The sequence below is a fragment of the Saccopteryx bilineata genome, chromosome 4, assembly GCF_036850765.1.
Source record: "Saccopteryx bilineata isolate mSacBil1 chromosome 4, mSacBil1_pri_phased_curated, whole genome shotgun sequence".
Classification (NCBI taxonomy): domain Eukaryota; kingdom Metazoa; phylum Chordata; class Mammalia; order Chiroptera; family Emballonuridae; genus Saccopteryx; species Saccopteryx bilineata.
The window spans coordinates 199,456,187-199,526,115 of NC_089493.1; the positions used below are offsets into that span (position 1 = coordinate 199,456,187).

Consider the following 69,929-nt stretch of genomic DNA (forward strand, 5'->3'; position numbering starts at 1 on the left):
AGTGTTTTAAGACCGACCAGGTCCAAAGTTTCTTCTTTTTGCTGCAAACTCGAACAAAAATATGACATCCCATGGACCGGACTGAGCTTTCCACCTGTCAGTGTGGAGCCCAGGAGCGGACCAGCTTTGGAGGTTGAGGCACGTATGATGAGAACTAGCCCTTGTGGTGAGTCTGGCACGAGTCTGGCACGGAGCGTGCCAGCCGGTCTCGCAGGACGCAGTTGCTCTAACGCCTGACACCGGACAGAAGATGGGGAGATGGCACGTGCGTGGTGATGGCCAGGGGCGGAGCCGCGGAGGGTTCGCCACCCTGCTCCACCCCCTTGTGCCCCACCCACCCAGTCAGCAGTCAGCAGCTCCGCGTCCTACACAGAGTACACTGCGAAGTTGAACCAAGTTCCAGCCTTCCCACCCAGTTTTCTTTTCTTTTAAACGACGGCACAGCTACGCGGCTTCTGTTTATCACGCATCTGGTCGTGCAGGTTTCAGCTGAGTGAGCTCACATCTTATTTGGACCCAGGGCCCAACGTCGCCTAGAGCTGGTAGAATTCAATTGCACGGGAACATACCAGGCTGTGCCTTTGGTTTCGAGGAACCCATTCCCTCAGCGAAGCCACAGAAGCCCATCTACATGCCACACAGCTGGTATTTTTAACAGGATGAAAACACGTCATTTTGCAAATATTTATGGGTTGTTAATGTGGCTGAATACAAAATCAAGTGCATGCACCTTTTCTTTCCTGGTTCCTTTTGATGTAATCATGCAAGCTGATCCCCTGGAGGGGGCCATGTGGACCCCACCCCACTCAAAAGCAGCCAGAGGCATGAGGCTGTAAAGAATCCACACCCTCCTCCCATTCTGGGACTCAGTGTGCCTGACACTGGGTAGAATGGTGGTCACAGCTGGTAGGCAGAGGGACCCAGGGATCTGATTACATTTGACCTCTAGGCCAGCGGCTGCTACTCCACCCTCAGCCTGTAGTCGGAGAGCAAGCCAAGGACCCTCTCTGCCCCCACAAACTCTGTGAGCCTTGGCGTCCTCATCTGTGAAGTGGAGCTATCTGTGTGTCTGTCCTTGTTGACTGAGCTGTTGGAGTGGCAGGAAGAGGTAGGGGGAGGTACTGTGAAGAAGTACCCATGTTTCAATACCTCATGAGGGGCCCTCACAAGGACTGTGGCTCTGGGGAGACAAGAGTGGCCACTCCATGCTGCCCTTAGCACCTGCATCTGGGTCTTGGGTCCCTGAACTCAGTGTCATGAGTGCAGGATGTGACAGGTCAGAGAAAAAGGCTTAGGGACAAGAGCAGGAGTTGTATGGTGTGTGTGCTCAGATAAGTTAACTGGTATGGAGACCACATTAACCAAGGGAAAGTGCCCAGAACGTGGGAAATGACTGTCTTGCAGGAGCTCTGTGACAAAGTGACAGGCATGTGAGAGATGCATTTCAAAGGTTAAAGAAATGGGGTGTTTGGCCCAGACTTGGGGGCTGAGAGAACAGACTGGGGTCTTATGCATTTCTCCTTTCCTGCACCTCCTGCCAGCCACACTGATCTTCGGTATCTTCTGCAAGTCCCCTCCCTGACTCTTCCCACCATAGGGGCTCCACCTGCTGCCCCCCCACACCTAGAACACCTTTCCTATGGCACAGCCCCCCCCCCCCCCGCCCTTCCTGGAGGCCCTGCCTGACCACAGCCTGAGCTGGTTGCTGTGCTCATGCTGAATTATCCCATCTCAACACCCTGTGCAGGGCTGGTTCCCAACTGCATGGACTGTGGAAGTCTGTGGACTTAGAAGCTGCTTCCTGTGTGCCTGGAACACAGCCGGTGCCTCTGGTTCCTAGCTGCCCCCAGCACCACGCACAGCTCACCAAGGTTTGCTAACAGACTGAACAAACAGCCCCAAGTGTGCTCACTTAAAGGAAGGAATTTGAAGAGTAATGAGCCTTTTCTTCTGCTCGGGAGACAAGGGGACAAGGACAGCTGGCATTGCCCACGTCAGAGGGAAGTGTCTGACGTGGGCAATGCCGGCGGAGAGGGGCCTCCCCCGAGAAGGTCCACAGTCTAGGGCAGAGGAGAGCCCCACCTGAGGCTGGTTTGCACTCACACACCTGCCCACGTGCAGACAGCCCTGTCCCTGCAACGATGGTGGGTCCCCGCTGCCCCTCCCCCAAGAGGAATCAGGGCTGTTCCCTGGCTCCTGCAGCCTCCAGTTCTGGAGGAGGCCCTCGCGTGGGGCAGCTGCTACAGGGAGAGACACCCCACCGTCCCAGGTGGTTTGGGAGAGGGTCCCAGGCCCAGATGCCGCCAACTCCAGAACTTTGCTGTGCACGACAGTAATTTGCACGCGTCTCTGCTGACTCGCGCTCCGCGGCACCTCCCAACTTTGTTAATAGAAACCTGGTGATCCATAACCATGAGTGGCAGACATCTGCTCGGGGTAATGTGGCGGTAATGTACGTATCGGTGATCAATCAGCGGATATGCAAGAGAGGCATAAAGTATTTAATTATAATTGCGCCGGCAAGTCTGCATGGCGGCGACATTTTAATAGGTCAGAGCCAGCCCTCACCCCGCTGTGTTGTTTGGTATTAAATGCCACTCACTCTCAGGGCTGGGAGCCCTCCTGAAGTCGCAGGATATCACAGACTGGCAAATTGAAAATGTCCCTTCGCTTTTAAAAACATGATTGATATCCTTTGCAAAACAAATGTTACACCTTGTAGTGCACAGATCTCGCCGCTGGAGCCGCCCCTCCGCTCATGGGCCGCCCAGTGGGCGTTGCCCAGTAACACCCTGACTTCTTCCAAGGCTGGGCCTCCAGAGATTGTCTCTTTAGGGCAAAGGGTTTTCTGTTCTCAGCCTTCACCCTAATGAAATGCAGGAATAGAGCAAGAACCCGAAAGATAAAATGCAAGTTTTATTGGCTAGGTTGCTAGCAGAAAAATAGATCCTCAGACACTCTAGATGATAGCACAACTGCATTGTGTCACTGCCCAAATGATACCTGCTATAGTTTACAACGATGTTTTTAGCACAACCAACAAAGGGATATAAACATGAAGAATGCAGACAGATACATAATGCACACCTGTGATGCACACATGCACTCATGTGCACATGCCTGCATCCCGGGCCCGGCCTGCATTGCAGCTGGTTCCCAGCTGTAGAATGGGGACAAGAGTGACAGTTCTGGTCTCCCAGGGCTGGCACACAGACAGCTGGCAGAGAGGATCCAGCACCATGCTCAGTGGGCAGTGAGCTCCCAGGAGAGTCGAGCAGCTGTCATTCACGAAGGAGAGGTGTCCTCTCTGATGAGCCTTAGTCCTGCTTTGGGGAGGGCCGTTTGAAGCAGGGCCCCTCTTGTCCTAGAGGCTGGCTGATGCCGTGGGGGCACAGACTGCAGTCAGTAGGGCCTGGCCTGGCTGATGAGGCATGGCCCATCACCAATGCTTATGTCCTGATGGGGCCAGGCAGTCGCACCATTAGTAAGGACCAGCCTTCCCCACTTCTGAAACAGTTGAAGGAGTGTGCGGAGTCTCTATTTACAGGTAAAGAAGGGGTCCTGCACTTGGTGGAAGGCAGGTCTTCTGACTCGAAAGGAAAGCTCGCCTCAGACAATCTTCTGCAGGGACAGTCTGCACGGATGCTCCTGCCTTCAGGTACTCCCAGCCACGTCCCAGAGTGTGATAAAGTGACCTGAACAATTCCCGGTCACGACAGTGGCCTCCTCGGGGGTGTTTCTGTGGTTTACAGAATTGCCAGTCGCTGTCACCTAGTAAATCAGATTAGGTGTAATCCACACTAATGCTCAAATTAAGTCCTGGATAACATTTAATTGCAAATACGGGCTGGTGACAAATGGGAAAATGAGTCAAATAATTTCACTGTGCATAATTGTGTTTTTAAAAATGTCTGTCTCTACACTGTAATTAAATAGTTTACATTTACAAACAGAATGTGCCCACCTCTAGTGCTTGCGGTTTGTCACCACCTGCTGTGGAATGTCACCAGATGGACGGAACCTGCCTGAACAGCAGCTTACTCCCCTTGAAAGAATCAAGAAAGTGAGCTTTGCTTCCATGTTGTCCCAAATTTAGACCCCTGTTTCTTCCTTCCTCCTACCCTTCTTTCCTATATAAAAAAGTGCATGGAACTTCCTAAGCAATTATCAAATATTCTGCCCACAACACAAGGTCTATGTGTCACTTTCAAACACCTAATCTATAACAGTGACACAGTCATAACCTTGGGGCAACATTCATGAGGTCAATTAGTATCTGACTTCAGCGTTTGCAATTTGTTTTTGTTTTTTTTCTCTTTAAGGAAGATGTTCACCAGTGTCACTAACTGTCACTGTATACTGGGCAACTGGCAGCTCCCCGTGTGTGTCCATTTATGACTCTGACGTGACTCACCCTGAACCTTTGTTCTTGCTCTCTGGGGCAGGACTTCCCCGTGTCTGTAGAGCAACCCCTTCAGTAAAACAGGAAACCGGTGGGGTTTCCTGCAAGGAAACCTTGTTTCGAAGGGATAGGCCCCAGCGCCACAGGGAGAACCTGTCACAGGTGTGCTCCTCTCCGCTGGTTTCAGACTGAGCGTGAGTCTGCAAGTTTGTGAGATGCTGGCAAGACCTCATTTCTTGGCTTGACGTGAGACTGAAATCACCCAGGAGACCCCAGACTGATTGAGTGCCAGCTTAGGAGCCGACAGCCACGCCTCTCACTCACATTGTCCAAAAGGGGAGGTTCATTTGCTGGGCCTCCTGCCTGCAGCGGAGTGACCTGGATCCAGGTAAGGGGTCCGGGGAGGAGAGGATGTAGTCGATGCTGAACTTGATGTCCTTGTGTGGCTCCTTCCCCAGTGGGGAGGGACTGGCGGGTGGTGGGGGTGGCTCTCGGGGAAGGGCTGCGGACCCCAGGGCGCTTGCTGGCTCCCGCGGACCTGAGGGGCCCTCGTCGCCATCCGCGCACGTCCCTCTCGCCCGGTCACGTTTGGCGCCCCTCCGCCGCCGTCGGCGGCGATAGTTGCCATCCTCGAAGAGGTCCAGCAGCGACTCGCAGCCGCCCGCGAACGTCCAGTAGTTGCCCTTCCCCTTCCCATGGCCCTCGGCCCGCGGCACCTGCGCAACAGACAGGGGCTCAGCGCGGGGCTGGTTCCCAGCGCGCCCCGCCGCCTCGCCTGGGCTCCCTGAGGACGCAGAGTAAACAAACCCCCGTCCCTGGGAAGGGCGGCGCTGCAGGTGCTGAGAATGAACCTTCCAGCAGCCGCCGCGGCCACTGCCCCCTCCACCCCGTCAAAGACGCCTTGGCCCAGATGTCACCCAGCCCTGGGCGCTCAGGGGCCGGTCCCGCCGGAGGGGGCTCACCTTGACGAAGCAGGTGTTCAGGGACAGGTTGTGGCGGATGGAGTTCTGCCAGGCGCGCTGGTTGGCCCGGTAGTAGGGAAACTTGCGCATGATGAACTCGTAGATGCCAGACAGGGTCACTCTGCCCGCGGGGCTCTGCTGAATGGCCATGGCGATCAGCGCGATGTAGCTGCGGACACACGAGCGTCAGGCTCGCGGGCGGAAGTGCCATCGGGGCGCGTAGAGTGTCCCCCTGGCCAGCCTTTCCAGGGCGCACGGTCCTCTCCAGAGGCCAGCCCTTCCAGGGCGCACGGGTCCTCTCCAGAGGCCAGCCCTTCCAGGGCGCACGGGTCCTCTCCAGAGGCCAGCCCTTCCAGGGCGCACGGGTCCTCTCCAGAGGCCAGCCCTTCCAGGGCGCACGGGTCCTCTCCAGAGGCCAGCCCTTCCAGGGCGCACGGTCCTCTCCAGAGGCCAGCCCGCTCTCCCTTCCCCCAGGCGCCGGGGTGTTGGGAAGGGAGAGCGCCAAGGGGGTGTTTGGGTGGGCGGCCCTTGGAGCTCCCCGCTGGCCACGGCACCCGGACTCCAGAGGCTCTCGCTTGCACTTGGGGGTCCCCTCAAGTAAGTTGAAAGAACCTTCTCCCGCTACCTCTAAACGTGTGGGGAAAAGTGTCCCTTCCCTGAGCGCCACCCAAGAAAATAAAGCCCTCCTTCTGTCCCAGGCAGGTTCGGTTATCCACTATTCCCGCACCCGCCACCGACCCCGCGGTCACCTGTACGCGGGCCGCGTGAGCCGCTTTTCCTCATCCGAGCTGCCGGCAGGGTAGTCGTCGGCGTCGTAATTGAAGCAATTATAGGGATACTGCGAGCTGTCAAACATCGTGGCGCGCCCGGCGTTGCCGCCTCTACCGTGCCGCCCGCCGGCTGACCAGGTCTGTGCAGACGTCCTCGCGGGCGCGACCAGCGGCGTCGGCACTGCGGGTGCTCTCGGCCGGAGCTGGGGACTTGGGCTTCTGGGGTCCCCGCCCGTCCCCACCTCGTCCAATCCCGACGCGGGGGAGGCCCCAACTGTCGGTGAAGCGACTGAGGGGAGCAGAGGGGGCTCTCGGTGACCCTCTGACCCGTGGGGAGGAGGGAGCCGCGCGCTGGGTGGTCCGACGGGCCGGGGGGGGGGGGGGGGGGCGGCTGGACATTGTAGGTTCTTCCCTACACCCAGACCCTGGGAATGGACCCCTGGGCTGCCCTGGCCCAGACAGGGCCCAGACTGTCGCCCCTCCCCCACAGACTGATCCACCTTTTTATCCCAGAACAGCAGGGGGTGCTGGGGTGCAGGGGAACGGGTGGGGGTGGGGTGGGGGTGGGGGTGGGCCCATCCCTGTGCCTTTGCCTGGATCAGAGCCGGTCCAGAGACACACGGTCAGCACTTCTCCTGTGTCCCCATAGCTGTCTCACTGCCCAGAAGTGTGCCACCTGCAGGGGCACCCAGGCTGGGCTCTGAGCCCCCTGTGCTCTGTACCTGAGTCTCTGTGTGGCTGGGTAGCCAAGCACTAACTTCTGCACTGGTCCCTGGTTCCAAAGCTCCTATTCCAGGTATGAGCAGAGGGGAAGACAAGGGATTTTAGGAAATTTTAGGAAAAAGAAGTGAGGTGGAATCTTAGCGGGGAGTTTGTTTCACCATGGATGTGCCACCAAAAGGTATTTCCATGAATAACTCGCAGAATTCTGACCATGAGCTGTGTGTGAGTCTGCCGGAGGCCCGGGAGCCTGGATCGTCTTCCCTGGAAATCCAACTCTCCCGCAAAGGAGCCCCTTTAGCTTTGAAACAACCTGTGCTCCATCCAGTCACTTGGCCCCAGGAGTGTTCCATGCCGCCTGCTGCCCTTGGTGATGACAGCGGCAGACCTGCCTGGGGGGAGGGTGCCCAGCTGTCCTGGAAGCATCGAAGTGGCTTGCAGTCACCCCCTCTGCTTCGGCATCATGGCTGTCCGGATCTGTTTGCAATCCGTGGCACACACAGCCTGATACACAGTCAGTGGCTCCCTGTTGTCCTCGCTATCAGACATCAAAATTTTAAATTCTGGAATGTAGGAATGGTATAGCCCCTCTCAAACTCATTGTAGTTTCTTAAAAACCTGAACGTGTCACTACCATATGACCCAGCAACGGCACTCCCAGGCGTTTATCCAGAGGAAGCCACACAAATGCCTGTGCACAATCTTGCAGCAGCTTTATCTGTCATATCCCCAAATGGGAATCCGCCCAGATGTCCTGCAACAGGGGAATGGCTGAATAAGCCATGGTGTACCCACACCCTGGGCACCCCTCAGCAACGCCAAAGAACCAACTGCCAATGGCAACAGCCTGGGTGAATCTCTGACGGAGTGAACAAAGCCAGTTTCAAAAGGTTACAGCTACATGATGCCAAGTATATGACATTCTTGAATGACAAACTGACAAGATGGAGAACAGGTTCATGGTCTCCAGGGGTTGGCAGGAGGGGCGTGTTCCTGGCTGTGAAAGGTAATATGCGAGGTCCTCGAAACAGCTTGTGTCTTGAGTGCACCGATGTCCACCTCCTGGTCCTGGTCCATCACATGAGGGTTGGCAAGATGTTGCCATGGGGAAGTAGGTGAAGAGTACATGGGGTCTCGGTGTTTTATTTCTTACAACTGCATGGAATCTACAAATACCCCAAAATTAAAATTTTAATTTAAAAATCCTGTAACAGTTTTGGAGACCTACCCCTTCATATTATGGATTACGGAAGGTGAATCCCGAAGAGGCCAAAGCTGTGAGGATGAATTTACCAGATAGCAGTGTGGGTGCTGAGTCACATGTTAGTTCCAAAGGGGCAGCATCCTGTTACCTGCTGGCCGTCTGGGGTTTTCTTTGCTGAATCATGATGCCTACACTCGCTCATCTGCCAACACCTACTCTTCTCTCCTCTCTCTTCTTCCTTCCACTGAGCTGCAGGGGAACTTTCCTCCCGCCTAACCTGAGGCGTGTCCTCCCAGGAGCCCCACAGTCAGACAGAAGCAGAAGGATAGAAGTAGAGCTGGTGGGCCAGACCCTCCCCTGCCAGCCAGCATCAGTGCCCATGGGCTGTGGCTTAAAATGAGGACGTTGACCCCTGGTGAGATATGAACTGACAGCTGCTGCTTCACTCCAGCCTCCTGGGGCCACCCCAAACCTGAACTATGTGGGGAGGGGTATTTTGAGGTGGCTGCACCCAGAGCTGTGTTCTCTGTCCTCCCTCCCCAGGCAAAGCAACTCCCCGTGGTGCAGGCCGGGTCTGCACTTTACACACCCCATGTGTGCAGAGCTGTGTTCCTGTGTCGGGGCTGCATGTCAGCTTCTCAGAGCAGCAGGTGACAGCCATCCCAGGCATCCTGCAGCTGGTGGTGATCAGAGTCTGAGGTGGAAGCCAGCTCTAACTCAGGAGCTTCTGTTACCAAAGCCCCAGGGCTGATGGGAAACACTACGATCAAAGTAGCCTGACACAGAGGTGGTGCTCTCCTCCCAGATGAAGTTGGTTCTCCTTTTTTGGGGGGGGGGATTTGTCCCAAACCCCATGATGTGCTTGTGACACCCTGGTGAAATCCTGCTACTTGTGTCAAGTCAGCAGACATGTTCAACAAGGTGGCTGGTTCTGCTGGAGTCTGTTTGTGGGCATGGGCAGCTTGTCTTTCAGCTCCTATAGGGGGGCCTGTCTGCTGTCCAGTTCTGGCTGACCCCTGGGGACTTCCTTTACCCCCTGGGACCTGGAGCATGGGGCCTGGGTGGCTGCTGGGTCACCTGCCAGCTGCTTTCAAACCCACCGATATAGAAGCAGCATGTATTTGAGCTCAGCAAAGACAGAAGCCACCACGGAGGAGAACAGAGTCACAGAGCAGCCAGCTGAAATGAACTTGCCTTCGGTTGGCCACTTGTGAAAACGAAGCCAAACATCTGGGTCCCCACATGCATGCAAACGCTCAGTACTTGTGAGGAACGTGTTCGGAACAATTACCGGGTGCCAGCACTGCTCTGAGTTCTTACAGACACTCCAGTTGCTCAGTGTCACACAGCTTGGACCTGGCCAGGTCAGGGTAGCAGGCAGCACTTCTGTCTCTCGTGAAAAAGGTCTGGAAGAAGTTGCCCTAAAGTAGTAACAGGTGTGACCTCTGGGGAGAGAACAGCTGTGGAGTTTTAATGTTCACAAGGGCAGCGTACTTCCTGTGTGATGAAAATGATACAGGAATTCACATTGATTTCTGTAGTATTTTCTGTTGTTGGGGAACCAGAAGCCACAGGCTTCGTGGCTTAACCTACCACCCTCTTATTAGCTATAGCTCTGCAGTCAGAAGTCTGACACAGGGAAGTAGCATCACCACCACCCTCACAGCAACAAAACCAGAATTCTGCACAGTCACGATGTTTTTTCAGTCCTTCAGAGAACTGGGGTTTGCAAGAGAGGCCAGCGGGGACCAGACTGTGCAAAGCTGCTCACTGGCCACGTTCAGTGAGGACCTGGGGCCGTAATGGTGAACCTATGACATGCTTGTCAGCACTGACACATGTAGCCATTTTCGATGACACGCGGCCGCATGTGGCCACATACCAGAGAAGTATGAGGCCGCATGCCGAGAAGGATGTTTCATCCTCTGCTCCTGCACAGCCAGGTGCAGTAGCCGAGGATAAAACATTTGCTGTAGTGTAGACGCTCTGTGTCGGAGGTCTGTAGGCCAAAACAACAGAACTCGGCACAGAGCGTCTAGTGCTGGGACTTCCGGTTAGGCTGTTAGGGGATCTTTGACCTCACTTCCGGCCAGCGGAGGAGGGAGCAGCGAAATGCTGTGGGGGACACATCTCTGGGAGCCCTGTGATCACCATTACCAGCAACCACATACCCACAGCAACCATCATCCAATCTACTGTTCTGGGGTGTCGTGGATTTCTAATTGACAATCATTACTGAGATAACTGAGGGGGAGGCTGGGAGAGGCGAGGGCCTGTGCTATGGGTGCCATTTCCTGCCATTAGAAATAGCGGCAGCCATCTTAATTTCCATAAGATGCAACTTGCAGAATTTCAAGACAGCATCTGGGCTCAGGTGTTTGTTGACTTGAGGTCAAAGCTTGAGAATCTGAGAATTTGGAAAGGTGCTGCTTGGAGAATCAAGAGGAGTGCCACTACGAACAGGAAATTTGGAGTGCCTGGAACCGATTACCAGACACTTTTAGCACCCTGAAAAATATAGCAATGACTTTACTCACAATTTTCCCCTCTACGTACTTTTGTGCGACCTTATTCTCAGCGTTAAATAATATCAAAACCAACAAAAGAAACAGATTGACAGATGAAGTTAGTAGCGCTTGGTTGGGCTTGAAGTGTACAAAATACCAACCTTCAATTGAATATTTAGGCAATGAAATTCAGCAACAAAAAAGTCACTAATAGGCAGGTTAAAGAATTCCCTCTCCACCTCACTTATCTTAGTTTACGGCACCCCACACAAGTTAAATAATATCAAGACCAACAGAAGAAACTGACAGATTAACAAAGAAGTCACTAAGCAGGTAAGTTAAATAATTAGTTTTTGGTTTATTAAATAAGTTATATATTACAGTTATACATTTTTGTTATTTAAATTATAAATATTGCGAAATTATGGTTTTTTTCTCAAAGTGACACACCACCCAAGTTATGCTCAGTTTTTTGGCGAATTTTGACACACCAAGCTCAAAAGATTGCCCATCACTGACCTGGGGGTGGGGACTGTGCTGCAGGCCCGGGGTGTGCACACGGCTCCAGCCTGGTAGGGGCCACACCGGCCACATTGTCTCAGAAATGCACGGCCCACAATGCGGCAAGACAGCTTCTGAGAGGACCTGCCAAGGTGACTCCAGCTGAGGACCAGGCACAACCTCTCCAGAGACGGAACGTTTGAGCAGTGGTCAGAATACCAATGTCCTGGGGCAGAGAGTGCTAAGGTGGAGACTGTGCAAAGGCCCTATGCATCACAGAAAGTGGGCTTCTGAAAACTTCCGGAAGACTAGGGTGCTCCAGTGACCTCCATTGCCTTCCAGACTAATTCTGAACTTCCTCTGTGTTGAAGAATGTTGGTCGGTAGTTGTTGTTGTACAGAACTTGTATTCACACTCATTGAAGAATCACCCATTTATTCAGGAGGTGTTTTCAGAGCGTCCGGTGCTGGCGGGACAGTGGAGAGGGAAACCTTGTTGGGGCTTTATTTAGGTCTGACACAGGAGGCCCGAGGGCTACCTGAGCTGGACACTGAGAAGTCAGGCTGGCCTGGCTGGGAGCTATCTTCCCAGCAGCTGAGGGTCTTGGCACCCCTTAGGCTCTGACATCCTGGCTTCTGATCCTCAGGAGCAAGGGGTTGCCAGGGGCTGGCTTTGGTGATCTCTGCCCTGCTTTTCTCAGGCTGTCCTCTAGATGGCACAGTGGGACTGGACATGGCAGTGCCCCTTCATGCCGGCCTCCCCAGGGCATAGGACACCTCTGCTGGAGTGTCGCTGGGAAAGACGATGTCCTTAAGTCCGAGGATCCATGGGTCCTTGGGTGAGACTAATTGGAGTCCCCACAGCAGTCTGCCTGGCTGCCCCTGACCTCGGCTGAGGCCCGGGTGTCCACCCTACACTGCCCGACCCCACAGTGGACAGGGGAGCCAGTTCTGGGCTGCTGGCCCTAAGGGCCCTCTCCTAGCCACTTTAATGGCCGCTCCCCACTTATCCCATGAAAGCACAAGGCCAGGGCCTACTCCCCCTACCCCTTGAAGACAGATGGACACTGTGCCCAGTTCCCAGAAGGCCTGGGCCCCAGGCCAGTTGTTCTCTCAGCCCATAAACCATTTCCTTCCAAATGCCAGCTCCAAGAAAAATGAGCAAGTCCCTTTGTGCATATGGGACAGTCCCCCACACACACACATGGGAGGAGATTGTAATTACGCTCTCCTGACCGAGATCTGAGGCCCGCCCTCCCCCACCACAAACCAGGCCCACTGCTGACCTTGCTGCCCACAGCAAGGAGTTCTCAGGGCTCTGCTCACCTGCTTCTGTTCAGGCCCCTTTGGGTGGGGATAGTGACCTGTGGTAACTGGGCAGGGTGTGGGAGGACAGGCTGAGGGTGAGTCTACTTCGGGTGGCAATGGGGAATCAGGCGAGGCGTTAACCCCACAAGGGTGACCTAGGAGTCCGACAAAGGCATCTGCCCCCCCATCTGTTGGGCTTGCACTTTGGGGGACTTGTCTCAGGAATGTGTATATTTAACTTGCTCCCAGGTGACTGTGTGGTGAATACACTTGAGGAGCCACCGGGGAGGGCCCAGCAGTCCCACTGTCCATAAGGTGGCCATTTTCTCATGGCCACAGTGGGTGACCTTGATTCTCATCCATTTCAGATTTCTGGAGGGGGGTCAGGGAATGGAGATGTGGTCCCACAGCCCCCAAATGTCCTGTCCCCACGGCCCACAGGAAGGGCCACACAGGAGGCCCCAAGGACACGGCAAGCTAGCTGTCTATTCACTCACTTTGACTCTGGAAGCAACCCCTGCCCATGGAACCACCCCATCTGCTGGCCTCTTTTTATTTATTTATTCATTTTAGAGAGGAGAGGAAGAGAGAGAGAGAGAGAGAGAGGAGAGACAGAGAGAGAGGGAGGAGGGAGGAGCTGGAAGCATCAACTCCCATATGTGCCTTGACTAGGCAAGCCCAGGGTTTTGAACCAGTGACCTCAACATTTCCAGGTTGATTCTTTATCCACTGCGCCACCATAGGTCAGGCTGCTGGCCTCTTGATTCTCCAGGGAGACCCATGGCCGACCCAGGGAGAGGCTTGGTTTTGATTTTTAGTTGTTTGGTTTTTTTTAAATAATGTTTGAATTCTTACCCGCATGTTCTCGTGGGACCTCTGGCCAAACGCTGCCCTAGTTGTGGACAAAGCAGGCTGCCCAGCTCCATGGGGAAGTGGAAGTTCACAAGGAGGATTTTGATTAAAAGGCCTTTTCTTGGTCCAGTTCGCCTCCCTCAGCCCCACTGTCACCCCCAACCCCACCCCATCTCTGTCCACATGCTTCTGCGGGAGCCCCAGGGGCAAGCTGGTGCCGGGCTGGTTTCTTGGGACCGCAGTGTGGATGGAGCAGGCTCTTGAATGTGAAGACGGAGAGAAGGGTCGAGTGTGACAGGTCATGCCATCAGTTATGGGTCTCAGATGCCACTTACTTCGTGTTGACCCAGGAAAACCCTTTCACCAGTTACAGTTTTGTTTTAAACAGCTGTAAAATGGACACAATAGGATAGCGATTCTACTGGCAGAGCAATTTCAGGAGCAGAGAGGACACAGCGGGAGGGGCCTTGAATGCTGTGGCCCTATGCTGGGCTCAGGTGGTTGTGCATCACAGCCACGTGGTCGCCCTGTCCAGCGGCCTCTCACCTCACTCCAAAACCACCTCTCCTCCCAGCCAGCAGCTCTGACTGCATTTTGAATTGGACACAAATAAACAGTTTAAAAAGTCTTAAATGATATTCCAGATCAAACCATGAAAGACAGCAGAGTCCTGCTCCTGCCCCGCTCAGCCCGTGCCCGTAGCAAGAGGGGAAGGCTGCAGGGAGGACAGGGAGCCAAGTCCGGCGGCTGCAAAGCTGGAGGTGACACCGTGTAAGCCGCTGGGCCGGCGGGAAGGAAGCGGGGACGACGGAGCTGGACGTTGAGTGTTGGGCAAGCGGCAGTGCCGAGGCAGGGTGACAGAGGGGACAGGCTTTTGGGGACCACTTTATCACATCACCCACCCACCTTTTCTGGACACTGTTGGCAGCCTGGCACGCCAGCTCAGTTGTGCAGGCAAGGTTGCCACCCAAACTCAGCCTGGGCGGGTCTCGGGGATCTGGGGCCCTGGATCTGCCATTCCAGGAATCTGAACTGACCTTTGGACACAGTGACCTTAACCTCCCGAGCCTTGGTTTCCCCATCTGTAAAACAAGGAGAATAGTACTGATCTTGCAGCCAGCTCTACAGACCAGAAACACTTGACGGGGCCCAGGTCACATTTGTAGGGGTGGGGGTGTGGAGAAATGCCCAATAAAAGGCAATAAAAGGCAAGAGGGGCTGTGAATTCCACTCTGCTTTGAGGACACTGGTGCTTTAACATGGAAGCTGACACGACCCCTTGTGGGCTTGGGGGCCATGTGTCAGTGCTGCACGTAGCAGACGCCCTTGGCGATGGCTGAGATGAGCCCGAGCCTCCCAGGCAGGACTCACTGGCTGGATTTCATACCCCTGCCAGCAGGTGAGGGGAGCATCTGGTTGGGGCTGGGTCTCTCGAGCCACCCTGACTACAGCCACTGCTGTCCTGGCTCCTGCTGGGCAGACTGTGCCCACCTGATGCCACCCTCTGGGGGCAGTCATGCTTGAGTGTTGTGGACCGTTAATGGCAAAAAGCCATTATAGATTCGAGGCTTGGCAGGGGGCTAAGTTCTCCCCCCTCCATCTCCATATTTGGCTTTGATGCTGAGTATTTGCACCCACTCCACTTGTTTCCTTGGGTTGCAGGAAGCAATATACATGCCCTTCCTCTCTTTGTTTGTTTCAGATGTTTGTAAATTTCACTAATATATCCTGTGTAAATTTCACTAAGGTATCCTGTTTTTGCCTTGGGAGAGTTCCTGTCTTAGCCTTTGATGTGCAACTTTGTATCAGGGTCCTTGATTTGCATAAGTCTATATAATAAAGCAAACTGGGGCTGTGAGGCATCCCGGTCCCATCGGTTTTGTTTTGACAAGTGTGTTTCCTCAATTCCACACCGTTATTTGGAGCCGTGCTGGTCTGCGGCACTTGAGGGATCTCCACCCACCTCTGAGAGCAGCCCAATTGGAATTTAGACAGGTAGTAGCCCCAAGTTTGCCCCTCATCCTTGGAGAAAGCTCAGGTGTTACTCCAAGCCCCTCCTTCCAGCCCCAGCTGCCTGGCCACCCTGGATGTCTGGAAAGCTGGAGTCTCAGCCATGCCCAACACCGGGACCTGCTTTTCTGGAGACCAAGCAGGCAGGCCGCTGAGCACGACAGTCTGAGGGACCTGGGCCCCGTGGGGCCCCCAATGCACATTTGCTGTATCTTTATTGCACTTTTATCACATTGCAAACTATTCCACAAAAATGCACCAGAGGTATGCAGAGGACCCCATGTGACGCATTTACACGGAGTCTACAAAGCACGGTCGGAAGATAAGCTTTGTCCTCGGCCGCCACCCAGGAAAGTCCCATGTGCTGGTGGGCAGTGCTGAGAAATGGAATAACTGGTCATTTTCGGTCACTCTGAAAACACCTGTGAATGTTCGTCTGTCCACACAAGACCATGCTGGCCATCAGGAGCCCACAGTCTGAGCCTGTAGTCTCGGGAACCTCCACATGTGGCCCAGGAAGGGTGGAGAAAAGAAAGCTTTTGTTTTAAGTTAGGTCCGGAGCACAGAGGACCCGCTGCAGGGAACTTGGCCGCGGGGGACAGGCCTCTCTGTGAATCTGGGGTCTGTGCAGATGTCCGTTTATATACATATAATCCGTGTACAAATACAAACCGGTAGGTGACACTTCCTGTCCGTACAAAAGGGGGGGGGGGTCACCCTGCCGCCGGGCCGCTCTGTCCATCAGCATGGAGTGTTCCCTCCCCAACCTTCTCTGGTCTTGAAAATGAATAAAACGTGTCCTGTTGGACCCACCGCTGAAGGACCTCACATTCCTGAGGTTCTCTAGTCCTGGAGTAGCTCGGTGGCTCCCAAGTTCTGGGCGTGGGCACCTGTCCGTCCTCCGTGCCGGCGGCGGCCACAGTCACTACCTGTTGGTGGAGCCTCTGTGCCCAGGGTCCAGGTCGTCGTCCACCACGCGGTGCAGCCCGTCCTTCCCCACGCAGCCCCCGACGGCCTGCAGCACGAGGTGCAGTCGCCGGTCCAGGGCCTCCAGGTGCGGCTGGAACAGGACAGGGTCCACCTGGTCCTGGCGCAGGGACTCTGCCATCAGCAGGCTCAGCTTGTACTCCTCCTTGGCCAGGAGCTGCAGCCGCAGGTAGGTGGACTTCCTGATCCTGCAGGGGAGAGGGTGCCAGGCTGACGGGGCACTCTGGGGACGAGCTGAGGTCAAGCGCCTCCCTGGCTCAGCAGGGGAACCCTGCTCATGCTGCCTCTCAGAGGACAGGTGGCCCCTGTGGCGCCCAGCAGGCACCCATTATCCCAGGCCGATGCTGAGCAGGGAGGGACGGTCCACTTATCCAGCACACAGTCCTGAGCTTGGCTCAGTACTTACGTGGACACTGAGACTTCCCCTCAGCCGAGGGCGGGTGGCCTGCCCACAGCCTGTTCCCCTAACTAAAGGGAGGGATGAGCTGAGGAACCCTGAAGAAGGTGGTGGAGAGACACAGGGTCTAGGCCTTTGCATCTTCATCTGTAAGATGGGCCGTTAGGGTGACATGGGCAGAGTCTTGGGGCTCAAGCTGGCCAGGCATCAAGTACGGGCTGGGACATGGGTGTGTATGTCACTGTCAATGGGAGGGACTGTGGGTCACATTTGGGGCTCAGGCACCTTTCTCCACAAGTTATGGCTGGGGTGGGAACGGAAGCCCTCCTTAATCTGTGATGGAGCGGCGCCCGGCCCCTGCAGTGACAGGGCAGAGAGGGGTACCTGCAGCACTGTTGTAAAGGCACCAGAATGGAAAGCTCGTCGTGGGAATGTTTTCCAAACCTGCCAAAAGAAGAGCAGAATTGTCGAGGGGCAGCCAGAGGAGGACCCCCATGTGCAGAAGCTGCAGCCCAGGTTCCTGTGGGGACAGGAGCACCAGGGTGAGCATGTGACACAGGGCCGAGGATGAGGCAGGCACCTGGCATTCTGCCCACTGGACCAAGCAGAAGCTCATCCCCACAGGGTCCTGGGCCAGTTGAGGAGACGGCATGAGGGCCAGACAGCTAGGTCAGGGCAGAGCCCCTTACAGCTGGGAATGTGGGACACCCACACTGGAGCTGTCCACATGCTCAAAGCTGGCTTCTCTGAGGCACCAGCTTTAACTGTTTGGAATGGAGGGTTCCCTACATGCACACTCCCTTCCTGGTGCGCCAGGGACCACTGTTCTGTGTGGCCCAGGGCAGAGAGGGCTGTCTGTCCCCACCTGCTCGTCCTCAACACCTCCGTGCAAAGCCGACGCCCTGCCTGCTCCTCACAGCCCTGCTGTTCCTCCAGCAGTTCCCTGGGCCTCAACCCCCCACGGCAGCGTGGGTACAACGGGACCTGGCCACAGGGTCATGGTGAGAATTAGGCGAAATAACATCATGAACCCTTCCTGCCTATGGGAGGCCAGCATCACAGAGAGTGGACCATCGGGGACAGCCCTGTCTCACCCTCCCGTGCCTCCCATCTGGGCTGGGCTCCCGCTTCTACACACCCACAGGGCAGGGCTCACCCTCTTCCATTGTCCAAGTGGATAATGAATGTCTCATTCCCAAACTTCTCAAAAGTCTCGTAGTGATGGCGGTCCATGTTTCCTGAAGAGAAAAGCAGACACAGCCGCCCTGAAAGTCCGCATGCAGCCCCGTGGTGGCCTCCCTCCTTCCCCCGTCTGACCCGTGGTCCCCAATCACAGAGTAAAAGCATGAACTCAACCCCTTTTCCAGGTTGTGGCTGCAGCAGGGTTCCCGCCCCCTGGTGCCCAGAGCTTTGGGTGCTGTGGCACCAGGACCAGGCAGACCGTCGGACGTACCCATGAGGAAGTCGAAGATGGTCATGTCGATGATGTCCAGGATGCGGTGGCTGCTGTCGTAGGGGGGTGTCTGCTTCACCTCATTGCAGTAGTCAGGGTCCACTTCCCACCTGAAGGAAGCCACTTTGAGGTCAGCCCCTCTGCTGCATGGACAGGGAGACCCAAACCCACTTCTGGGGCTGCCCAGCTATGGACAGCAGGGCTCACACAAAGGACTGGGCTTAGAGAAAAGGTGTTATGATACAAAATGGAGTGTCTGCAGATTGATCCGCCCAAGGCAGGTGGAGGCTACATTAATAGGAGTATGGGTCTGGGAGGTGATGAAACTATGCTGCTCTGCCTTAGATTGGTCACACTTGCAGGCTACTACCAACCCCGGGTACCGGGTTTTGGGAGGGTCACTGTTAAGAAACAGAGCCTGGACACCACACTCATAGGCCTTCCCAGGGACTGAAAGAACAGGCAATATTTCTCTTGCACAAAGGACAAGAAAGGCAGGTAGGGACAAAAGCCATGTTGAACACTGAGGGGGTTGTGTTCCCAGAGACCTGAAGGAGCCACACATCTGACCCTGAGTAAGGACACCCCTCCTGTCCATCTGATCACATGGCGGCCATCACACACACGGGCAGGCCTCTCCTCACGTCCACATGGCTTTGGACAAGGCCCAGCACCCCATGAGTTCATTTCCTGCTGCAGATGGACAGCAGCAGGCCCCCCGGGGACGCCAGGAAGGTTGGAACAGGGAGGTTGGGTTCTGGCCCAGGGCTGCCCGCAGCCGCGCTCGGCTCACTCACTCTGCCTTCTTGCGTTTGTGGTAGGAGCGTCGCCAGGGGTTGCGCCACGTCTTCCTCTTGGCCAGGGACAGGTCTGGCAGGAAGGCCGCCAGCGAGCCCTCAATCTGGTCGGGCTTCCCACAGAGAGCGTGCTCCGTGGAGCAGTAGTAGGAGCACTCCCCATAGAAGCAGACGTTGTTGGCTGATGGCAGAGGACACAGCTGCTTAGTGGGTCACTCGGGGCCACAGCCTCCCATGCCGGCCCCTCCCTGGAGTGTCTGTCCTGAGCCAGGCTCATGTCCTCCTCTGAAATATTGATGGACCCTAGGGACTGGGGGAGGGACAATTGGGTGACTGCTAACAGGGACAGGGCTTCTTTTTGGGTAAGGAAATTGTTCCAGAATTAGAGTGGTGATGTCATACAACTTTGTGAATATTTTAAAAACCACTCAATTGTGCACTTCAAAATAGTGAACTTTATGAAATGTGAATCATGTCTCAATAAAAAAGAGTCATTTAGAAAGTGCACGTGGCTCCCTGCCCAGACCAGCTAGTTGCCACAGTTCCCTGCGATGGGGCTATGGGGCTACTCCACGTGTATTGCTGACCGTCCTGTGCTCATGAGTAACCACTATTTGCTTGCTGCAGAAACGTGGGAGCCAGCAGCACCCTGAACCCTGACACTGTCCAGCCCAGTGGCCACGCCCATGGCATGTTCTCCACGGTAGCAGGGGCCCCTGACCCCGCTGCTGCCGACCCAGAGCCTGTGTTTCAGGCAGTTCTGAGGTGTGAGCCCCCGAAATGAGGTCCTGACATTCTCTGGAGAGTCACATGATGCGGAAAGGTGCTGCCGCTGGCTGCACTGGGTGGTGGGCACGCAGGAACCAGGGAGTGATTATCCTAATTCGTGAATCTTTAAAATATGTCAGTAGAAACGCTGCAATAGTAACTGCACAAAGAAGTGGCTAGACGTAGCCACACACAGCCTGGGCAGCCCGCGCATAGGTGGCCCTGGGGGGTGGCCTGGCCTGGCCCCTGAGATGGTCAGGTCAGCACCACGGACAGCAGAGTCAGCTGTGACAGTTCAGAGAACAGAGGTCGCCCTGGCTGGACCCCCTGGAGAAGACTCTGGGGAGTTTTCCACGTTGAATTCATTCCGCCCTTGAAAACAGGTGGCAGGAATGACCTCTGTGCCCGCCTGGGAGACAGACGGACGAGGGAAACACCACTGTTTGAGGTCTGGAGCGGCCCCTCACTGTGGGGCAAGAGGCACGTGCTCAGAGGACCCTGTTCTATACAATGTCTCATTTGATGGAAAAGGTGACAGAGCTCTTGGTCACTCTATGCTGCGAGCCAAATAAGGCAGGTGCAGCTTACCCGGAGAGATAAAGAAGGTTCTCCACAACTTCTTGTCTCGTGTGACGTCACGGATTTCCTTGGTCATGTTGATCATCCTGCCAGCCACAGGAGGGACCCGGCGGAAGTCCAGGATCCTAATGGGAAAGGGACACGAGAGGGAGGCTTTATCTCACGTCCTTCTGTCCAGCTTTAAGTGCAGCCAAGTGACTACAGCTGGCTCTGCCTCCTGGGGCCTGTGACTGCCTGGTCTGTAGCACCAGGCTCAGCCTGGGACTCAGCATCCTAACCAGCCTAAGCAACATCAGTGCTTTGGGCCATGGGCCATACACTGGGCATGAGTCTCTGGACCCCTGCGCTGATCTCAGAGCCAGGTCCATGAACCGTCCCTGGATGGTGCAGAGCTCTGAGTGAGACCAGAAGCTGCTGACCAGCCATCCCACATGGTCACATGCTGGCTGGCTGTCCACCTCCCAGTTTCAAGGGACCATGCAGAGCCCCAAAAGAAATTTACTCTGTTAGGCAGAGCTGCCCCCTAGACAGGTGAGCACAGTGGAGGAATAGCTTGTGAGACTCTCGTCCCTGGTCCCATCAACCCTCCCAGAAAGTCACACCTGCAATTCCCTGTGTGAAGTTTACAACACTCAGTGCATCTCCCCTTATTCCCACTGGTCCACCATCTGCCCCGGGCCTCCAGCCATTTCTGGGCACATCCTGCAGACGCTGTTCCCAGTGTGGACACAGCAGGCCAGGGGCAAGCTCTCACGGCAGAGGAACAGTGACCACCACAGGCATTCCTGTGGGCAAATCAAATGCTCACAGTGCCCTATTTTTTCATCTGTACCCAGGGCAGCGATGGGGCAATGATGGGCCCCACCACAGGGAGCACAGAGAGTGGGAGGACCATCTCAATGCTCAGGCCCCAGCCCCCCAGCCCCTGAGGGGAGCGCAGGTGGGTTGGGCTCACCTGTCCAGGTGGAAAGCAGCGATCTCTGCATTATGCCTCTCGTAGTCAGAGAAATAAAAAAAGTCAGGGGGCGTCTCCTGCTCTCTCGTTTGCCTGGAGAAAACGGGACAAAACAGAAAAGGCTTATCACCGAGAAAAGCTTCCAGGAGAAGGGCCATGTGGCTCATACCCATCTCACCTGGGCTCTGGGGCCAGGCCTCCCCAACTTACTCCTTCAAACCCCACTCCTTGGCCCCTCCTCAACCCAGAACTGGCAGAGTCAGAAACCTGCTGGTGACCTCTAGCCGTGCCATCCTCACCTCACTAACCTCTCAGCAGCCCCAACCCTAGGCCCTACCCATCTCTGTGCCTTGCACTGCCCCCAGACTGGTCTTAGCCCCCAGGGGCCTTCCTGACACCGAGACAGAAGCTTCTCCCCAGAGGAGACTGGAACCAGGACACTGGATCACTGTTTGCCGAGCACCTGCTTTAAAACAGGTGTTTAATAAACAGATGAGCAGAGGAGTTGATGGAGGAAGCACAGGGGAGGGCTATAAATCTATCTAAAGCATCATGCTCTTTCCACTGCCAATTCTCCAATTCCCATCGTCACCACCACCGTCACCACCATCATCATCCCTATCACCACCACCATCATCATCCCTATCACCACCACCGTCACCGTCACTGTCACCACCACCATCACCGTCACTGTCACCACCACCATCACAGCCGTGGCCACTGTCCCTCACACATCTTGACCTGTGATGGCCTGATGCGCACTGGCAATACCCATGACGCTAAAAAGTGAGCGTTTCTATCTTGCAATGATTTGGCTGTGGGTCCCTTTCTCTCACCTCTGAGTAGGTCACACACCTGGAAGCAGTTGGCTCTGAGCCCCATTGCTCTGGGAAGAGTCCACCCACTTCCTGTGAGCTCTATGACCAGTTTCTAGAAAAATTCCTGATTCCCTCCCTCCTCCTACCTCAGGGCTTTCCTCCATCCCTGGGGCTGTTCACAGAGAGGCAGCTCGGTCCCAGCCCTGAGGCCACACAGGACGAGCTGTTTTGGCTTCCAGATGCCCCTCCCCCAGAATGGCCTGGAGATGCAGAGAGGGGACAATGAAGTCCTTTTCTGTGTGCCCCGAGGCTGTCTCCCCTCCTGAGAGGACCTAGGCTGCTCTGGGTTCCCGCGCCCTTTGGGCACACCTCCACCTGTCTGGCTGGACTGGGAGTGGTTTTAAGGCTTCTACAGACTGGGAGCTCCTTGGGGCAGGGACCCAGTGTGACATGATGAGGCACTTGGGAATTATTACCCCAAGGCCAGGAGACCACGGGGTGGATGGTGGATGGTGGATGGCGGATACCGGCATGGGTCTCCCCAGTCTTTTGTTCTGACAGATGCCCACAGATGGGAGCAGAGGTGCAGGGGTGCCCAGGCTGGTGGTGGGCAGACCTGGTCCCAGCAAGGAGGCACTAAACCTCACCGTCAGTTTCCACAGCTGTAAACAGGGATCACCTCTGTATACGTCCATCCTCACAAGATACTCAAACAAGTCTGTGGGTGTAGCTGGCTGACCCCACCCCTCCTGTCCTCTGAGCATGTCCACATGTCTGCCAAGGGAAGAATGACGAGAAGAGACCGGGGACTCATTTGCACGGCCCCATGAAGGGCGAGGCTGACAAGGGTCACGCAAACCTGCAGGCCGGGTTCTGCCCTGACGGAGAGCAACAGGGCCACCAGGTCCGTCAACCACCAGACAGTGCGGTGAGAGGACGGCCCCCACAGGCCATCTGCTCATCTCCTGGTGGCTGTCCCTGCCAGCCAGTGCACGCCAAGTAGAACTCAGGGGCTCAGAACGGCACCTATCAGCTCTTCCCAGAGCCAGGCTGCCGCGCAGGGGACATGCGGGGACCTGTGTGAGGTCTACCACCACCCTGCCACTTTCCGGCCACACTGCTGAAAGGAGTGCTGCTGCTGACTCAGCTGTTTGGGGAAAACACTTTGGAAAAGTACTGAACCCACTGCCTCAGGAAGGAGATTGGACTTGGCTGAACCCTGTTGCCTGGCAACCTCTGCTTCCTCCAGGTCTCCTGGCCGAAGGTGTGCCCAGGTGTGGGAGGGCAGGTGAAGGGTGTGGCCCACCTGGCTCTGGGCTGCTCCCTGGGGTGGGGGGATGGACACATAGAAAAGAGATGCTGTAGGACACGGTGGATTGGCCAACCTCCAAGAGCAAGGCGGGGGAGACCCGGGGGCTGCGGACAGCACCTGCAGGGACAGCACCTGTGGGGACAGCACCTGCGGGGACAGCACCTGCGGGGACAGCACCAGGAGCACAGAGCCAGCAGTCAGGGCCCTCTCCAGATGATAAGGAGGCAGCAGGTGCCACCCTTCCCGTCTCCCCACCAAGGGAGGGTTCATTGCCAGGACCCCCCCCCCAATGCCTCTGAGGTCAGAGCAAGCAGTACCTGGCCTGGAGCCTGAGCAGCAGGAAGCTGGGAAGGGGTGAAGGCTGATTTCCTGTAAAGCAGGCACAGCCACGGCACAGTGGCCATTTCAGGGAAAGGTGGCCTTGGCCATGGGGATGAAGGGATGGTGAGGGAAGAAAAGGCCGCACCTGGTGAAATTCTGAAGAGCCAGGATCCTGAGGTAGGTTCTCATCCACTCTTGCTCTCTCAGGAAGGCCCCAAAACGTCCCACCTCTGCCTGGCTCACATGCTCACACTGGGCCCCCCAGGCCACTAAACAGCAGGCACTGGAGGGTAACCCCAGGGGGATGCCGTGCACGCAGACACCCTCAAGTCCAAGACCTGCTAAAGCCTGCCACAACTCAGGACCAGTTCTTGGGGTGTCTTGCATGTCCACACTCTGTGTCTCCCTCCTCTCCAGCGTGACCACACCCACATGCCCTTCCTTTGAGGGACTTTTAGCTCCAAAGGAAGCACAATGAGAGCTGATTTTGTTTATTCATACTAAAGTGAAAATGACTACTATGTTGACCTCTCCCAGGAAATCTGTGAGCTGGAACCCCAGAACCTGTGAATATGCTACCTTAAACGTCAAAAGGAACTTTGCAGGAATGATCAAGGATCTTGACATGGGGAGATGACCATGGGTTATCTGGTGGATCCAATGTCATCACAAGGGTCCTTAGAAGAGGGAGACAGAGAGAGATCAAGACTGCAGAAGAGGCTACACTGATGACCTCGGAGAGGGAGGCTCTGGGAGTCTTCCCTTGCTTTCTTTTCCAGCGCCTGCCTGTATTCCTTGGCCCGGAAACAGGCTCCTAGAGTTTCCAAGAGAAATACAGTCTGTCCTGCGGAGCCTGAGCCAGTCTTGGTGGAGATGCCGAGTGGCCCAGGAGGCCCAGCTCCAGAGAAGATGTTGCCTCTGGCATCGAGTTGCCGTGCCTGCTGCTCGACCTTTGGATGTGTTCACACCCACAGTTCACATCACTCAGGACACTGCTGTCCTCTACTCTCCACCACCAGCAGCCCCAGGGGAGGGTCTTCTGGTCTGAGGTGCAGACCCAGCTGGTTGCCCCCATGCTGAGCCATGACACCGGCCCCTGGTGGGCACCTCCTGAGTGGCACAGGGCCTCTGGACCCAGAACAGGAGGCCTGACCCTGGCACCAAGACGCCTGTGGTCAGCAAGGACTCAGGCTTCCGAATCCACTGCTGGACCCTCCTTTCCAGAACTGATGGCAGGAGGCACCACACTGAGACCGTGCTGAGGTCACGGGTCTCCTACCAACGTCATTCCTTTTTTTGGCAAAATCTGTCTGACTGCCATGGGCCACATAATGAGCACACCTGGCGGATGGGTTTTCCTCCCGGCATTCTGTTACCGGGGAACAGACCTGCACCTTCCTTGACTGGCTAGAGCCGGTGGCAATGCTGATTTGCCACCACTCGGGTGACTACAGCAAGCCTTCAAACTTACTTAGGCCCCCTGGCCTCTTCGGGAGAGGCTGAGACCCTCTTTACCGTGGGACACAGAAGGAGAAAAGTCACTCCTTTCTTTAGCCGAGTGGAAAAATTAACCCAGAAGAGCCTCTCAAAGCTCTTAGAGTCAATTTAATGAAACCCCATTTAAAAACGATTCAAATGAGATTTGTAGCTGTAGAGAAAGTTTGAAGTCATTCCTGTGTAAAAATAGCCGCCACAATTTAGACTTGGCTTCGCAGGCAAAGACGGGAAAAGACATGCTTCAGGGTTTCAGGCTGGCATGTTTCAGAGGCTCAGCCAGTCCTCATGGCAGCGATGGGAGCTGGGACTCTCGTGGACTTGAGTGGCTCCCAGGCCCTCAGCGTACAGGTGTGCATGCTGTCCTTCTGCACGGAAGCCCCCACGGCCATCGTGTCATTTAGACATAACAAGAGATGAGATGCTACTGTGCCCCTGAACTGAGCACCATGGGGGACGCTCGGGACCAGGGCCGCTGTCATGCACGCTAATCCTGGGTGCCGGGGATTTGCATGCCAACTGTTCCGTCTCTTTAAGGAGCTCCTTCGTCTGCAGAGTGCCCTTCCGGGGCATGAAGACCGCCCAGCCTGATCACAACGTTCTTGAAACAAAGGCCCCGAATTTCACTTTCTTCCTCAGCACAAGGAAAATGAAGACCACAATCTCCTTCCCTGCCTTTTAATCTTCCCTCCCTCTCCCGCAATTAGAATGGTGGCCCACATGTGAGCCAGCACCCCGGAGCCTGCAACAACCAGGGAGAAGGCAGAAGGACACTCTCGATACTGCTGCGCAAGAGAATGTTTTCATTAAGAATGATTTGCTCGCTTTGATTTTAAACAAAGGGGATGATCTTTTCCAGAATCCCCCAGGGAAACATTCGCCACAGCCAGGGGGCGTCCAGCCTGACAGGGTGGGTGGTGGGAGGCCCTGCCCTGTGAGGTGGCTCTGGCTCAGACTCAGCTTCCCCACCTGAGCCACGGGCGGGGTGCAGGCCCAGAACACTGCTCTCGAAGGTCTTGCTAAGCTTTCCCTGTCCGTTCACTCCCCTGCCTGTTCCTCAGGGCCTCTCCCCTGGGGCATGCTGGTTCTCCGTAGGCGCTGCCGGGCCAGCCTTGTCAGGGGGTTCGAAGAGCTCAGAGGCCAGGGGCAGAGAAAGCTGACCATGGGGATACCTAGGTTTTTGGGGAGGTTTGCAGTGGCCCCAGAAGTGAAGGAGGCGTCAGGAGGGAGAAGTCTTCTCCAAAGATCCACCAGGAAGGCTCCAGCCCAACTGTCCCCTGGCAACAGCCCCACCGGTCAGGTAGCCCTTGCCCCAAGGTGCCTGCGCTCCTGCTCTTGCCTCGTCCAGCTCAGTCCATCCCGGCTGGTCTTCACGATGCTGGACTCGCAGGGTAGGCCGCTGCCTTCTGATGGCCGTGCCAGGCCAGGAGCAGGGGTGTGCGGGCCGCTGGGCAGGCTGAGCTGTGGGGCTAGAGGGTCTCGGAGCCTCTTCTGAACCCCAACACCGTCCTGCTGCTGAGACCCCTGGGGAGGGGAGGCTCTCAAAGGTGGTTTATTTGTTTCTCAATTAATAAAGTCCATTATTGTTTTTACTGTAAAAATAGTCTATGAAAGTGTATACAAGCAGTGTCCTACCACCGGGAGCCTGTGGAGGTGGCATCAGCTCACCCGGGGCCAGGCCTGCCTGTCCCAGGGACTGGGCAGCGGCTCCACACTGGCCACTCAGGCCCTCATTCCACTCTGGGACCAGGAGCCACGACTGTGTGAAGCCACAGCAGAGGCCTTGCCTGTCCCTGGGGCGTCTGTACTGCGTCACTCGGCTGGAGTCCTCTGCGTGGATTTACCCTCTGCAACCTCTGAAAATTCTTGTTTATCTGTTTACATGGCCGTCCACTCCCACAGAAGGAAAGCTCCACGCCAGGGGGCCTCTGTGTCCCGGTCACTGCTGAATACTTCACGTCATGACTCGGGCCTGACGACTGTGCCAGGAGGGGGTGAACTTGACTGCCGGGATCTGACGGGGCCAGGCCCCATCCCGGCCCACGGCCCAGCAGCCCTGAGCCCATGATGACGGGGTTCCGGCAGCATCTTGTGGAGCAAATTAAGATCTGAGTAAGGCTCCTTGCTGGTCACCTCTTGGGGGGGGGGGGTGCTGAGCTCCTGAAAGTCAGGAGGAGGTCAGGGGTGGGACTGGAGGCTGTCCCAAGCTGAGTGTAGACACAAAAGGGTCCTTGTCCACCTCTGGCCAGCCGGGGCCTCTGCTGGCTCCACACCCACTGACTGGCTATTGGGCAATCTGTTTGCCTTTGGGCCTGAGCAAGGGCATCAGCACAGAGAAACAAATTATTTATCGGAAGAACTCAAATCCTTTTATATCCCCAAGGTTTCCTGTGTGGATTTTGTGCCTGGAAGTCCTCCCGCCCCCGGGGACAGTTCCTGCTCACTCGCAGGGCTTCCTTCGAGGGGGCTGAGCAGCTGAAGGATCTTCCTTCCCACCCTGCCCTCAGGACAGCTCCGCACAGGGTCCTGCACTGACCTGTGCTGGCTCTGTCCCCCTGACCCCTGGAGCTCTGAGAGCCCAGCACAGGGAACACGGGACTAGACCTGATGTCCAGCTTTGCCCACTGCCCTGTTCTCCGGCCAGTGCCTTTTCGTCTCTGTGTGTGCTGCTGCCTGGAGCTCATTCAGAGCAAGAGGGGCTCAAAGTCCTGCACTTAGAAGCCCCATCGCAGGAAGGCTTCGACAGACTGTTCATGCAACTTGCTGAGCGGATCCCTGGGCCTCGAAACAGCTATGCATAGACGGTTCTCTGGGCAATGTATACACACACACACATCTCTCTATTCTTTGCAGAAGACAAGAAAGCAGATGGCCTGTGGGGAGGTTCTGGGCACAAGCCTGGCCTGGCAGAGAACAGACCGAATACTTGTGGCTGGAGGCCCTGCCCTGTGCACCATACACACAGCGAACAGGAAACAATCAGAATACTTAAGGCCTCTGTGCTGGGTGTAGTGCCCCAGGGCCACTGGGAAGAGCAGGAGGGACTGTTTTCTCAGCACACATTTTGTAGCCTTGCTCAGCCTGACGTCCAAGACTGTCTTGAGCCCTGGTCTGCGGCCCCCTCCTTGTTTACATTTAAACCCATCCTTTTATTTTATTTTATTTTATTTTTAGCTTTTTAGTTTTTTTAGTGAGAGAAAGGGAGACAGACTCCCGCATGCACCCGACCGGGATCCACCCGGCATGCCCACCAAGGGGTGATGCTCTGCCCATCTGGGGCATCGCTCTGTTGCAACCAGAGCCATTCTAACGCCTGAGGCAGAGGCCACAGAGCCATCCTCAGTGCCCGGGGCCAACTCGCTCCAATCGAGCCATGGCTGCAGGAGGAGGAGGAGGGGAGAGAGAGATAGAGAGATGAAGAAAAGGGAGAGGGGGAAGGGTGGAGAAGCAGATGGGCATTTCTTTTGTGTGCCCTGACCGGAAATTGAACCCGGACTTCCACAGACTGAGCCAACACTCTACCACTGAGCAACCAGCCAGAGCCACATTTAAATCCTTTTGACCCTCAACTTTCTCCTCCTTGAAGGAGAATTGGTAATAAAACCTACTCCGTGTGATTGGAAAGGTCAAGGGACTTCATGTGTGAAAGAACTGTCAGTTGCCCCAGCACCCGTTACGTCCACAGCTGACGGTCAAGTCCTAGTAACAACACGAAGATGAGGAACAGCTTCCGGGGGTGGGGGAGGGCAAGCGTTAGGACAGCAGAAGCTGAGCAGCCTCAGAGACATAAAGAAAAGAAAGGGAAGAGGAGCCGTTGTTGGGAGAAGTCACATGACCTACTGCGTGCCGTCAGCATGAGTCAGCATGTGGGGGAAGGCATGGACTGGAAGCCCCCACCGGGAAGGGCACCAGGCCTGCAGGCCCTGCAGGGACACCACCCCGAACTTCGGCCACACACCGTGCCTGCACTGCTACTTAGGGAGCATACAAAGCTTAAAGACCACACCGAAATCACAGGCAACAACAAACTAGATCAAAGTAGACGTCCTTTGAATTAAAAAGGACACCACACATGTGAAAAAGGTGTTGTACCCAAAATGTACACAGAACTCTAACAACCTATTAATAAAAACAGTCCAGCTAGAAACATAGCAAAAGACCCGAAGAGACATTTCCACAAAGAAGGCGTACAAATGTCCAACAAGGATGTGGAGAGAAGCTCCACGTCATCAGTCACTAGAGAAATGCAAGTCAGTCCACAAAGAGACCCCACTCCTACCAGCCAGGCTGGCTGTAATCAAAAGGACGGATAATAACAAGTGTCGGCAAGGATGAGAGGTTGCTGGTGGGATTACGGAGTGTGGAAACTTCTGTGGGAAGCAGTCTGTTAAATCTCGAGCAGTTAACTCTAGTTATTATATGATCCTGCATTTGCATTCTTGGGTATTTATCCAAAAGAAGTGAAAACATATGTCCACTGAAAAAGTGCTTCAATATTTCTTTTGGTGGCAGTTTCTATCTTATCTACAACAGGACCAGGTGCAGCCAACCACAGGGTTTATAAGTGAAGCGTAACTGCTGCAGCCGTGCCTGCTCACTCCCGTGTGATCTGCGGCCTTTGGGCGAGGGGAGCTGAGCTGAGCAGCCAAGGCCGCAGGGCCTGCAAAACCTGAAATTCCCACCAGCCGCCCTCCTACAGGACAACTCCGCTGACCCTGAGGCGTGCGGGAGAGGCGAGTCTCCTCCTTCGGAGGCATTCTTTGGTGTCCACATTCAGGTACCTTGTTTGAAACACTTCCTTTCAGTGGGGCAGTAATGATTTGTAGTGGAATTCCTGCCGTGGAACAGGGATGAGGATGGGCAGCAGCAGATAGTGGGGCCTTCCCTGTGCTGCCACTTTGCCAGGATGGGGAGAGAGCCAGGAGCAGTCACCAGATTTCACCCCAAAGCACTATGGGAGGACGGTCTGCATTGCCCACCAAACACTCGTGCCTGCAGTCAACGCCAGCTCCAGCCGGCCCTCTCTCCGCACCGCACCCCCCAGGCAGCGCCCGGCACTTACTTCATGGGTTTGAACAACGCTTGCCCGTAATTCTGGAACGTCATGATGAGCTTGAGCTGGGTGCCCCCCGACTTCATGGCTGCAGGGAGGGAAGGAGACACAGGGTCACTACTGCCCCACACCCCCTTCTGCAGGCCCTCAGATCCCACAGCCTGGCCCCATTCTGCCTGGGTTGTTTGGGGTTTCTCACGAGGATGCTGATTCTCCCTCGTCCCCATCCAGATGTTGGGGCAGTCTCTCCACAGTCCCACCCACAAACGGACTGGCTTCTGCAGTGGCTGGGTACTTGTACCTGCCAGCAATGCCTCCCTCCCACAGACACACCCACTCATACCTACACACACCTGCTCACATACACCACTGCTGGCCTAGTGGGAGTTCATGGCCTCCAGAGGACCCTTAGTTTGAGGACACACTGAAGACCCCTTGGCTGGCAGCACCTCACTCATCAGAGGGGCCCCTGAGGCTCCACATGGACATCTTGGGCGGTGGAAACCTCCAGATACATCATCTGGCTTTCTGGCTGCCCCTCAGTGGCAGAGGCTAGAGACGTCCCCAAAGGACCAGCTCTTTCCTTGACTGTGGCTCGTCCTTTATGCTGACAGGGCAGAAGGAAGAAAAATACAGGGCTGGGCTTGGCTATGGCAGTCCCAAGACAGGAGCTGGCTGACTGGGTCCTGTCATTGGCACAGGGAGGGTCCTATGGAGGAGAGACAGGAACCTAGGGTTTCAGCTGGAGCAGCTGGATGGACAGAGGAGGAATAGGCCTAGAGGTGAAGGTCAAGGTCAAACGAGCCTGGGATTACCTGGGACAGACCCCAGTGCATGTGGCCTGAGGCAGATCAGGGGTGTGGGTGTTAAGGTTGAGATTGTCCACACAGAAGAGAGGAGGCCACTTGGGGGCAGAGTGTGGTGAGCAAGGGTCCAGGGCCAAGAACACAGACTATTTCAGGGTCAGGAAGGGTCGACTGGGCGTGGGAGTGAGCTGAGGTAGGAAGGGTGGACACGGCCTGTGGACAGTCACTGGCTGAGGTGGCAGGCGTGTCCCCGTGCAGGAGATCTCCACTGCGGGGCAGCCCTGAGCCTGGGGTCCTTGCTCAGCTGGTGTGGCCGGGCACCTGAGGAGTTCATGCTCCTTACTCAGTTTCCCCTTTTGTTAAATGGAGTTCAGGACACCACTCGGCCATCTCCATGGGGTTGGGGGGGGGTCAAGACAGACTAGGGAAGTGCGTTATTTGCCTTGTCGGGGCCACAGGGCGATGTTCACATGTGGTGTGGAGGTGACAAGCAGACCGGCTCCTAGGACGCTGGCACCACAAGGGGCTGACACTGTGATGCACCTGGAGAAGTGCACGGGCACGATCAGGACAGCAGTGTCACAGAGAGCAAAGCATGGCCTTTCTCCGGGCTCTATTCTTGCCCCTAGCCTGGTGTCTCCCTGTGCAGCGTCCACTCCAGCACAGCCTGGCTGTGTCTGAAGGGGCCCCAGTGGTGGCGTCCAGGGGACCAGAGACCAGTGTGTGACGTGGGCCTGTCGGTGGCGCTCCTAGCCTGCCCCACTCAGGGAAACAAAGCCAACAACAAGCACTTCACTCTAAAACACCAGAAATAACCTAAAAACGCCCAACCAGGGACGGACCAGAGGCACGGTGATCCTGTGTGCCGGAATTCCCACATGGCCCGCTGAAGGGTGCCAAGGACTATTAACGACGGGTAAGCTACCTGTAACACATGACTCTGAATGGCTTTCTTTTGACAGGTGTGAGTGAGCGGGGAATGTGGACGCACAGGTGGGGTTCTCTCCTGAGAGACTTGACTCCTTTTCCCCCTTATCTGTGCTTTCTAAACTCCTACAATGAACAGTTATGTCACCTTTAATAAGATGAAGGCAACAGTGGTTATTATAGAAACAAGTGGCCCGCCTGACCTGTGGTGGCGCAGTGGATAAAGCGTCGACCTGGAAATGCTGAGGTCGCCTGTTTGGAACCCTGGTCAAGGCACATATGGGAGTTGATGCTTCCAGCTCCTCCCCCACTTCTCTCTCTCTGTCTCTCCCTCTCCTTTCTAAAAATGAATAAATAAAAAATTAAAAAATAAAATAAAATAAAGTACTTTATCTGGCATAAGTAAAAAAAAAAAGAAACAAGTGGCCCGATGAAGGCCACATCATGTCCCCATGTCCATGGACTACCCGGGGTCAGTGGATTTCATCAGTCCTTTCCTCCGCCAAGCAGAGCCCACCCGTCCGCTCCTTCCGGGCCTGTGACCATGGTTTCTCTTACTAACAAAATATTATGCACATCTTCTCAAGCTGGAAGCAAGTCCCATCTGCACTGTGCTCCACGGTCTTGCCAGCTCCTCCCACAGAGCACAGAAACAAGTAGAAATTAAAGGGCATTAGACTCTACCAGTTCCTGTGCGGGGCACCATCTTTCTTCTCTCTGGGGACCCATATGCCTTCCCACGATGCCCAGCATTCACGCTGCCAACCTACAGCGCGTGAGGAAAGACGTTTGGAATTCTGCTCTGAAGTCAGGTGTTGTCTCCTTACAAAACCCACTTGTAACTGCTGGTGTCCTGCAGAGGCGGGGTGAGGACAGGCAGGCTCACCCAGGAGCCTGTGCTCTAGGCGATGGCTCTCTCCAGCCCTGCAGAACAGGCCCAGGAGGTAGTCAGGCAAGGGCTGCAATAGCAGAGCCAAGAGACTGATGGGACCCTGAAGAGGAAGGAGGGTGTGGGTTTGGGGTTTCTTCTCACAGACAGAGGATGGCAACTCAAGGCCATCTTGTTCCAGTGCCGAGGAGGTGTCGTGGGAGCAGAGGCAAACCTAGAGGAGGAGCCAAGGGCTGTAGGAAAAGACCCTGGACCAGAACCGCTAGGCACGCCCTTCCCTGGTCAGGTCTCCACGTGCCCAGTGGACAGAGGTCCCTGAAAAACAACCTACCTCAGCCCTGGGGAAGGACCCAACAGAGGAGTGAGCCCACCATGAGCAGGAAGCCAGCATATACCTGAGGCCACATCCCCAGAAGTACTCTCAGCCTGAACATGTCCCTCTGCCATGTGCCACCTTCTGTCCATCTCTACTCACCATCGCCTCCCCAGCACACAGGCTCTCCAGGGCGTCCAGGCTGGTATCTCCCATGCCCACCCATAGCCACACCCCTCACGCTGCCTCTGTGCAGACTCTGTGCTCCAGCCCACCTCCCTCCAGTGGGTCCACCGTTCAGACCCTGGGTGTCAGCTCAGCCATTCCTGGCATAGCTGCAGTCACAGCCCCCACTGTGTGTTAACATGTCATCAATTAACATCAATCAATGGTCATTATCAACATGCATCACTTGTACGAGTTAATAGAGATCGCTAGATCTCCGGACACTTTGTGCAATACGAATCATGGGCCGTCGGCACTACATCCTGTGACCACTAACTCACCTGCACTCCATCGACACTACCCAGCCTTCCAGCCACTACATGTCACCCATAGACGTGTGAGCTGTCACCTCTGCTGGCCTGGACCACGCTTTTATGTAAAAACAGGGTGCTTCTATTTTGAAAACTATATTTACTTGCCTGACCTGTGGTGGCGCAGTGGATAAAGCGTCGACCTAGAAATGCTGAGGTCGCCGGTTTGAAACCCTGGGCTTGCCTGGTCAAGGCACATATGGGAGTTGATGCTTCCAGCTCCTCCCCCCTGTCTCTCTCTCCTCTCTCTCTGTTTCTCTCTCCCCCCCTCTCTCCTCTCTAAAATGAATAAATAAAATAAAATTTAAAAACAAACAAACAAACAAACAAAAACCTATATTTACTTAAGAAGGCTCTGAGAACACAGCCACTGGTGGAAACCCTGCTTCGCTCCCTAGGACCTGAAGGAACTGGCGGCAGGCACACCTGTCGGGTTCCTGGGCCACGGCTGCTGTCTGTTCAAAGTGGAGAGAGCAGGTGAAGGGGAGGCACTGGGTCAGCCCCAACATGGGCTTTGGTTCTCGACCTTGGACCAGACGATTGGGAAGAGGGTTAAGGAAGGCTCCCTATTTGCTACCTTCTCCACGCATGGCCTGTGGTCAGCCTCAGGGGTGGGCCTTGTCCTCCCTCCCCTGGGGATGATCTCGAGCCCTCCCAGCACTGGGCCTGGGGTGTCTGGCTCATTGGGTATTTTCAGTTCTCTTTCCCCAGGACCCGGACACTGGGACCCACAGCTGCCACCCGGGGGCTAGCAGGGGACGGTGGGGGACTTTCTGGCACTGGAAGAGAGGCAGGGCAGACTTGCAGCCCCCAGGCACCCGAGGCAGCAGCCCAAGGCTGGCCCAGACACAGCCTTTGTTCCACAAGCCCATTAGTCCTGGGACCCCGAGCTCAGTGAGCACCCAGGACTTGCGTCCCACGGGGCTGCTCTCCTTTGTTCAGGGACCAACTGTGGGTTTGTCCAGACGTGTCTGCCCTTCAGGCCAGGGGCTGCTCAAACCCTCTCATGCCAGTGTGGCTTCCCCTTTCTAAGTCACTTCTGGTACAGAGGAGATAATTGTATTACTTAGTCTTTGCCTCCATAACCGCGCACGGGAGTGACTTCATCATTGCCGCCTGCCTGATTCCAAGCAGAACAGAGGAGATAACGTCTCCAGCCTCTCCAATGGCCCCCATGCTACCTTGGCCACACACACAGCTTTGCTGGCCACACACGTGTTATGAAGTGGGTTGCCGGCTCTGAGCCGGGGGCCTCACGGAACTGTCCTGGAAGCTTCGAGACCCTCAGATATCCTGTTCCCTCACAGCAACATCCACGGGTCAGCTGAATAGTCAGGTGAACAACTCGAAGATTGAAGTGACCACCGGGCTCAGATGGCTGAGGACAGAATCCTGAGCCAAGAGCAGACACATGCTAACTGTGGGTGAGCCTCCCCATCTTGGAGGCCTCAGGTTCCCTATTTGTAAGATGGCAGCTGGAAGGTTGGCTGGATTTCCTGCTCTTTAAATTTAGAACCGTTTTTGCCCTGGCTGGTTAGCCGGTTAGCTCAGTCAGTTAGAACGTTGTCCTGAAACGCCAAGGTTGCAGGTTTGATGCCTGGTCGGGTCACATAGAGGAAGCAACCAATGAGCACACACCTAAGTGGAACAATAAAGTGAATGTCTCTCCCTGTCTCTCTCTCCCCCACCCACACAGTCTCTCTAAAATCAACCAATACATAAAATTTAAAGAAGAAAACATAAATTTAGAACCTGTTTCACGCAATGGTCATTGGGCCCTCCGTGTCTTTCCTTCCTTGCATTTTGTGCTCTGAAGGACAGCGAGGCGGCTCTGGGATCCCATACAGGGGCTGCCCCCCAGGGCCCCCCAGGGCCGCAGCGAGCTCCAGGTCACAGCAGTGCTGGGTGCAGGGCTGCCAGCTGCAGGCGACCCTCATCTAGGCCCCCAGTCTCCAGACTGGCCCAGCAGCTGTGCTCAGGTGAGGGTCCAGCCAAGGGGTGTCTCAATCGGCTGGGTTTTCAACAAATGTCCAGCTGGATGTGGGGGGACACCTTCTGAACGTGCATTCTCCAGGGACACCTGCAGCTTGGCCCTCACCAGTTCCCTTCCTGCTCCTTGCAGAACCTGGGCCTGCCTATCCTGGGCCTGGGCATCTGGTCTCATGAACATCTGAGTGCTGCTCCACTCTGCACAGAGGTGAGAGGATTTCCTGTTTCCTCGGACAGAGGGGCCTTTTCCAAAATATGAGCTCACCCGGGAGCGCCTCCAGACCCCAGGCCACGGGCATTGTCCCTTCTGGCTAAGGCCCTCCACTGGGTGCTGGGCTCCGCCAGCTCCGTCACTGGCTCCCCCAAGCGAGGGGCTCTGACCGCTCCACAGAGACGTCCCCAGAAGGGGCACTGTCCAGCATTGTTCTCATCTTTCTCTGTCTACTCAGGGGGGCTCACAACAACCTTGTAAAGTACGTTTCTTGGCTCTCATCCTTCTTCACAATCTCTGGGGCCAGAAGTGCTGGAAAATTTCAAATGACCACAGTGCAGGTGGTGGCTCCGTGAGTCATGTTGCATAGTGCCTGCCTGGTTCTGGGCAGAACCCTGTGATTAAACACACTCTAATTTCACTCTGGGTTAAAAAAAAAAGGGGGGTATATAAATAGTCTCATCAGCTTAGGGTTTGCCCCTACATGAGTTCAGCTTGAGTCAGGGTTTTGCTATCAAATGGATTGTTTAGATTTCAGATTTGCAACCTGGAGATTATAGGGTCCAGGTTATAACCACCAAATGTTCCCCATAAGCACTAGAGAGGTTGGTTAATCCATTTGCCCAAAGTCACTTTGGCTCGTGCCTGGTGGAACCACAGGCCCACTGTCCTGGCTGGGGGTGGGGGGCACCAACCCCTTCTGTGAAACCTGCCAGCATGTATCGCCACCTGCAGAATGACTGACTCACTGGCCTTCGCTCTGAAGGGTCCACGGCCTCAGGAACAGACAGGGTTAGCACCAGCTCGGCCAGTGTGGTTGACGGGGTGAGTGCGGTCAGCTCAGACAGCCTGCAGAGCACCGACGGGCAGGGATTCACCCCAGTCGTACCCAGCCAGACTCCTGAGGGCACCCCAAGGCCAGGTCTCTGTGGGAACGGGAAGAGGGGAGCACCCAGAGTGGGCACAGTTGCCTGTGAGCCCTGGAGGCCTGTCCCCTTCCCTGCAGTGGCCCCTGGGGCTCTGGAGCTCGGCCTCTGCACAAAGCAGTGTCCAGTGAGAGCGGGGCAGCTTGTGCTCCCCGCGGGTGAGCCTGCCCAGCTGCTGCCCCCTCACAGCCTTCATTCTGCCCTTGACCTGACCTGCAGGTGCCCTCAAGAGGGTGGCTGCAGAACCAGGCTGCACAGCACCCATTAATACCTGACAAGCTTGTTCACTCTCACCACCTTACTAGGATAAGATGAAACATTCCCATGTGGATATAAGCCCACTTGAGGAATGGGGAAACTGAGGCAGAGAGGAGTGCACACCAACGGCAGCAGGACCAGCTCTTTCAATTTTTTAGGGAAGTGGACACTGCACTTCCCTAAAACCCTCTGAAGTGTTGTTCTGACTTCCATAAAGCCTCACCCTCCCTGCCCTTCCATGATGAAAGCCTATACCCACATAAGATCCGGGTCAGCGCCTTCCCTCATAGAAGGCCCTCCTCACCCCTCCGTCCAGATAGGGGACGGAGGCTGCTCTCAGGGTGAAAGGGACACCCAGCTGTGGTTCTCCCTGATAATCCCCAACATTCACAGGGACCGCCTTCCAGCACAGCCCGAAGCCCTGGACCTGTAGTCAGGAGGGGGGGCTGGGGCAGGACTGGGCTCCGGGAGGCTCTCAGATTCCTCCTGGATGGTGAGCAAAGTGGGGAAGAGCGCAACTTGCTCTGGGCAGTTGTCCTTCAGGAGGCTACACACTGCATGCTGGGAGACAGCGCACCCTCCGTCTTCCCACAGCAAGGCAACCCCCAGCACGCAGCTCAGGGCTGGGCAGAGAGAGAGCCAAAACCAGCCTCTAAGGACTCCAGGGAACTCACCGGCCAGCCTCCCAGGTGATAACCCTAACTGCCCTCCTTGTCAGCAGCCGGACATAACCGCAACTAGCTGGGACTCTTTCAGTACCAGAACTGCTTACTGGACACAAAGAAGCCAGAGCCCCAAACTTCCTGCCTCACGCACAGCACGGAGACCTGCGCTCACACGCCCCAGCCAGGCTGGGTGCGCCCTGCAAAGCTCCTGGGAAATCTGTTCCCACTCAGGGCTCAACCCATCCCCCACGCTGTTCCAAGCCACCCTGACTGACAGGGACCTTCACAAAGATTCGCCTACGGGTCCAAGAACAATGGCACCAAACCTCCCCCGCTCAGAAACTGCTGCTGACACATTTTCCTAAAATTAGTAACTGGGTGTCCTTTTTTGTCCAATTCAGCAGATCCCAACGTCCTCAGCGATGTTGCCTCCCAACTACTAAGTGCATGGGCCTCCACCCTGGACAGTGGAGACCTTGTCACTCATGCCCCGTCCACACAGAATTGCAAGAGAACTCGGCTGAGAATGGATGCCGGTCCAACTACAGGAAACCTCTGGACGCTCTACTGTGCCCCTTGCCACACTGAGGGAGGGGCCACAGCCCCAGGGGTGTCTCTTATTTACTCATGGAAGGCACCTGTGGTCTGGAAAGTGCAGTGCCTCTCCACAGCTGGATAAGGGCTGTGTGTGGCATCCCCACAACAGCTGATGTCAGTGAAGTCACGTGTCCCCTCACTCAGGTTCCTGCAGGCACCCAGGTGGTGATGTCCCAGCAAGGGATTCCCAGGCCTTTCTGAATGTGCGGCGAGGGCACCTACTGACACTAGTGATCCTCTGTGCGGCGAGGGCACCTACTGACACTAGTGATCCTCTGTGTGGCGAGGGCACCTACTGACACTAGTGATCCTCTGTGTGGCGAGGGCACCTACCGACACTAGTGATCCTCTGCGCGCTGAGGTCCCGCAGCAGGGCGTCGACTGCTGGATTGTGTCTGGAGTACAGCTCATAGCGGTTAATGCCAATGTGGAATTTGAGCCAGTTAGGGTAGCTGTCTACTGCTGCCTCCCCCGTGGGTGAAAATTCTTCATCTTCAGGACCTTCGTGTGGCCTACAGAAATGAAGGTGACCCTGAGTTAGCAGGGAAAGGACAGAGAACAAGGGGGAGTCGGCCTCAGATGCCAAGGTTTTAACTTTGGATCCAAACAAATGCAGTTTATTCACAGGCACCTCTGTGCAAACAGGGCCCTGCCGTGTCCGCATTTTTTCTGTGCCTGTTGTTTTACCAACTAATAACATATCTAAAGGGCCGTAATTCTTACTTACCCTCAGAACCGGCACAGACAGCTATAACTAAGCAGGACTAAACCCAGACATCAGCTCTGGGCCCCACCATGTCTGTCTTGCCATCACCAAAACAGCCCAATGAGCATGATGTCAGCTTGGGGCACGAGGGGCTCAGTTCTTCCCGGGGGCTGAAGACTGAACTCATCTTTGACCACAAACTGTGTGCAAGTCACAGACACGCCCAGTCTTTCAGAAACTTTCCCTGGGAACTCTGCTTTGGTTCCAACAATGAGGGGTAGGAATGATGCAACAGGCTAAATTTAATTTTAATGAGAGCAGTGTTGGGTGGGGAGAGAGGAAGGGGGCAGGACCTGCCTCCCACGAGGCCATCCTTACACATGTCTGGACCAAACGACCAGTCTGGGTGAGAGCAGACCTTGCTTCCTGTGTGGAAGGGAGGGGAAAGGTGGACCGTGTCAGCTCTAATTCACCTGCACATGAGGCCCTCGCCACAGTGGACATGATGGGGGCTACCTTACTGACCACTGGCCCTGGGCTCTGTACCTCCTCTGAAGAGCACAGGCCAGGCCACTGCTCCGACTCCCAAGTTTAATTTTTAATTGATTATAGAAAGAGAGAAAGGAATGGATAGAGACAGAGAAACATCCACTGTTGTCCCACTTATTTACGTATTCATTGGTTGATTCTTGTATGTGTCCTCACCAGGGATCTAACCCACAAATTTGGAGTATTGGGATGATGCTCTAACCAAAGAGCCATGGTTGATTCCCAAGTTTCTCTGCCTTTCTTTGAACCTGGCCAGCAGACAAAGGTCAAATTTCAGGGGAGAAAGGGTTTTTATAAGATGTTTTGGACATCTGGCCTTTTCCCTCTGTGGCTTGGGTAACCTTCTGCAGGTGGTTACTCATTCCAGCCTCATTGCTAGTTAATATTTCACAACTCTGGGTTGCAGCATCTGCTCATTTTGATCTTTGTGGCTGAGGAGGGCCTGGGGGTGGGGTGTGTTAACCAGGACAGTTTAAAAAGATGCTTTGGGGGGATGCTTCTCACTTTTATGAAGCTGTCACCCCAAGGCACACCCTGGCTGGAAGAGCCCCTCTGTTTAGCCTTTTTGGAGCCTGCACACCCCTCTACTAGCTGTGTTCTCAGTGACTGGTTTACACAGCTCCCTGGGTTTCTCCAGTCCTTCCTGATGTGTCCACCAGAGCAATGTCGCCAAGTATCTGAAAGCCTGGCGGCCAGCAGCTTCCAGGGAAAAGGTGTGGGGTAGGCTCCCAGTCACTCCCTCGCCAGTTCATTCATTCATTGCCTGACTCCACATCTGGAGCCAGTGACCCGGGCTTTGCAGGCACCACACCTCCCCTGGCTCCCCACACCCAGTCAGCCTTCCAGGACAACCCCCATAGGACACTCTCCCAACAGCCCAGGGCCCTTCTCAAGGAGGCAGCATTCTGGAGACAAAGGCAGGGCCCTGAGCAAGATGCAGCAAAGGGCAGCCCTACAAAGCTCCCCTTCCCTGGGGCCTCCGGGTCTCCGCACACAATGCCTGGGATGTGGCAGGGCCTTTTGGGGAAAGGCACACAGGTGGATCTTTAATTCTCAAAGGGCGGGTGGCTGTCTTAGGGGTTGGGCCTGCCAGCATCCACCTCGACTACCACTCACCAGTTGGGGTTCTCTGCTGCCGCCTTGGGGTTGAACCTGATGTCGCTGTTCACATTGAAGAGGAGGTCGTCTTCGGTTAGCGGTGGGATGGTGACCTGGTACAGCGGGTGTTCAAACAACCTGGCCAGGAGGGAGCCGTCCCCGCCCGGCCCAGGGGGCGCTACTGTTCGACGAAGGCCGGTGTCTCGGAGCAGTGGCCGCTGCGCGGGGTCGCGGCGTCTCGGTGCGCCGGGATCCTGTCCCCCTAAGGCGCCCTCGGCCGGGTCGGCTGCGGGAGGCAGTTTCTCCAGCGAGTGGGACGTGAGGTTGGAGGAAGGGTCGGAGCTAAAGTCCTGCAGAATGCGCAGTGTGTGTTTGTTGGGCCAGCCCGAGTCGCCGGCGGCCGACGCGGCTGCCGGAGGTTCCCCAGGGCGGCCCCGCGCCTTGGCCCAGCCGGGTGCCGCCTCGGCGGCGGTCTGCGCGCAGGAGCAGCCGGGCTCCCCTGAGGGCCGAACAGCGCGCCGCTCCAGCTTAGGCAGCAGGTCTAGCACAATGTGCAGCGCGCAAGCCACCAGGAACACCATCAGGATGAGCACTCGGAACCTGCGCACCAGGATCATCTTCATGGCCACGCAGCGAGCGCGGCCTGGGACTCCGGGCGCCCTCCGGGAGCGTGCCCGCCGTGCCCCTCTAGTCTTGGCTAGGCACAAACTCCGTGCTGTGGCTCGGGTCAAGGTCCATCTGGCGTCGGACACCTACCACCTCCGGGGCTGTCCCCCGGCCGGCACCACGTGTAAGGCGCCCACCGCCAAATTGCCTGCTTGCCGGGCCATCTCGGGTCAGTTTCCTCTCGCTTCTCCGGAGCGGCCGCGCCCTCAGCCACTGGACCCAATGGCCCTCGACCGAGGATCTGGGGGCGCAGTCCGGTGAGGCCCCGCGAGTGCAGTGGCCGGCTCGGGTCTCCGGCTCCGCTCATCAGGCGGGCAGGGGCCCGGCGCAGCGGCCCATTCCGGCCAGGGCACGGCGGCCTGGGGGGGGGGGGGGGGCGCAATCCGATCCGGGGCTCCGTGGGCCGCGCTCAGCGCTGGGCTGGCCGGGCGGAGAAGGGGCGTCTCCTTCGGGCAGGGCTCGGCTCTCTCACGCTGCGGCCCGGAGGCGGGGACCTGGAGGGGAACGAGGGCGGAGGGTCGCAGGGATTGAAGGGGAGGAGGGCGCGCAAGGGTGGGGGGCGCACAGAGCGGCGTGCGAGATCCCCCGGCAGGTGCAGCGGCGCCCCCAGAGCGCAATGCCCGCACGACCAAGCCTCTCCGCGCCCCGCGCCCCGGGCGGGCAGATATCCGAGCGCCGCGGAGCCGCCCCCGGCGTCAGCGCCCGCAGATTGGCGGAGCCGCAGCCCCGCGAGTCACTGCCGGGCCCGGCCGACTCCGCTCCCTTTCTCTATTCTCCTCCCCTCGGCCGCGCCCCGCGATGCCTCTGCAGCTCTGGGCCAGCTAACGAGAGGGCGCCTTCTTCCCGTGGTTTTCCGAGAGAAGACCGAGACGCCCGAGAGAAGGCGGGAGCGCGCGGGGTTGGGGCGCCTGGCTCCTGCAGCCGGGGAGGGTCGCCGCACAGCTGCGGGTGCTGTCCCGTTGGGTTCTTCGGCCAGGCCGTTGCTCCCAAGACTCCTGCCCGCCCGCCCCGGGCCGGCTGCCGCTAGTGTGCAGCCTCCCGGCTCCTCCCCAGCTGAGCTGAGGGCCAGAACCCACACCAAGTCCCTCCCTGGAGCCTCTGGGCGTCTGCGCCGCCAGACGGCGACCTTGTGCCCCATGCTCGCGCCGCGGGAGAGGGGCGGGGGAGGTGGGGGCGATAGGGCCGTTGCCGGAGAGGACGCGAGGAGCGAGAAGCGCGGTTTTTGACCCAAATTCGGAGCGGATGCTGAAACTGTGGCAAGGCTCCAAGCACCCGACTCGGCCCCACCCTACTCTAAGGGGACCACGCCTGCGACAAAACTGGCGGCGCTTGCGCCCGGAGCTAGGACTGCTGGATGCGGAGAAGTACCCTGTGTGTGCAGTGCTGGACCGGGGGGGGGGGGGGGGGGGGGGAGGGGGCGGGGGAGGAAGAAAGAGAGAGAGGGAGGGAGGGAGAGAGAGAGAGAGAGAGAGATTTGCCTCCCAGCCAGGGGCGCGTTACTTCTACACTGTGGCCTCTTCTGGGCCCCCGCCCCCAATAGGGAATATGAATGTGGACGTCAGCCCAAAGTCCTAGTGATGAAGGTAGGTGAACCTGGCGAGCACACAAGCTCTCCTCCCCTGTCCAGAGGCACACTGCACATTTCTGAAGCAGGTAGGTAAGAATCCACAGCCTCTTCAGCCAGGCGGAGAGGGGAGGACAGTCAGGAAAGGGGGGCACCTGGGTACTTTCCCATTCACTCACTGTGCTGTCTTGGGCATCCCAATGCCCTCCCAAGAGGGCTTTCACTTACGTGGATTCAGGGTGTGTTTTCTCTGTGACTCACTCTTGAATCTCCCCAGTGCCTGAGGTTCTGTAGGAGCCTGCTAGATACTTGCTGAGTAAAAGAGGGGAGTGTCTGTTCACCTGCTCTGGAAAGGATGAAAGGGCTGGACTGAGGCTTCCAAGAGCTCCAGTTGGAGGTTGTGGGTGGGAGGAAAGAGGCTGAAGGACACTTGGGACAGGTTCATCCTTGGAGCTCAAGCTTCCTCCCTTTCTCTCTCCATTCCACACTGACAGCACCTTGGATGAGCTTCCCCCAAAAGGCCTTGGAAACGGGGTGGGAACTGAGATGCAGGTTGACAAGCAAGCCCTGCCCCACTTCATCTGGAGGCAGGGAGCAAGGACAAGACTCATGGCCCAAAGCAGCGCACGTCTGTGGTCACCCAGCCCAGCAAGGATCTCCTTGGTCTTGGGTTCTATAGCCTCCACAGCCTTACCAGCCATCCCTTAGCCAGTGTCCTCAGGGTGAGTATGGGGTGGGCTGATCTCATAAACTGTGGTATCAGGTGTGGCTCTCCCCCAGGCTCCCTGGACGTTTATCTTACACCCCCCTTGGGAACTGAGACGTTCTTTGGACTTTCTCATCACCACTGGATGGCTCCCTTGCATAGTTTGTGGTTCATCTCAGCTGTCACCTAGATGAGCATTGCCTCACTAACCATATTATCACACACACCCCGCCCGATATCCCTACCCTCTCTACCCCACCACTATCTTCCCAACACAGTGTTTGTGATGGGAAATACTGTGTCCTATTGCTGTGTTCACGCTCCATTTGTGCAGGAACCTCAGAGAGGCCTGTACACAGCTCTGCCTTGGGGCGGGCATAGGCAGGGTGTTCAAGAACCAGCCACAAGCCACCACCCAACTTGGGGTCAGGTGTCAACAGGCTAAGATGACATATGTGAAAAAGACTTTGGAAACAGCACACCCAGAGGAGGACCCTATGAAAAGCCCTTGGCTGGATCTTTTTGCCTGGTGCCTTTATACTTTGCTCTGCAGAGTAATTTGATTCAGTTCAGTAGTTCCATCCATGGAAATTAAAAACAAACATACAGAGACTGACATACACATCCATATACATACAAACACATGTGCACAGACATATAGATAGATACACAGATACATAGTCACGTACACGTATACATGCAGGGACACACACAAACACACACATATATTAAAAAAACCCTCGAGCCCTCTGCTTCGCTGTTGGGGCAGAGGCTGGGCTGGGCCAGGCTGGACTCCGGGAAGGGCACCAGGGGGTTAACATGTAGTCTCATTGGAGATCTGGGAATGATTCTGAGGGCTTTTTCCTCCCAAAGCTGGCGTTCCAAAGTGAGGTGGTGGCAGGAATTACTAGCAGGATGTGCCGGGGAGAGGGAGTCAGACAACTTGGGGCATCAGGGAAACCACCAAAAAAGAAAATGACACTTGAATAGAATCTTGCACATAGGGAAGAGGTACTCTGAAGTCTGTAGGACTGTGTTCTGAGCAGGGGCAGTGCTGAGGCCCTGGGGTGGGGCCTGGAAAAGCAGGAAGACCTTGAGGCTGGAGTTGAGGGGAAAGGAGGCTGGAACATGCCAGAGGGATGAAGGGAGGGAACAGCATAGCCCATGAACTGGCATGCTTCCTTCCTCTGGAACATCTCAGCTTGCCTCTCCCCACTGCACCCCCCAGGCCGGGCATAGAGGAGCGAGGCCCCAAGGGACCTGTCCACCAGTTCAAATCCTGGTGCCTCCACCTTTTGGATTGTGCAATATTTTCCTAAGGATTACTCTCTAAGACCTACCAGGGATACTCCTGGGGCTGTTGACCATATGCCAGCCATTGCCAGAGGTGGTTTTTGGAGCTGAGAGGGGGCAGCCGGGCTGTAGGGGAGGGGTTGTGCTGTAGGCAGCAGGGAGGAGGGGGTTGTGGTCTTCAGCGGGTGTCCATTGTGTGTCCAGAAGCCGTGGGGTGTATAGTGTAGCCCTTGTCTGGTAGCAGAGAGAACATGGCAAGATTCCTGACCTCCCTCTCCTGCTTGGAACTTGGCTAGCATGGGGCTGATGGGAATGGGCCTGGGTGGGCAGTATTTATACTGGGAAGGGGACTTGAGACCAGCATCCCGTGTGCTGGGTTTGAAGGGACTGGGGAGTACTGCAGGGAGAAAAAAAGGTTCTGTGGACAAAGGTGGCCTCACCCTAAGCTGCCCTCACTGACCTTCTAGCATGTCTGTCTCCTTGCTGGTTCTCTGGCCCTTTATTGCCCAGCCACAGGCCACAGCCTGGGGGGAGGCATTCTTTGGAAAACATAGCCTCTTTGTTCTAATTAAAAGAGACCAAGAAACTCCAAAACCAGCAAATAAAACAATAAATAAAGCTTGTTGTCATTTTCTAAATTTGTATCATTCAAATACATAATTTATATTCTTTTCTGCTGTACATGAAACTACCAAAACTGACTATATTGACCATAAGAGGAATGTCAAGAATCCCAAAGGCAGGTATCAGTCTGTTTACGGAGTGTGTGTACACACATGTGCATATACAGATACTGCATAATCTGTAGTTTCCTCACTGAACACAATGCAGTTGTTTGTTTGTTTGTTTTTCTGAAGTTGGAAACGGGGAGAGACAGACAGACTCCCGCATGCGCCCGACCGGGATCCACCCGGCACGCCCACCAGGGGGCCATGATCTGCCCCTCCAGGGCATCGCTCTGCCGCGACCAGAGCCTCTCTAGCGCCTGGGGCAGAGGCCAAGGAGCCATCCCCAGCGCCCGGGCCATCTTTGCTCCAATGGAGCCTTGGCTGCGGGAGGGAAAGAGAGAGACAGAGAGGAAGGGGGGGGGGGTGGAGAGGCAAATGGGCACTTCTCCTATGTGCCCTGGCCGGGAATCGAACCCGGGTCCCCCGCACGCCAGGCCGACACTCTACCACTGAGCCAACTGGCCAGGGCCGAACACAATGCAGTTTTAAAAACATGAGCTTTAAAAATATTTTTATCTTGGAATTAATACCACAAATAAAAACACTCACATAATTTGGGGGTTTTGAAGGGAACCAAAAGGGAAATAACAAACTTTAAAAATGAACGCAGATGAGAATAGCACCTGTTAAAACCTTTAGGATACCAATAAAGGGGCACTTGGAGGAAAGTTGAAGTGATAACTGCACTTATTAAGAAGCAATGATGACTAAAAATAAGTGAACTCAGCTTCCAGTTCAAAAAACAAGAAAAAGGACAAATAAGCCCAGATACAGAAGTGAATTCGTGCAGAACGAACCAAAAACAAATGCGCTAGGAAATGAACAGTGGTGGATTTGGCTAAGAAAGTGAGGGCATTTCTCTGAGAAGACTAACAAAAGAGTCAATGTGAAATCTGATGAAGGAGAGAAAAGAGAAGACAAAATAAGTGTTTTCAGGAACGTTAAGAGGCGATATGCCTAGAAATGGGGAAGGCTTAAACCCCCAGAAAAGACGGTGCCATCATATTTGAAGACACAAACCAAATGCGTATTTTTAAAGAAAAATGGAAATATCTAAAATTGACTGAAGAAGTACTAAGACATGGAACTAGATCACTAATCACAGGAGGAATTTAAAAGGGTCAAATATTTATTCCCCAGTTTAGTAGAACTTGAGACTGTTTTTCTGGACAGCTTCCTCAGCACTGCAGGGAAGAGACATGGTCCATTTCTGACTTGCTCCCGAGAGCAGGGACCAGGCGGTTTCAGCACATAAGGTCTGTTCCAGGTGAGTCGTCACTGGAAGCAGAGATTACATCACTGTCTCCACAGACAAGAGTGTTGAGGAACACTTTGTAAAATTCAGCACATTCCTGTTAAAAAGTGGAGCAAAACGTGACAGTAGGGAATTGTCTCTGAAGAGGCACCATGGGGAGTTGTCAGTGACATAATTCTGTCTTTCCCTGGGGAGAGGAGAGTCATTTTAGAAAATGGCATTTTGTGGCCCTGGCCAGGTGGTTCAGCGGTACAGCGTCGGCCTAGCGTGCGGAGGACCTGGGTTCGATTCCCGGCCAGGGCACACAGGAGAAGCGCCCATTTGCTTCTCCACCCCTCCGCCGCGCTTTCCTCTCTGTCTCTCTCTTCCCCTCCCACAGCCGGGGCTCCACTGGAGCAAAGATGGCCCGGGCGCTGGAGATGGCTCTGTGGCCTCTGCCTCAGGCGCTAGAGTGGCTCTGGTCGCAACATGGCGACGCCCAGGATGGGCAGAGCATCGCCCCCTGGTGGGCAGAGCGTTGCCCCTGGTGGGCGTGCCGGGTGGATCCCGGTCCCGCGCATGCGGGAGTCTGTCTGACTGTCTCTCCCTGTTTCCAGCTTCAGAAAAATGGAAAAAAAAATTTTTAAAATTAAAAAAAAGAAAATGGCATTTTGTAATATTAAAATGCATTCCCCAAACATTATCTTATGCATGGATGTAATCTATAGGTTTGTGATTAGAGATAAAAATGTGACTATTAGGCAATAAGACTCGATATTTAGAAGTCAACGCAAGGATCAAGTGAGAATAAATTACAGCCAGACATCTATTCAGAACCCTCAAATTTCTGGGTCCGGAACAAAACACTTCATGTTGGTAAGCCACATGGTGTGGGGGACGTGGGTTAGCCCTGAGGTGGCAGCTGTACTGTGGGGCATGGGAACCCTGTGGCTGGGTGGTGCAGCCATGCTGAAAGACCCTCTGCTGCTCGGGAGCAGTGGAGCCTGCCCAGCTCCTGGGGCTCCTCCTTTGCAGGTGTATCCTCTGCAGGCTCCAGCCTCGGCCACGGGGGAGTGGGAGGAGGTGAGGGGTGAGGCCAAAGGGATCCCCACAGCTCTCACCAGGGAAGATGTCTGCCCTCATTCTAAGTGTTACTGTAAAAACTGACAGACACAGGACAGGTCTGAGCTACCCTCTTGGATGACCCTAGATTTCATGCAGGGACCCCTGTGTGCAGATGCACCTGAAGGCACAGGACACAGCACTGCCACCTGTCACCGGAGCGACAGGGTCCTATGCCCCCACAGCTGCTGAGCACACTCTAGACACTCTAGTGCTGCTAATGGGAGGAGCTGCTAAAAGGCCCTCAGCCCCTGAGCAAGCAGCAGTGTGGGTGGAAGTGCCTGCATACAGATAACCCTGCAGACAGCTGCCCCGAGTGTTCCTGACACTGGAGAGTGAGCTTGAGGTCATTATGCAGAGCTTTTATAGGCCATTTCTTGGCTGAGACCCAGGATGGCTTATGGCTTTGTCCAATGTGATGTGGTGTTTATGGGTGACAGGTGACAGGTGGCTTTTATCACACCTCCGCCTTATCATTTACTGTAATGGGACTACGGTGATGCCCGGTAGATGTGGACCCCTGAGCAGTAATGTGATGCCCGGTAGATGTGGACCCCTGAGCAGTGCTTGCAGGCAAAGCCGACAGGTCTGGCCTGCAGCGGAATCCCAGCATGGTGCTTAACGAGGTGGGTTCCTCACTCACTGTAGCCCAAACACCACTGGTGCCCCAGAAATGCGCCCAGCTCAACGCGGGCCTGTCTTAGTAGGGATCGGCTGACCCAGTGAATCGAAGGATGTGTGTGCTCCAGGCCAGCATGGCGGCTTTGGTCCCTCCTTGGTCATATGCTTGAATTTTCCTAACCAAACCCATTGTCTTTCTTAGGAGATGAAGAAGCTCAGTCTTCTTACTTGTCTGAGCTCCCACAGCAAAGGCCCATGGTGAGCGGTGAAGGCTGAGCCTCACTGCCTCCGAATGCTCACTGGACGTCACCGTGCCCCAGATCTGCTCCAAGCCTCACCAGTGCCGAAGCCGATTTTGAAAAGGTGGATTGATTTCTCAGTCCAAGGAAACTACTGCGTTTGGCTGAAAGAGGCAGGGGCTTAAGTCTCCTTGAAACCAGCTCTGACTCCTTGTCTGCTCTGCTCCAAAAGCTTAAAGAAATGCTAGGTCGCTCAGAATGGAGTCAGCTCCCGGGGCCCTAGCTGAGCTGCCAGCACAGGAGTCAAGACATGGGCGGGTAGGGCCGGGCAGTGCGAATGACCAGAGCTGGGAGGCAGAGGGACTAATCAGGAGCAGGGGTGGGGTGAAAAGGGCTGCTCAGCCTGTCACCAGCCTCCAGTGCAGGAGAGCAGTCATCAGGCTGGTTCGCGTTTCCTTGAAGCACTTTTATTACCCAAGTCTCCAGGTCAGCATGGCACGTGTCCTCACTGATGCCACACCTGAGCCTGCCAGACCATCCTCCCCACCCACAGGCCAGGTGACACCTTTCCCTGTCCCTCTGGGCAGAACTTGGTGCAGGCCGCCTTCCCTCAGACAGGCACCAGCTCTTCTCCACACGCTGTAGCTCACAGAAAGCCTTTAGTCTGCGCAGTGTGTGTGTGTGTGTGTGTGTGTGTGTGTGTGTGTGTGAGAGAGAGAGAGAGAGAGAGAGAGAGCGTGCACATGCCTTCACATGTGCGCACATGTATGCAGGAAGGGTAGAAAGACATGCTAACACCCTGAATCCCCTTGGGCTAGAGAATTGACTTTGGGGGAGATTCCAAGGGCCTTTCCAAATGCAAACTTCTCTTTATCTTCAAGAGATGCTGGGATTGGGCCCTGGACAGGTGGAACAGTTAGAGCGCCATCCCAATACACCAAGGTTGCAGGTTTGATCCCCGCTCAGAGCACATACAAGAAACAACCAAGGAATGCATAAATAAGTGGAACAACAAATCCATCTTTCTTTCTCTCTCTTCATCCCTCTTTCTAAAATCAGTAAGTGCAATATTTTTTTTTAAGATTTTATTTATTCATTATAGAGAGGAGAGAGAGAGAGAGAGAGAAGGGAGGAGGAGCAGGAAGCATCAACTCCCATATGTGCCTTGACCAGGCAAGCCCAGGGTTTTGAACCAGCAACCTCAGCGTTTCCAGGTTGATGCTTTATCCACTGCGCCACCACGGGTCAGGCCAATATTTTTTTTTTAAAGGGAGAGAGAGATGCTGAGAATCACAGCAGCCAGATGCTGGGTTTGGCCACTCCCTGGCTCTGCCTTAAAGAACCTTTCTGGAAACTTCAGGGTGGATGGCTTGTGTTCCACTGACAGTCAGCCTCCTGAGGGTGCTGGACTCCCAGCCTTCTCAGGGCCTTTCCAGGGGGACAGGTGCAGATCAGGGAAGCAGGAGTTGGGAGGTCATGCCAGCACAGGCAGTGTGAGCCCCAGGGCACCTGGGACAAGCTCCTTGCCGCATGACCAGGCAAAGAACACCCAAAAAAGACCAGGCAGGGCTATTAGGTCTGTAGCACCTTTCTAGCTTTCCAAAAAAAGAAGAAGAAAAAAGGCAGACACTTCCTCTGCAGGCCAAGGGTAAACTAGCTAAGGACAAAGGCAGCACCATGATCATTTATCATCATGAGCCAGAGAGGACACTGGGAACCCTGTTCTGTCCTCGTGACTCAAGGTCAGGAGCTTCTGCTTTCTCTCATTATTTCTATTTTTAACAATTGCATTCGGGCCTTTTGCAAAAATAGCAAGAGGTGAGAACATTTCAGGCGCTAACATTCCCCCCTTTGTTAGAAAACCGCAGGGATGCAGGAAAAACTGGCCAGGACGTGGGCAGCATCGCAGTGAGCTCTCCTCAACCAGAGCTGAAACTGTCCAGCAGCACTCTGATCTCAGCCGTTCTCTGCACAAGTGAGTAAACTGAGGACATGCCCAAGGTCATTTAGGGAGTGGAGGCCCAGCACCACGGGAACTGGCCTCTCTGAAATGCAGGCCCAGGTAGCCAGAAGAGACCCCTGGTCCTGGTAGCAGTGGGAGCAGGGCTGACCACTTGCAGGTCCCCCAGCCTCTCTGCTCTGGGTTGTAGCTAAGCAATCTCTGAGCTCAGAAACTGCACACTGCCTTACAAGAAGCTGAGACAAACCTCTGAGTGGGTAGCTGAGGGATGAGGAGTGCACCTGGGAATTTCTTTAGTGCATACGTGTACACACACAGATGTGTGTTCATCATACCTGCACATGTATTCAAGTGTGTGTGTGCACATATGCTTTTTAGCGGGTGTGTGCATGTGCACAGCCACCCATTCAGGCTGAAGGAGCAAGGCTTCTCTGCAAGGGTTCGGAGGGCCAGCCGGCCCTGCCTGTCCCCACTTCAGAGGCTAGGCTTCAGCCCCCACACTGCAGCAGCTGTGATGGGATGAGTAAACCTCCCAGGCTGCTGAGTCTGCAGAAATCTGGAAGAGTTAACCATCTCTTTTCCCATCTGCATCTACAATGTATCATCTGGACCCAGGCTGAGCCAGAATGATGGCCCTTGGAAATGGAGGACAGCCACCAGCACCCTTCTCAGGAAAACTGGTGGCAGACCCACCAGCTCCCAGCCATCCTTGGCTCCTTGAAAATAACCCTCCAAGGCTGCCAGTGGCTTTGCCCTCACACAGGCCACGGATTAGCCACTTGCACATTGTTAAGTGACCAGACATTCCAGAGTGCCTATGTTTGTCCTCAGTGCTGGAACACAGGGAAAACTGGACAGCTGTGTCCACAGCGAGAACTCATGGTCTAGTGAGGAAGAAGGATGTGGAAAGTCATTGTGCCCTGGATGATAAATGGCGTGAGGGGAGGAGGCTGGTGGCTAGTGTGTATTGAGTGTTTATGTGTGCTGGCTCTGAGACTCACTTGTCCCTAACACTGACCTCAGAAGGGAGGTGCCGTGAACTCCAGCCCCTGTTTGCAAACCGAGACCCATTGAATGAAGCAGTTTTGAGTAACCAAGAGAAAGCAACAGCTGAAATTTACTCCTGTCTATCATACCCGAAGGGCCTGAGTCAAGTGACCAGAGATGGAGATTGTGATCGCGGCCTTGTAGCAGGAGGGCATTCACTTGTAGGCCAACTCGCAAGGAAGGCGAGCTCCCAGCCTGGCTGTGTCTTTGCCTCTTTGAGGCTTCTATCTGGTACGAGCAGGTCAGCCTCTGTCAGAGCCCCAGGCCTCAGGAAATGCTGGTGCTTCTTAATGATGGGCTCACAAAGAGGCTTGTCCCCAGGTAGGATCCCGAACCTGCCACCCACAGGCAGCCTGCTCAGCTGTTCTTATTGTCCCTTTCGGAATCTTGACTGTTGTTAATCCTAATCCGGAGGGACCCGAAACATTGAAGACACAAACAAAGTCCTTCAATTACACACCAAAGCTTTATTGTCTAGCTTGGCCAAGCGGCGGCAACTCCAGCAGTGGTCTGAGGGAGAGCACGCTCCGGCCCTTTGTTCTACTTAGTTTTTATAGTTTTGTAAGTGGGAAATACAGAAGCAAAAATTGTACTTAGGAGCCCCTTACAACTATTGGTTATAGTCATATGTCCTTTAACATGATAGGACCACGTTCAATTTGCAAGCCATACATTATTTTGGAGAAAACAAAATTTACAAGTCAACACAATGGCAGAAAGATGTCTTTTTACATATTAAAAGGCATTCCTATATTATCTAGTGTTTATCTGCTATCTTTCTCCAGAGTCACACGTGTTAACCACACGCATTTACATAGGAGAGGTAGTTTCTGTGGGGACAAATGCCTGCAAATGGCTCATTGCTATAAGAAAAGGTTTATTTTGGTTTTTCTCTCCCTGTACCTCGCTAGCCATTCACCCCTTTCCCCACAGGTGTGGTGGAATGTCTGGGAATCCATGTTTTCCTCCCCTTTGCATTTACAATACAATGCCAAGGGCCATCCTGGTCATGCCAATCACACAGTACAGAGACTATTTCTCACAATTTCTCTGCACACCTTAACCCAAATTAATAAAATGTTCTTCAAGCCTCCCAAAATATTAATATTAATTCTGTAGCTTTTGGTACCTTACAACACTTGCGGGTAAGGTGGCGCAGTGGCTCCTCATTGACCTGTTTTGTGAACTGATGCTGTTTCATTCCGGTTGTCCACCCTGGGGCCCAATGGCCCTTTCTCCCACAGCAGAGCCGAGCGTCTCCCCAGCAAAGGAGATAGTTCTGCTCACTGTTTTCATTACCTCCCTTGTTGTAGCTGCCCCGGGTGTCGCTCAACTGGCCAGAGAAAGAGTCCCTGCGGCAGCAACAGTTAGATCTTGAAGGCTGGAAATGTCTACGCTCTAAAGGAATGTTTCACGTGTGTTGGCTATTATGAAGCTCACAGTCAAAGATTAAGGTTTCAGAAAAATGTTTAAAAGTACAGTTTGCTTGAGATGATAGGAAACTGTAGCTAGTTAGGCACAAAGCGGTGATAGCTTAAATGATAAAACGTTCGCAAGACATTTGGTTTCTGCCTTTGGTTTAAAGATAACATCACTGACACACATTATGAGACATTTTGCAGATTTTGGTTCTGTAACCTGATTAGAGTACCCGACCACAATGACGAAGACACCAGATGTCAGGAGCTAAGTGAACTAAACTAAAAAAATTGCTGAACTTTGCAATGATGCAAGCAGCTTGGCCCATGACACTAACTCCTAATCCTCAATCTCTGCCTTTAAAACCCTTGGTTAAAAATCTTCAGGGAGTTGGGAGTTTGAGTGCGAGCTTGCTGATCACCAGGCTTGGCATCTGTCTGTTCACTGCTTCAGTTTCCCCTCTGTGAAGTGTGTGTCCAGTGCGGGGCCCTGCTGTACCGCGAGTGGGTGAAACTCATTACCGAAACACTTTCTCACATGGGACCCCCACACTGAGAGCAGGCCTGGAGCCTGGCGAGACAAATGCACCCCCTCCAAGCTTCTCACCTGCTCTCGTCAATAGATATTTTCTGGTCATTCCTGATTCTCTAAGTGCCCACTCCCCTTCTCCTAACTCTCCTCAGGAGGCTGCCCACAATGGGGCTGTGCACTGAAGGCTCAGTTTTGCTCCAGCATCTGCCATGGGAGAGCAGAGGTGAGGAGACAGGTCAGCAGTGTGTGTGTGTGTGGGGGGATTAGAGTTGAGGAGGGCTCCAGTCTTGGGAGCCTCCTCTTAGAATTTATCATGATTAAAAAAACAAAGATCAGTGATTTTAACATTCTCTTTAAATGATGATGGAGCAACTATTGAGAAAAAATGTTTCTACATAATGGAAAACGAGTTGGGTGCACATAGCTATTTTTACTTCTTAATCAGCTGTGATTAGAAAAGCCAGTGCCTGAACTGTTGTCTGGTGACAAGACGCATCTTTTCTCCCACCGTCCTGGCCATTGCTTAACCGGGGCTCCACGGCCAGAAACAAATCTCCCTCTCTCATTTTACGGCACGTGAGGTGAGCAAAGAAGACACCCTTACCACTTTTGACATTAAGCAGATTTTGAAACGTATGCACTGCTAATGATGCTGGCATTAGCAAAGGTCAGAGCAGGCATTAGTGGAATTCTTAGAACATTAATGGAATTCTTATCCGCACAGAGCAAGTGGCCCATTTCCTCCTCCTGGTAATGGTGTGGGTGCTGCTAAAAGCAAGGCTGGAACGGGCACAACAAGGAAATTGCTGCTCTGGGGGGAGGCGGCTGAGGGCTGCTCAATGCACTGGGTTCCCACCCAGACTGGGTCCTCTGGGAAGACAGGACGGAGATACCTATATTCTCTGGGCATCGAGACAGAGGAAGAACTGACTTAACGATGGTTTTCTGTTATGTTTTTAAGAAAGTCTCCATTCAAAGATTGCACAAGCAGGGGCAGCTTAAGTTCATTCTCCCTTTGAAATAACCCTCTTGATTTTTAACATCAAATAGTTTTAGATTCAATCATTTTATATTCTATTTTTTTAAAATATGAGGACCTGTCAATAAAGTGAATAAAACATAAAAACAATACAGTTGTGGGAGTTGCAAGTGGGGGTATCTGAGTGTCCCCCAGTCTAGGTGGCACCAAGGACACCCCACAGCACTGCAGGATCTGAAGGCCTGTTAGAGACCCTGGACCTTCATGCTGGAAAAACCAGCCCCTCTAAGTTGACTCTGATTTGAGAGGCTGGCGGTTCTCACCATCACAAAGAGGAGTGTGCTGCTAGAGAGAATGGAGATAACGGTGGACAGTATGTGGCCACCAGACTATGAAGGACCAGGAGCTCCCAACACAACCTCTGCTACGATCAGCCCAGACAATTGGGACTTGGGCAGTGGCCACAAAAACTATAGGGGTCCTGAGTGGACCCCATCACTGTCAATGCAGGACCAACCCATCAGGGAAAGTCAAGCATGGGTAACCAATTACACAGGATGTCCACCTCACTTTCCAGACGAGAGCCTCCAGCAGTCAGTTCTGGGGCCCCTATCACCACGAGGCTCTCCCTGTCCCTGCCAGGCACGGGAGGCAAATGGCCAAGTCTGGGGAAGGGAGGTTTACGAACACAGAACACAGGAGCTTTACCTAAGACCCCCATTCTTTTCAGGGGATGACCTTATGCAATGAACCTTTCTTAGCATAGGGCCCTTCCGCAGTGCAGGAACATCCCCTCCAGGAAGGGGATATGAGTCTCCTTCCTTCTCTGCCCTTCCCTTCCCCATAGACCGCAGCTCCCAGGTCAGAATCCTGCCAGGCGGTCAAGGCTGAACTTCCTGGGCTGATCCAAGAGAGACCGCAGTCAGGGACCAATGGAGGGGTTAGCTTTATCTGCCAAGATGAACACAGACAATTCTGAGGTCCTTGGCAGGGCTGGGAATGAGGGGTTGGTTAAGTAAATATCCTCCCCGCCAGGGATCCAGACAAACACATATTTGCAAAGAACCAGGACACCCACATGCGGGCAGCTCATTTGTCATCCTGGGTGAGCAGCTAGAACTCAGAAGTGGGCAGGAGAGGATGTGGTATCTACCTCTTCCCCCAAGGCAGCTAGGCCCTTGCTGGGTCCTCACAGAGCCATGTTCAGCATGAACCTCCCAAACTGACTAAACACTCCCAGGCACTTCTGGGAGATACACGACACCTTGCTCCTTCCCTGCCTCCACTTATGAAAGCAATGTCCATTCCTGAAGGCCTATTCACATGTTACCTCTTCTGGTTTTGTTTTTGTTTTTCTTGGCAAAGACAGAGAGAGAGTCAGAGAGAGGGACAGATAGGAAGGGAGAGAGATGAGAAACATCAATTCTTTGTTGCAGCTCCTTAGTTGTTCATTGATTGCTTTGTCATATGATGTACCTTGACTGGGGGGCTACAGTAGACCGAGTGACCCCTTGCTTGAGCCAGTGACCTTGGGCTCAAGCTGGTGAGCCTTGCTTAAACCAGAGAGCCTGCACTCAAGCTGGCGACCTCGGGGTCTCAAACCTGAGTCCTCCACATCCCAGTCCGGCACTCTATCCACTGTGCCACTGCCTGGTCAGGCACATGTTACCTCTTTTAAGCAGCTGTTTCCAGCACACTCAGTGGCCCAGCCTGGTCTAGTGGCCCCCATCCCCTTCTGTCTGTTTCTTGCCATTTGTACCCCCCAAGGTCACTGTGAGACCCTCACAGATAAGGTTCACAATCATTGTAGGATGGACAGATGAGTAGACGGGTAAATGGATAGATGAATGGATGGGTGAATAAATGAATAGATGAATGTGTGTTCTTCCATAAACCAATTACTTACCCTCACAACCTCATCACAGTCCTGACAAGACCTCCCGGCAGCCTGTTTTCCATTGCTTCCTTATCCTAGCCTTTCATCCTGTAAGGCACACATACCAACTTTAAGGTGGCACCCATGTGCACTTAAAAAACAGTTAAATATGGCCAAAGTATAATTTTCAAAGAAGTAAATTAACAGCTCTTGAGCACATAGAAAATGTCCACACATCAAAGATTTCATTTGCGATTGTCCTGGAGCACAGAGGCTGCCAGTTCGATTCCCCTGTCAGGGCACATATAGGAGCAGTTCGAAGGTCCTGTCTCTTTCTCCTTGCTTGCCTCTCTCTCAAAAAATGTTTTTCATTTAATTTATTAATTAGTCAGAAAATCTGAAAGATATGGTGACTAGTTGTTGAGAATATTTATGAAGGGAGGGTATTTATAGGTAATTTTAAAAAGAAAAATTGAGATAAGACCACTGGGTCAGGCCTGACTGGGCGTTGGCGCAGTGGATAGAGCATTGGACTGGGATGCTGAGGACCCAGGTTCGAGACCCTGAGGTTGCCAGCTTGAGCACGGGCTCATCTGGTTTGAGCAAAGCTCACCAGCTTGGACCCAAGGTTGCTGGCTTGAGCAAGGGGTTACTCGCTCTGCTGAAGGCCTGCGGTCAAGGCACATATGAGAAAGCAATCAATGAACAACTAAAATGTCGCAATGAAAAACTGATGATTGATGCTTCTCATCTCTCTCCGTACCTGTCTGTCTGTTCCTATCTATCCCTCTCTCTGACTCTCTCTGTCTCTGTAAAAAAAAAAAAAAAAAAAGACCACTGGGTCAGATACAGAGCAATGAGATCCGTGGAGTCATCTGCCCTACCAGACAGAAATCTCTGCATCTCAACCACACGAAAATCTATAGGTGATGCCCCTGAGCCTAGGGTCTTTAATCAACAGTGAATAATGAGACAAACTTACTCATTCCCTTGGACAGGTCTGGTGCGCTCCCTCAGGGCTCAAGTCTTTGGCTTGAGTTTCAAGTAATTTTTCTGACGATAGCTATATATCCAATTTTAATGTGTAGTAGAAGAAATGTATTACTAAACCATCAAATCCATGACTGATAGTTTTCTGTATAAATACATTAATCTAAGTAAAACATCACTTATGTTAAAGGAAGATAGTTTAAGTAAGTAATTATGTAGACACTGCATATATATGGGGGGAAATGAACATGGCAAGTGAACGACAGTTCCCAGGAAGCAATGCTTCACCTTATACAAACCTCACCCGGGCGCACAGGTGCACAGCCATGGGGGTGAGCAGGCTGTTGGGCCCTGTGAGGCTTGTTGCTGGTTCTCCCTGTCATATGAGTGCTCCCTGAAGGGAGGGTGCCCCCTCCAGTCCCCGTGTCCCCACCATCAGGCTCTTCCTGCACCTATCACAAGTTAATTAATTAATTAAAACTATTAATGTTCAGGGCTGAAGATGTGACCGGAGAGAAAAATCTGAACAAGTGCCCTGTTAGGTGTTGATGCGATTGCTTCCAGCACTCTGGAAATCCTGGGGAGTGTCACCAGCACGGTTCACCCTTTGTCATTTCAGAGACGTTTCGTGGCCACCCCCCATTTATGTCATTTGTTGTGGAATGGCCCAACTCTGCCACCTCCTCAATTTGGATTGCTGTGCCTTCAAATTCTATTCTCTGAGATGAGCAGGGTCTTCCAGGAGTTCCCTGTGGCCTGTCCTCACCAAACCCTGTCCTGAGATGCAAAGCCAGGAGAGGCCCTTGGACTCTCAGGATCCCAACCCTAATTTTAGCTCACAGACTATGTCCATCCTGAGCCCTGGGAGTAAAATGGTTTCTGTTTCAGTAGATTTGGTATATGTATATTTAAAATTTTTAAAGATAAAAACATACACCTCTCTGACCTTTCCTGGAAAGATGCATTTTTACAAGATCTTTGGTGACACACAAGGTTGAGCCTCGGGCAGTATGTGATGAAACCACCGGGTCACACTCTGTCGTCTGCTCAGAGCCGGGGAATGTCCTGGGATATGCTCAGCGCCAGCCCCTGGTCACCGTCCGGCAGGCAGACAGCCTTCTGGACCCCCCAGTAGCTGAAGCCTGGCAGGGCTTTGTGCAGTGTCCCCTGCAGTCTCCAATGCTGTTTGCCTGTCCCCTGGTGGCCTGGAAGGCAGTGAATGGCACAGTTTAACTGATGGACAAATCTAATCTCAGCTTACCTACATATTTAATTCAGTGATTCTTTTCTTTGCCATTTAGTTTCCAAAACTATGTACCAAAGTCCTCATTAATTTCCAGCACCTACTGCTAGGTGACTCTCACCAGACCAGCCTTTGGGCTGCCTTCCTCCCAGCCCAATAAGAATGTTGGACATATTTATGTCTTCAGAGGCTTCTGTCCATCTTGTTTTCTGCTGAGAAGCCCCAGGCCCAACCATAGGGGCCAAATGGTCTGGTCTCACCAGCCTCTGGGCACCTCCTTCGGTAATATGGTGGGGGTGGGAAAGTTGGACCATCCTTGCAAAGGGTTGTATGATGCTGCACTGGGTTTAAGAAATACTTGTTATCAGCGGGCCCTGGAAACTTGCTGTGGGCTCTGAGAAGGAGATGACCACCTGGTGGAATGGACAGCAGGTCTCCATGTGACCTCTCTCTGAATGCAGAGAGGTATCAGCTCCAGGGAGGAGCCTATCTTGGGCATGACCTCTGACTACCTCTTGGACCCCTGTACTAAGAGGGGTGGCTCCAGCTCTATCTCCAGATCCCTCATTTCTTGGTCTAGGGATGTGGAACCCTGTGCTATGTGATCGAGGAACAGTCCCAGGGAGGCTCTAAGGACCCTTGTAGATGAGTAGGGAATTGAGTTTTCCAGCATCCCTTCCATGGGCCGGGCTCACCTCATGCCAGGCTCCAAACCACCCATTTCATTGGATGCATTTTAAGGGTGAGCAAAATCCAGGAAGACTAAGATTAGGGAGCAGAGCTGGTAGGTATCGCAGCCTGGACTATGTTACCCAGCACAGAATCAAGCATACAGTAAGTGCTCATAAATGCTGATTCAGTCTTTCCTCATTAGCATCAACAGATGTAGACATTGCCTGTTTACCTGATCAGGGTGCCTGGGAAGAGGTACCCTCCAACCTTGGGACCAGCTGAGTGTGGTTACTAGCTGCGGCAGGTCCATGAAGTGCTCCCAAGAGCTGTTGCTCAGGTGCTTGGCAGTTGAGACCTGTTACCGAAAGTCCCTCATGTGGTCCTCCTCACCTGGCCTTTGGTTCCTGGACATAAGCTTAGTAGCCTCTGACCCCTGGGCAGGTGCCCAGTGGAAAGATCCCTTGAGCACACATTCACACCCACTTACCCCACCTCCTTCCCATTCTGTGTGGAGTCAGGCAGGTGCAAAGCCTGAGAACAAGAGTCTCTAAGACCACCCATTCCTCCAATTTGCACCTGGTTCCTACCCGGGAACTTGGATTTCAGCACCCTCCTCACTGCTGGAACTTAGGATGGGACTCTCGTCCCTCTCTAAATACACCATGTGGATTTAACACATCCTAAGGGTCAGGAGAACATCTCCAGTGGAGACAAGGAAATGGTGTCCATCAGCACAATCTGTACTGTGTTGGTGCAAAAGCTCTGTGCCTGCATGTTGGGGTCAGAGAATGAGTGCTCAGGAAACTGGGGCAAGTGGGTGCAGGTCTCAAGGGGCTGTGTGTTGCCTTAAGGAGTCTGACTTTAGACTTGGAGACAAAGAATTGGGAACACAGTCTTACATGGGTTACTGTGTATGAACACCCTGTTGCTCTGTCACATGGACCACAGCAAACACTGTGGTGAGGCTCAGGGCTGCAGAGATTGGGGAACACTCGGTTACTGTTCAGCAAATATCCACTCTTGCCCTCGGCATCCACAGAAAGAACCTCTCCCAATGGGATGTTGGAAGGCGTGAAGTCAGGGGTTAGTTTTCTCTTGAGCTTCTGCCACCAGTTTGGATCCAGAAGAATAAGAGAGGCACAGAGCAGAACCAGGCCCACCCCAGATCGCAGGGAGAGAAGAGGCATTTCCCTGGCAGACTCATCCAAGGCTTCAGACAATAGCCGTAGCTGCTCTCTGCACAGAGACAATTCAGTGAGTTTGTGTACGCAAGGGGCACAGCCTGCATTTCTGAGAACAAGAGCTTTCCTGATCCAGCTACCTCTGAGCCCTCTGGGGCCCTGGTGAATATGTCCTTTGTTTTATTCACAGACCTACATGGCACTAGCTACATGTAGAACACAGAGACTCGAACAGGTACTGTCAGAGCAAAAGCAGGAAATAGGCCCTCAGACTGCCCCCAGGGTGTGCATTGTCCTTCCATACCCCCCTCCCCAAACCCGGGGAGAGATTGTGCTGTGCAACTGCTGCAGAAGGATGAACTGAGTAACCTTTATTCCTCGAAGCAAAACAAAACGAAACAAAACAAAAACGTGCAGGACCTTGTTTATGGGAAGATAAAGATATCATAGTTATCAAAGGCAACAAGGCCCTGGCCGGTTGGCTCAGTGGTAGAGCGTCGGCCTGGCGTGCAGAGGTCCCGGGTTCGATTCCCGGCCAGGGCACACAGGAGAAGCGCCCATCTGCTTCTCCACCCCTCCCCCTCTCCTTCCTCTCTGTCTCTCTCTTCCCCTCCCACAGCCAAGGCTCCATTGGAGCAAAGATGGCCCGGGCGCTGGGGATGGCTCCTTGGCCTCTGCCCCAGGCGCTGGAGTGGCTCTGGTCACGGCAGAGCGACGCCCCTGAGGGGCAGAGCATCACCCCCTGGTGGGCAGAGCATCGCCCCCTGGTGGGAGTGCCGGGTGGATCCCGGTCGGGCGCATGCGGGAGTCTGTCTGACTGTCTCTCCCCGTTTCCAGCTTCAGAAAAATACAAAAAAAAAAAAAGGCAACAAAGTGTTCACTGAACTCGATATAAAGTATATATTTAAAGTGTCTGTATGTTCTGATGGAAGTATTTTCAAGGGCATTTCTTTCAGCTACTGTTTTTGTTGGCCAGCCTCACAGAAGCTGACATTTACCTTGAAGGAATGTCAGGAGGTACATACACATCCACATGAATGTTGTAGGAGAGCCCTGCTGCGTAGAAGCCCTGCTGTGAGTGACAAGATGATCTCAGGCAGCAGCAGCCGCTTATCCTAGACAAAGCTCCTCATCTGGCCATCCTGTGGGGCCCCTCAGCACTACCCCAGTACTTGGTGTCATTAGCATTAATCTCAGCTTTTAAGGAAAGCAAATTTTTCCAGGGCTCTGGGAATGAATTTCACAGATATTGGCCCAGTATTACTCAGGCTGTCACCTCCTATAAAGGTCTGGGTCCATTTGCAAGAACCCTTTTCGATATGCTCTGAGCAGAGGATTTGTAAACGGAGAGATTTGAGAGTTTCCTGGCAAATGCCCACCTTTAATTTTTTGTTGTCAATACCATGGGGCCTGGGTCTCCAGAGTAAAGCTGGGGTGAACCAAAAGCGCTTTATCAGTAAATTGAGTCATCAGTTCTCAATTTACCCATCCGATCAAAATCATGGGTCTGAACCCTCACCCCTCAACACACTACTCAGACAGACTAGAGAACAGAACAAGGGAGATTTAATTATGGTTACAGAACAAAAGGCATATCATCTTTACAAAGTAACTACCCGATAAGAGATGAAAGGGGAAGGGATAGGCCAAGGGGCTAGCAAGGCTCTAACTTCATGCTTCAATGGCAGAAATGGACAAGAGAATAAGCCTATGCATATTAAAGTTACAAAATAGTAACTTAAAGTAACAAAGGCAACTGAGACCCTGTGGCTATTGCAGTGGGCAGCAGCTACCACCTGGGGGGAGGACTAGCCCTGCACTGCTGTTGATGTATGTCAAGTTTCTATGCTTAGACCCTCACACTTCAGGCAGAGCCCCAGGCTGGACACGTGGCTGGGGCTAGGACTCCTGGTGACAGTGATGAAGACCATCTCTCTGAGAAAGGACCTTTCCCGGAAAACAAAGGATCCAACAAGGCCGCGAAGACCTTCGTCAGCTTGGGATTCTGAACAGATGGTACTGAGGTCACTACAGGACATTAAAGTGATGATCATGCCTATTTTAAGAAAGACCACTAGTATTTATTCATAAGGTGACTAATCGTCCTCCATAATCGGAGGACAGTTCTTCTTTTGTAAGTTCCGTCCTCCCTCGTCAAGTGTCCTCCTACAGGTCCTCCTTTTTGATATTGGAAGATTAATCTGTAAATGTCCATATTCGATGGATGCAGTCGATCTACTGCGTGTGATGTCACGTATTTGTATATAAATGAGTACTTTTTTCTTACAATTATTATTAAAAATTAATAGGCATGTAAGCATAATTACAATATAAAATATTAAGTTTTTATTGTGGATTTATCACATTATAGTGTATTATTGTTGCAGTGAATAAAATGTTTCTTTTATTTACGATATTTTCTTCAATCTATTTTTGTCCTTTTCATTGTAAAAAAGTTGGTCACCTTATTTAGAATAACATAATTCTTATGAAGGCTTGTGACAGAAGAACCCTACGCTAAAAATGAAAAAGTACAAGCACTTTCCGTCCGTGTGGGCGGCAATCCGCACTTAGAAGCTTAAAGAAACCCAGACTCCGAGACCAAGACAACACGTAGCCAGCGGCACAGCATGACCAGTGAAGAGCCCAACCTGCGCCCTGCGCAGGCGCAGAGCGGAGTGCTGGCCCGCGAGGGTGGGGGCTAGGGGCCCCGCGCACGCGCATATCGGAGCACCGCACACCACCGCCCGGATGGTTGGGAGCTGCAGGACATGGCCGCCCGATCTAAGGGGGCAGAGGGCGAGCGAAGAGGTGGCTCCTGAGCACCCGAGCCCTGAAACTCCAGAGGGAGCGAATAAAGATCGTGGTCGGGCGATCTGAATGGAGAGTCCTTTGCTGGCGGAAAGCCTGGGTGGAGCGTGAGCTTCAGCACTGGGCAGCCCAATAATTTGAGCCGCCTGGACTCGCACGTGCCCAAGGAGGACGAAGACGGCGCTGCGCAGGCGCGGTGTTGCGGCGGTCCCTGCGCACGCGGACCGGAGACCCAGGGCCAAGCGCCTGAGGGAGTCGCCGCCCTCTGTCCCCTCGCACGTCTCCCTTTTCTCCTCCACGGGCACCCCTTCCACAGGTGTTTATCGGTGCCTGACGTATGCGGCCGCCCCGGAATGCAGTCCACGCGGGAGCGGCCCCGCCTTCCCGCGGCTCATTTTGGGGCGACGCTTCAGGTCCGCGCAGGCCTGTGACGCCATCCGGACACGACGGGAAGCCCCCGGCCCGCCCCGCGAGCCCGCCCCCGCTTTTCCCGCCCCGCTCCGCCCCGCCCCTGCCGGGTCACCCGGCACCAAGGTGGGTCCCCTCGAGTCACCGCCCCTCGGCTCCCGGCCCGTCCCCTTCCGGTCTTGCCCACGCCCCCGCTCGCGCGGACGTGTCATCTGGGTCGCTGCCCGTTCCTCACCGTGGTCACCTGGCACCCGACTGCCAGTCCCTATACTGCGAACCCAGCGCCTTTCCCTGCGCTCCCGGGAACTCCCTCGGCCCGACGCCGTGCGCGGCCTGCCCCTGCCCTGCCATCCCTGCGCGCCGGCCTGTGCTCGAGGACTCCCCGGGTGCGCCCGCCTCTCTCTGTGCTGCGACGGTGCCGCGCTCCCGCCTGGGGAGCCTCCTCTTGTGCCCCAGCTCCTCGCTCTGCGGAGACGGAGGTGGACTCAGGCACCTGGCTCGATCTTTCCGTGGAGATGTAGCCTCTGGCTTCTTACCGGTCTCCAGTGTACCCTGATCTCGTTCAGACAAAGGGGCCCTGGACCCCACTCCCTCCCGCCCGAGGTGAGCCGTGGGGCCAGGGTCAGGCTGCGCAAGGCTGCGGACAGTCGTGCAAAAGGAACGTGTCCAAACGTTCTGCTCTACATATTTGCTTGTTTTTCCTTCACCGTGATTTCAAGGAGGTGGTTGTTGTCATTCTTTGTTCCAAGTATTTTGGTCTGTTGTAAATCAGAATTACCCTTAAGTTCATAGATGAGCCAGACTCCTGTAAGAGAAGAAGCTGGATGGGGGAGAGGGGTGCAGGACCAGTGCTTTTGAGAAGCTGGGGTCTAAAAACACGTACAAAACACCAGGTCTCACCCCCCCCCCCCCCCCCCCCCGGTAATTAGCACACATCTTGGGGGAGAGGCTTTCAGACTCTACCAACATCCTGCTCTTCCTCTGGATTTTTGCCTAGTGGCCGGAAACAGTTATTACGGTGTTGTTTGCCTAACGGTTATGTTCTATTTCCCTCATTCCTTCTACGTGTATTATGAAGATTTTTCCTGTAAGAAAGCACTGTTCCTTTCCCCACATTTACATCAGTATGGATTCAGAGATACTTCACTCTATGGATGATCATCTAATACTGCCAGTGTTTATATGTTTTCCTCAAATCATTCAACTTTGGGCTTTGCAAGCCCTTTCAGACACCTTGATACTTAACTCATGAAATCCTCAAAGCCACCCTTGTTCTGGGATAGTTTAACTCTCCTGTCTTTATATGTGGGGAAACTGAGTCTGGGAGCCACATCACCTTATCTGGGTTCACTCAGCTTAAGAAGAGGAGAAGAGCCTGACCAGGCAGTGGCACAATGGACAGGACATTGACCTATGATGCTGAGGACCCAGGTCTGAAATCACGAGGTCTCTGGCTGGAGCACCGTCTTAATCAAGCTTAAACCTGAGCTCACCAGCCTGAGCACAGGGTTGCTGGCTTACGTGTGAGATCATAGACATTACCTCATGGTCGCTGGCTTGAGGCCAAGGTTGGTGGCTCAAGCAAGGGGTCACTGGCTCAGGTGGAGTGCTCCCCATCCCTGTCAAGGCACATTTGAGAAACAATCAATGAAAAGCTAACTTCTTATCTCTCTCCCTTCCTGTCAGTATGTCCCTGTCTGTCTGTCTTCCTGTCAAAAACAAAGACCCCAGGAAGACATGTTCCTTCCTCATTTGCTGGTGTGTTCACACTGACACCAGCATTCACACTCACACCAGCACAGTTGGGGCAATGCTTTGCTTACATGCTTCCTTCAAATGAGTCTCCACCCTTGGAGTGCTGAGCAGGTCACAAAAAAAGGACCTTCCTGTGTATGCACTGGCACATGGTACCACCATTCCCAGTGGAGCTGTGGGAGCTAAAATTAACCATGTGTTTTCTGTTTTATACTGAAAAGAGGAAATGCGCTGTGTACGTCATAACATTTACTATTTTTGAAAATCTGAATTTTTTCCACATATATTCTTAAAATGTCTTTGGAGGTATTCTTGGACAAAAAGCCACAATGTTGATTGCACCATGGGTCCCTCCATTTTAATCCAAAGCTCCAGGAAACAACTGGAAAAAGGATATAGGCACAAGGAAAACCTGTTCCCAACACTCATAGCCAAGGGGTGGACCTGACATAGATCTCTAGAGTTCTTAGGAGGCCAGCTCTGAAGGGGCTGAGGAATTCGCAGCCCAGGTCAGAGGGGAGGAGAGGCGGGGCTATGGTCTCTGCATGTTGTTCCACAGCCACAGACTAAGAGGGCCAGGCTCTGTGGTTCCAAGACTTGAGCAAGAGACTGCTGTCAGGCTCAGCATCTACCATCTTCTGAGCAAGGAGGGAGGGCATTTGTGTGAGGCTTTCCTTTAATGCTTATTTGCTCCTTAAGTGATGGTGCCACTGAGAAATGGTGTGGGGAGGGTCTCAGTTTAAAGGATTCCTTGTGAGAAACAACCAGAGCTAGTGATGTTCAGTGCCTTTCTCGCTGAGATGTTGGAAAGTTAAAATATATATAAAGAATAATGCCTGACATGTGGTGGCGCAGTGGATAAAGCATCGACCTGGAAATGCTGAGGTCGCCGGTTCGAAACCCTGGGCTTGCCTGGTCAAGGCACATATGGGAGTTGATGCTTCCAGCTCCTCCCCCTTCTCTCTCTCTGTCTCTCCTCTCTCTCTCTGTCTCTCCTCTCTAAAATGAATAAAAATAAAAATTAAAAAAAAAAAAAAAAAGAATAAACAAAGTAAAAGGAAAGAGACAAAGTGTTCCAGCACTCAAGCTGGGGACTTGGGTAATTACTGACTCCACAGTTATTACCACGAGTGAATAGCAGAAGGATTGTTGGTGGGCGTGGGAGTGAGCAAGACAATGGAAGAGGATTCTTGCCCACTCCAGGTAACCTCACAGGGCAGGGCTGCCTGAAGTTGACTGGGGAGCATTCTCCCAAGGCTGTTGGGGTAGACACCCGCATCAGGATCCCTCCTGCAGGCTGGGGACTTGCAGCAAAGCAAGCATTTACAGACATGAGTAAAGTCATCTGGGATAGAGGGGCAGGGAGCATGAGAAATAAGGGTAGTGATATGATAACAAGAGTGTATAAAATGAAGGCATTTGATTTTATTTTCCCCATTTAGAAATTAAATTAACCAGACCAGGTGGTGGTGCATTGGATAGAGCCTCAGACTGGGACACAGAGGACCCAGGTTCAAAACTCCAAGGTCACCAGCTTGAGCGCAGGGTTGCTGGCTTGAGTGTGGGAATCAGACATGACCCCATGGTTGCTGGCTTGAGCCCAAAGTTGCTGGCTTGAGCAAGTGGTCATTTGGTCTGCTATAGGCCTCCTCTCCCCCTCTCAAGGCACATATGAGAAAGCAATCAATGAACAACTAAGGAGCGACAATGAAGAATTGATGCTTCTCTCTGTCTGTCTGTCACTATCTGTCCTTCTCTCTGTCTGTCACACACACACAAAAATTTTAATGGTGTGACATTGGTCCAAAAGAACACATAGGTTTTCAGATACGTATACATTTCTATACCATGTGAACTATTGCACTGTATGCCCATCACCCAAAGTCAAATCACTTAATTTTCTTGTTTTTGTTTTTTTTTTAAGATTTTATTTATTCATTTTAGGGAGGAGAGAGAAAGTGGAAAGGAGTAGTAAGCATCAACTCCTCCCATATGTGCCTTGACCAGGCAAACCCAGGGCTTTAAACTGGTGACCTCAGGGTTCTAGATTGGCACTTTATCCACTGAGCCACCATAGGCAAGGTCCAAATCACTTTCTGTCATTATATGTTTGGCCCCTACCTCTCCTCCCCAACCCCCATCCCCAAACCACTTTACCTTTATCTATGTCCATGAGTGTCAGTCTTATGTCCCACTCATATATGAAATTATATAGTTCTTAGCTTTTTCTATTTCACTTATTATAATGTTCTCAAGGTCCACCCATATTGTTATAAATGTCAATATGTCATCATTTCTTATGGCCAAGTATTATTCCATTGTATATATGTATAAAGATATGTCTTTATCCAATCATCTGTCAAGGGACACTTTGGTTGTTTCCATGGGTTGGCCACTGTGAATAATGCTGTGATGAACATCATGGGGGTGCATGTGTCTTTGCATACCAGCATTTTCAAGTTTTGGGGGTAGATACGCAGGAGATGGATTGCTGGGTCATATAGTAGTTCTAGTCTTAATTTTTTTAGGAACCACCATACTTTCTTCCATAGTGGCTGTACTAATTTACGTGTTGAGAAGGTTCCTTTTTCTCAACAGCCTCTCTAACACTTGTTATTACCTGTCTTGCTGATAATAGCCTTTTTTTATATAATAGCCATTTTAAGGTGTGATGTGGTATCTCATAGTTTTGATTTGCATTTCTCTAATAGCTAATGAGGATGAGCATCCTTTCATATATCTAATTGTTGTTTGTATGTCTTCATGAGAGAAGTGTCTGTTCAGGTTTTGTTCTCATTTTTTAATTGGATTGTTTGCTTGTTTGTTGTTGAGCTTTGTGAATTCTTTATATATTTTGTATATTAACCCTTTATTGGAGCTGTTTGTGAATTTCATCTCCTATTTGGGTGGCTGCCTTTTTGTTTGTTTGTTTGTTTTTTTCTGTGCAGAAGCTTTTTAGTCTAACATAGTTCCATTTATTTATTTTAGCCTTTAGTTCCTTGTTTTAGGGTTTAAATTCATAAAATGGTCTGTACAGCAAAGGTCTATAACTTTAGTACCTGTGTTTTCTTTTATGTAATTTATTATTTCGGGTCTTATATTTAGTCTTTGATGCATTGGAATTTGTTTTTGTGCAGGGGGACAAACTGTACTCAAATTTCATTATTTTGTATGTGCCTTTTCAATTTTCCCAGCACCAGTTATTGAAGAGGCTTTTTCTCCATTGTGTGGTTTTGGGTCCTTTGTTGAAGATAGTACAATTTGAAGTTGGGTGGTGTGATACTTCCAGCTTCAGTCTTTTTTCTCGGGATTGCTTTGGTTCTTTTTTTTTTTTTTTTTTTTTTTTTATGGTTCCATACAAATCTGATGATCTTTTGTTCTATTTTTTAAAAAAGTGACATTGAGATTTTACTGGGGATTGCATTAAATTTGTATATTGCTTTGGATAATATGGCCATTTTAACTGTGTGTGGTCCCACGCACAAGCTGGTGAGCCTGTGCTCAAACCAGTGACCTCAGGCTTTAAAACTGGCAACCTCAACATTCGAGGTTGACCCTTTATCTACCGTACCAGCACAGGTCAGTCAGAAATTTTTATTTTTTAATCTGAGTGTTGGTTTACACAAGTGTTTTCAATTCAGTGGCACTAACATGTTCACACTGTTGTGCAACCATCACCACATCATCTCCAGAATTTTCTCATCCGAGACTGAGACTTTGGCCCCGTTAAACACCAACCCCAACCCCCCTCATCCAGCCCCTAACATCTGCCCTCCTACTACCTGTCTCTAGGAATGGACTCTTTCAGGTTCTCATATAAATGGAGTCACACAGTGTCTGTCCTCTTGTGTTTGCTTTGTGTGGATAAGCATCATGTCCTCAAGGTTCTTCCACGTTGTTGCATGTGAGATCTTCTTAGAAAAGAAGGCAGAATAGGATGAGTGTATGCCACATTTTGCTTGTCCATTCAACCATCAATGGGCATTTGGGTTGTCTCACCCTCTGGCTGTTGTGAATACTGCTGTTGTGAACATGGCTGTGCAAATATCTCTTCAGGTATGCTTTTAATCCTTTTAGGTATAAATCCAGAATTAGGGTTGCTGGGTCACAAGATAGTCTGGCATCGGTGGCATTTAGTTGATTGTGATATCTGCACAGATGGAGGAAAGCTCCTCACATCTGTTCTGATTTGTAGAATGGACCGGAACCGATCCCATGCTGAATTTGTCCTGGAGACTTTCACAT

At 53.4% G+C, this 69,929-nt stretch overlaps 2 protein-coding genes and 1 long non-coding RNA gene across 3 annotated transcripts; 1 reads left to right on the forward strand and 2 right to left on the reverse strand.

Moving 5' to 3' along the window:
• Positions 1-3,680: 3,680 nt before the first annotated feature.
• On the reverse strand, positions 3,681-6,315 carry FOXL3 (forkhead box L3). Its single transcript, XM_066277685.1, has 4 exons — positions 6,114-6,315; positions 5,365-5,533; positions 4,727-5,118; positions 3,681-3,771 (listed from the first exon to the last, which is right to left on the reverse strand). Exons 1-4 carry the CDS (start codon positions 6,218-6,220, stop codon positions 3,768-3,770), a joined length of 672 nt encoding a protein of 223 aa, XP_066133782.1. The 5' UTR covers positions 6,221-6,315; the 3' UTR covers positions 3,681-3,767.
• Positions 6,316-15,433: 9,118 nt separating this feature from the next.
• FAM20C (FAM20C golgi associated secretory pathway kinase) lies at positions 15,434-42,109 on the reverse strand. Its single transcript, XM_066273591.1, has 10 exons — positions 40,658-42,109; positions 38,620-38,798; positions 30,179-30,257; positions 21,172-21,264; positions 20,226-20,341; positions 18,870-19,050; positions 18,073-18,182; positions 17,776-17,857; positions 17,004-17,063; positions 15,434-16,410 (listed from the first exon to the last, which is right to left on the reverse strand). Exons 1-10 carry the CDS (start codon positions 41,260-41,262, stop codon positions 16,161-16,163), a joined length of 1,755 nt encoding a protein of 584 aa, XP_066129688.1. The 5' UTR covers positions 41,263-42,109; the 3' UTR covers positions 15,434-16,160.
• A 1,148-nt stretch (positions 42,110-43,257) lies between these two features.
• LOC136336208 (uncharacterized) lies at positions 43,258-62,744 on the forward strand. Its single transcript, XR_010731395.1, has 4 exons — positions 43,258-43,591; positions 48,776-48,936; positions 50,671-50,787; positions 62,579-62,744. It is a non-coding gene; the product is annotated as an uncharacterized lncRNA (long non-coding RNA).
• Positions 62,745-69,929: the final 7,185 nt, after the last annotated feature.

Coding starts and splice junctions, on each gene's coding strand:
- FOXL3 (XM_066277685.1), bottom strand. CDS start 6,220: ATGTTTGACAGCTCGCAGTATCCCTATAATTGCTTCAATTACGACGCC. Junction 5,534..6,113: donor CTCACGCGGCCCGCGTACAG/GTGACCGCGGGG, acceptor GTGTGTCCGCAG/CTACATCGCGCTGATCGCCA. Junction 5,119..5,364: donor TGAACACCTGCTTCGTCAAG/GTGAGCCCCCTC, acceptor TCTGTTGCGCAG/GTGCCGCGGGCCGAGGGCCA.
- FAM20C (XM_066273591.1), bottom strand. CDS start 41,262: ATGAAGATGATCCTGGTGCGCAGGTTCCGAGTGCTCATCCTGATGGTG. Junction 30,258..38,619: donor GCAGAGGATCACTAGTGTCG/GTAGGTGCCCTC, acceptor CCCTCCCTGCAG/CCATGAAGTCGGGGGGCACC. Junction 19,051..20,225: donor AACCTTCTTTATCTCTCCGG/GTAAGCTGCACC, acceptor CTCTGCCATCAG/CCAACAACGTCTGCTTCTAT.